The following is a 72,089-nucleotide window of genomic DNA, read 5'->3' as shown; positions in this document are numbered from 1 at the left end:
CAAGAACTTAATGGTACAGAATTGAAGGTACCCATAGCAGGCAAACGAATTAAGTTATTTAAACAAAGAGATGAAGGCATTTGTTTTGATGAAGAACAAACTCAAATAAAAGATATTGAGATTGGAATAGAAGAGCATATTGAAGGTCAAGAATTGTACCAAGGTGAAGAACATTCTACATCAACATATTGAAGAATCGTTGGCGCATGCCGGAGGATGCACAGATTCAGGGGAGGTGGATGTTGTGATGTAACACGATTAATAAGTGAAAGAATATGGAGATTATTATAATTTAGGAGATCTTAGTTCAAAATATTAGAACAAATTATCTTAGAAATATAATTAATAGTTAAAGGGGTAGAAAAATTAAAATGTACCAATGCTGCCTTTTAGAAAGGTGACTTCTATTTATTTTGTACTACCATAAGTAAGGCAAATCAAAGTAGATTGGGAAAATGAATGATATAGGAATCTTTAGAAAAAAGTTAAGAGTAAATTCTAGAAAAAAGTTATTTAGAAAATTTAGATTTTGATATCCAGAGAGGGCCGGTTATGAACCAGGGTCGAAATCAGACCCTGGGGCACAAAACCGAGTCTCGACGATGACTCCGAGGTTTCTTTTGGAGATCGGAGAGTGAGATTTGATAGCAGACTGAATAGGCTTTCTATGAACATTGATTTTGGGTGATTTGGATTTGATATGACTTTGTAAGAGCTTTGCAAAGTCGAGGTTTGTTTTGGATGACTTGGATTTTATGAAATAAAATAGAGTTTACGTTTTGGGTGATTTCAAGAGTTTTGTAATAAATCTATATGTTAAATTTTGTAGATTTATGTTTATAGTTGTGTTTAATATGTATCGTGAATTTGAGCTTGATCTAACGGTTGAATTAAAGGATATTGAGGATTAAGTAGGTCAAGGTCTCACAAAGTAGAATTTTAGGTCTAGTGGGGGTTTTTGAGACTTCTTGCAATCTATTGGTTGGATTAAAGTGAAACTTGCGTGAAAGGATATTAGACTTGTTTTTCTATGTGTATAAGAATTTTGAAATCAATCGAAAGGTGCAAAAGAAAGATATTGCCTCTGGAAGTTTGGCATCAAGATTGGAGAAGGAGGCCAGCCAATACTCAAGCACATTTTTGAGGATATCATCAATTTGGTAACTCCAATCCTTATCAAATTTTTTGTGCTTGTTTTTAACTTATTTTTTTAGAAGTGTGCAAAGTTTGAGTTAAGATCAATGGTTTATTCATTAGTTATTGAGGTTTAAATCTATTATAAGAATTTTTGGATTTGGTTTAGGATTTGGATAGGATTTGGTTTAGGGTTTAGGGTTTGGATTAGGGTTTGGTTTAGGATTTAGGATTTGCATTAGGATTTGGTTAGGGATTAAGGTTTGATTAGGGTTTTATTTAGGATTTAGGATTTGGATTAGGGTTTGGTTTAGGATTTAGGATTTGGATAGGATTTGGTTTAAGATTTAGGATTTGGATTAGGATTTGGTTTAGGGTTTAGGATTTGGTTTAGGGTTTAGGATTTGGATTAGAGTTTGGTTAGGGATTAAGTTTTGATTAGGATTTGGTTTAGGATTTAGGATTTGTCTAGGATTTGATTAAGGTTAGATTAGGATTAGGATTTGGTTAGAATTTAAGGTTCTATTAGATTTTGTTAAGGTTTGACTAAGTTTTCTTTAATATTCTTTTATATTTCTTTAGGATTTCCTTGTGTTTCTTTTATAACTTCAATAAAATTTAATTGAGCTTGCTTAATATTTAATTATGATTTTTAACATTTAATTATAAATTTTTTATAATCCTATTACATTGTTAGGACCTTTTGTTGCAATTTTCTTTTACCTTCCACAGCCACGTGCTCGGTGCATTCTCAAGCAAGACTTCACGTAATACGACAACGTCGATGGAATATATTACTGATACCTCTACTGCTCCTTCCTGTAATTCTGAGAGATTGATGCAGATCCTTGATTACAATTAGAACTTTGAAAGTTATTGAATGCTCGATTTTGTCGATTAGATCGATTTCCATTCTATCCAAACATATTTTCCATTAGAACTTGATTGACGTCCCACTGAGTCGGTGGGATCATGGTTTGATTATTGAATTATTGTTACCTTTGCCAATTCCAACAATTAATTGTTAAGTGCTTTCCTCTGCAAAATGTACATTGACCCATCATTTATGAGGGTGAAGGATATTTTCTTACCAAATGACCATGACCCTTACAATTATTGCACCGTACATTGGTCCTTATATTAGTAGGCTTGTGCCTCTTCTCCTTATCGTTGGCCATATTAACGACCATTTCTTCCATTTTCTTTGTTAGGTTCAATAACAAGGCTTCATTGGAATCTTTTGGTGGTAGTATTATTAGTAATTCTACCGCTTGTTGTTGATATAGAAAATATGGAGTATACGCTGTTGTCACGTTTGGTGGTATAGCTTACAATGGAATGACATTAATTGGCCCCTGAATATTAGCACTGGAATTGACCACTGTTTCTAACATCCGTGGATAACTACTTATTGATCCGTTCCAAGTCGGATTTTAATAGCTGCCTTGAATAAGAATCATCGTGGCACTTGTAGTTAAAAATTGATCATAATGGCATTCCTTCCAAACCTTAGCTCTATTAAGAGATGGAGTTACCATATTTGGTTGAGCCTCTTTTATAAACATTTTTAGTTCGGGTGGATGCAATCCGTTGATTAATATAGACAATACAAAAGTCTCTGGCATTTGGTGATTTAGCCACTTGCGGAGTATATCTGCCACACAACCATAGTATGATTCCACTACCTCTCTTAGACCTATTTTGCTAGTCATTAATCTTTCTCGAAGTCGATCCTCAAAACCAATTGGACAAAAATGGATTAAAAATGCATTCTTCAATGCTTCTCAATTGGAAAATTGACCCACTATTTGACCATTGTACCATTCAAATACCATGACCTTCAAGGTTGCTGGCAACCATCGTAACCAAATATCTTCAGTTCTTCTATTATTTACTACACATGCTGTCAGAAATTGAGACAAATGTTGATCGGAATCGGCACTCGGAAAACCCCTAAAAGTAGGTAATAGAGCCATGCTCATTGTGTGATCGCTCACGTCACCCATTTGTATTGCTATTAGAATTGCTGAACCACCCATCGCCATTGAAGAGAACAATGTTCCACTTAATCTTTTGTCAAAATAACTGGAACCTTCTCCAATTGATTGTTCTGAATTTTTAAGTTTCTTCACTTTGCTATTATTATCTCTTACTAAATTGGTTGGTTGAATTGGGGATGAAAATGATGGATTTTAAAATACAGTGAATTGGTTCTTATTGACTAGTAATTTATGCCACTCTACGGAACCATTTTTGATGGAATTGGAAGCTTTTATTATTGAAAATATATCTAATGGAGTACCTAATTCTTTTATAATTCTCCCACTTGCAGTTAATGGCCTCAAGTGAAACACTAGTCTATTGGCCAAATTTTCTGCAAATGTTCTTGGCAATTTTTCTAACGATATATACTACTAAAATATTTGATGTCAATCAGCTTCTGGATATACTCGGATATGCCGACAAGTATGCAACCATGGTTTAATCCAACTTTGTTGATAATTCCTTTTCAACTTCCGTTCTTGCTTGTTACATAATAAATTTCTTGCTTACGATCTCTCTATTCTTTCTTTCAACTGCCGTATTCTCTTTACTGTCAATTTCTCATTCTTAATAACTACTCTTTCATTATATTTTCGGCAGTGGCACCAAAATGTGATTATCATTTTACTTGTTCTACAATTTCTTTCTAAATAAACCTGTATAGGAGAATTCAAACACAAGGAAAGACTAAGTACATGAATTTTACTTGTTAGGGTCATACAATTAACTGTATTTCAAACCAATAAAATATTAAGAAACACTAAGATGTTTTCTCCCAATAAGAATATTCCTTCATCAACTGATAACAACAGTGTATAACCTTGCACTCTCAAAAGACCGCTCAAAATACATAATTTCCATCCAATACCAGAAATAACAGACTTCCTTTCAACCAATTTGAATTCATAGAATTTCTGTAACCACAAACTTCCTCTATCCAAACTCAATAAACAACAATCATAACCTTTTAATAACTCATCATATAATTCAATCACTCAGTACTCTAATTACATAATCAATAACTCATAAATCAATCTTTGATTTATTCCACAAACTCACTTCTCATTATTTAGAAACTATCCATTACTCTTCAACAACAAAGAAATAAAGAGACAAAGAGGTAAAGAGGTAGCACTAAGCTTATCCCGGCTCATGACTATCACAGTCTGGCCTTCATACTAACTTCTATAACTCCTATATAATTACTCCTGATTTCCAGATTCTAACCATTGTCATATTGTAACATGACGATATGGTGAAAATATAAATAAAAAATATTTTATTAATATTTAGTCATCTTGGATGTTAGGAACAATGGCCAATTCTAATGCCAATATTCAAGGGCCAGTTAATATCATCCCATTGCAAGCTATACCACCATACGTGACATCAGTAATATGTTCCATCGGTGTCGTCAAATCAAGTATCCTCCATACCAATGGAACAACCAGGATTATTTTCTAACTCTACATGGAACAAACCTAGTAGGTATATATTGGTAGAGACACCCAATATGGATGGGGGTGCAAAAAGACCACTTCGTTGTTTCCGTTGTAGACAGATTGGTCATTATGCTAGTAAATGTTTCAATCCTAGAGCCAGTGATGATTACACATCAGTGTGTAGAAATTGCAAACAGTTAGGGCATACTTATCAGTAATGTAATGCTCTGTTTAATTTCAATAATCGAAATCAACAAATCCAAAGCCAAGAAAAAATTGAGGAGATAAATCCAAGTCTTCAAGATACTTTGGTTAATTGGGTGGAATGTGTCCATGCCGTTCTTACTAGGAGTCAGCAAAAAGAGAAAGGTCCAATTCAACATTAGAGTGAGCCTGATGCGAAGGGCCAATTTGACCCAATTATGAGGACATCCAATCTAGGTCCTGTTACGAGCCTCTTACCCAGTATGAGACTTGACTCAGTTGGGCAACTCAATGAGGTCTCGATTATTGAGGCTGCGGTTTCATTTCAAGCTGTTCCAATTCTGAGTCCAAGGCGGAAGAATAGGGAACTTCATCGAGTTAAAAGAAAAGAGAGGAAAAGAAAGAGGGCATTCGGGAGATTGAGATTATGGGGTCGGAGAGCTAGCTTCAAGCTCTTTCGAAAGGTGTAGGACTTGGTTTCATAGGATTTGGGAGGACTTTGCAATCGTTGCTCAAAGTCAGTGTTGTATTGGTAAATTGGATTTTTTTGTAATAAAGTTATGGCTAGTACTCTTGATTGTTTTGTGAGATTGGAGAAACATCTATAGTTGAAATTTTAGAGATGTTTAGATGGTTGAGTATACCAAGTGTATGCAAAAATTTATATTAATCTAATGGTATGAATAGAGGATATTTGATCATTAGTATAAAGAGGTATTAGAAGTCGGCATATTGAGGTTGTTTAAGGTTTCTGTAATATTTGGAGATCTATCAGCTGGAATAAGGTGAATTTTGACTTGATAAATCAAAGATTTAAAGGCGGAGCTGCACACTAGGTTTGAATGAGAATTAAAAATTAGAGAAGGAAAAATTACAAGTCAAGATTCGTCATCAACTTTTTAGGCGGTGGTCAAAGAACATCATTGTGGATTTACGGCATTTTCTTGCAATCTGTAAGTTAGATTGGATTGAAACTTCTTGAACATTTAGAAGACTTGCAAAGACATTAGTCGTAGAAGTTTTACAACAATCAGATGGTCAGATTGAGAATTACAGCTTGCCAAAGCTCGCTATCTAGGATTAGGGTTTAAAAAATAAATAAAAAAATAAAAAAATAAAAAATAAAAAAATAAAATAAAATAAAACTAAAAAATAATAAAAGAATTTATAATTATAATATCTTGAAGTTATTAGAAATAATATTTTTAAGCACTTTATATTGAGATTAAGCTTTTACATTGAAATCGGAAATAGTTTGTATTTAGATGGTTGAAAACCACTAGACTACTTGGATATTTGCAAAACATCATTTTATCTTCCACAACTAGATACTTGGTATGTTCTCAAGCAAGATAGCACGTAATACAACATCGTAATCTTATAATTAAGTACTTTTAATAACTAAATCAATCATCCGTCATCCTGAACTAACTATTCTATTGACTATTAGTCTATTTTACCAATATCTTACAGAAACAAACTAATATCTATTCTACATTTTCATCTATGATAAAAATTTTACATAGTCATCTTTGTGAAACAATCTACTATCACAAATATAAAGTCATAAGAACTTAAGACTATAAGATTCATGATAAAATCCATAGAAACAAAAAACTATGATCATTCTAAAATGGATAATGGCTGAAAAAGTTTGTAAGATTGATGATGACAAGTTTTTTTTATCTTTAGCAAACATTAAAGGATTGTACAAAATCCTTGACCACCTTCTATATTTGAGGCCACCAAAAATCCCTATATATTAGCTCCAAATTCTTATTATATCCAAAACGTTATACTCACTAGAAAGTTATGACAAGGTTAAAGAATACATAATTGAGCTTCACCTTTTCAAATATATAAGCATCACTTAAAATATAGTAGATTGTTCTTGAATTCAAACTTGGAAGTATCATGAGAAATTAAAAGATTTTCTTTAATATCAAAAATAAGAAAATCAAAAGACATACTTGACTAAACTTTCTTAATACAAGTTGAATCAACAATTAGTGTTGATTTCATTGCTTAAAGATGAAGATGCTGTAACTTCAAGAGAATTGTCTATTTTTTATCAAAAGTAGCATCTTTTTTTGATGTAAGACAAGATCATTTAAAAAGTATGTCTAATAAACCTTATTATTTTTTTTGGTCAATAAGTGATTTAGAATTCAAATTTTGACAAGGACATGCTTCAATGGATTTGGCAATAATTCAAAATATGTGTTGATATAAAATACTTAAGATCGTTATAATCCATATATACAATGACTAGATTACGAATACCTTTTAGATAATGGCGTCATTTTTGAAATAAATCCATGATTGCAAGAAGTTCTTTGTTATAGATCTTGTACTTGATCTTTGCTAGTGAAAATTTTCTAGAATGAAAAGCTACTAAGTGAAGTTTATCATTTATTCTTATTTATAAAAATACAATACACAAAGTAAAGTTTGATATATCTTTATCTATAAAAAATGGCTTAGAAAAGTCGATGTAATATAAGATTGGTATAGAAACAAAAATTGACTTTAAAACTTCAAATGTTACTTTTCCTTCTTGATTCTATTGAAGTTTATTTTTGTAAGTCAAATATATAAGTAGATCTACAACTTGAGAAAAGTCCTCGATAAAGATCCAATAGTAGTTGGAAAATTTTAAAAAGCATTAGACATCTCTTACCATTTTTGAAATCTTTCAATGTATAATAGTTTGAATTTTCTTGAGATCTATCATAAGTTCATTATTTAAAATGATATATCTAAAAAATTCAACTTGAATAGTATGAAATATATACTTTTTTAACTTGGTATAGAATCTTTTATTTTTTATTTTTTGTAATACATTACATATACAAAGTTTATATATTTTTATATTCTTAGAATAGATTAAAATATTTTAAAAATAACAAAAATAAAATTATCCAAAAACTCTCAAAAGATATTATTTATTAGATGTTAAAAAGCTTCTGATGTATTTGTAAGTCCAAAAGGCATGACATTATATTTAAAATATCCATACTTGATTTAAAATGCAATCTTCTATACATTTCATTTTTTGATGTGTACGAGATTGTGAGCCCCTTGTAGATTTATTTTTATATAGATCTTAGCTTGATTCAATTTATTAAGAAGTCTAAATATCAAAGGTAGTGGATACCTATTCTTAATGGTTATCTCATTGAGTCTTTGATAATCAATACTCATCCGCCATGATCTATCATTTTCTTTTATAAATAAAATTGAAGCTCTTATTAGAGATTTGTAATAGAATATGAAGTTCTTGACCAGATTCTCTTTAATATATTCTTTAAATTTAGCCAATTTATTTTATAATAAATAATAAATTGATCCAAATAGCGGTTGAATTCTTTCTTGAAGGTCAATTGAATAGTCATAGGGACAATGTTTTGAAAGAGAATTCACATTTTGCTTCTCAAATATATCTTTAAAATCTCAATATTAGTTAAAAATATTATTTGAAGTCTTTTTACTATTAGAAACAAGTATGGCATAAATAATACAAGGTAATTCTTCTTTTGTAGTATGCAAGCAAGTTCTTGCATCTACAAATATAAGTTTGGTTATATTAGACTTATGAATTTTTATTTAATTAACTATATTCTTAATTATATTTTTAAAAAAATTAAGACTATAAAAAATTTAATCTATTTATAAATTTTTTTTAATACAATAAATCTAAAATAATTAGATTAGAAAAAAATCTAATAAAATTAAATATCTCAAAGCTACTATGACCATTGTAGAATATGTAAATAAATTTTGTGGTAAGTTACTAGTTGGTTATTGATAACCTTGAGAATTAGACTTGTGATTAGGCAGTTTAGTTGCTAACAGTAGGTTGTTAGTAGAACAAATGGTTAAGAATTCAAAGGCTCATAACCTTTGGATTGTGCTGGCCGATGTTCCATCTTTTGGTAGCATAAAGAGGTTGAAAAAGAGAGATCGGGGCCAGAGTGTGATAGTCATAAGCCAGGATAAGCTTAGTGCTACCTCTTTATTTTCTTTACTTTTATTATTTTCTTATGAAGAATTGTGATTGAGAGAAGTATTATTGAAACTATGATTAGAATATTGTGGAATATGACTTTGGACTGACCGTTTTGGAGAAAATCTGTGACCTTGAGAATTAAAATTATCGAATTATATTATGTAAAGTGAAGATATTGAATTCTGTGTGATGAATTGAGAAACTGAATATAATAAGTAAGCTGGAGATCAGTAATTGAATATATATAAACTGCAAAGAGAGTAAGTGGGAGATGAACTAATAAGAATATGGAAGTATTGTTGAATTGATATTTGTAGAATAGATTATGGGTTGAATTAAGATGGAAGTAGTAAGCCTTGGTATTTTGTAGTTTGATAATTGATTTCAGATAGCTAGAGTATAATCAATTGTGACACTAATAGACTCAATTCATATGACCAGTCTTTCTCCGTGTTTGAACTCACCTCTATTACTTCAATTGCTTTGGTATATTGAAACTTGAACACAACGAGAATAATATTTTGGCATCGCTGCTAGAGAAATGATAACAATATGAAGTGTTAGAAATTGATCATATGGGAGATGGAATTATATGTTGAATGAGAATGTGAGAAGAACTAGTTTTAGGATTATAAATATGTGAGTTATAATTCAAGGCAGTATTGATTTTGTAAAGAAGAATGAAAGATTATGAATGATAATCATAAAAAGAAGGATTATCAAAGAATTAATCGACAAGCAAAAGAAAGTCAGGAGAAATTATGCATAAGAAAACTCATACGAGAACGAAAAAAAAGAATTGTAGGTCTAAATAAAACCAAAGGAAGAAAAATTCAAATTCAAATAGCAAGAAGACCAGTGATAACACCAATGGCTGCAGAAGTGGTAGAAGTACTAATTGCAGTACAAATGGGAGCAGTAAGAGACCGCACTATAAGTGTGGCACCATTACCTACTTTTAGTGGTTGATCAGGCTCTGATTTCGATCACCATATGTCTCAATTCTTGACTTCCTGTGTGGCTAATAATGGCAAAACTAAAGATATTTGATTGAGATGGTTGCTAGTAATTTTAAAAGATACAGCTTTTGAATGGTATAATCGGCAACCACTGGGTAGATTTTCCAATTGGGAGGCCTTCAGGAATGCCTTCCTAATCCATTTTAGACCAATTGGATTTGAAGATCGGCTTACAGAAAGTTTGATGAATAGCAAGATGTTTGCAAGGGAATTATGCTCCAATATGTGGAAATTACAAGCAATTGGTTCATTTTTATTATCAATGTAATTTTCTATTTAACCCTAATAATCATGATCAAAAGAAACAATCGACTATGCAAATTATAAAGAAAAAAAATAACGAAATACAGGAATCACTAGTTCATAAGGTGGAAGTAATCGAAGCTATCTTTACAAAAAATCAGTAGAGGGATAAAAGATCAATTCAAATATTTGAGGAATCAATTCTTGTAAATCCCGATCGACTATTATCGGGCAAAAGTAATCCGGTACAAATTTTGAGTAGAAATCTAATATTAAACATATGTCAATCTTCTCCATTTAATCTTGTTTGTATATTTGGTCGACCACCAAATTTCAAGGAACTAATATCAGCCTAATTGGGAGAACAATCTTATCCATTCAAAGAACCGATTTTACAGGCTTTGTCAAATTTAGTTCCAATAGCTTTACCAATTTCCAATATGGAAAAAATCAATTTACCTACGTCGGTGTCTAGGACTGGAAAGAAGAAACGGACATTGAAAATTACTACTAATATAGAACTATATGATATTCTAAAAGATTTGGGCACCCTATAGCCCATGATCTCTATGAAGCAACTATTGGCAGTAGCACTTGAGTGTCGAACTATCTTGAATTCTTCATTAATTCATTGCAGATCTCAAAATAAAAAAATCCGAGAAGTAAGTTTGAATCCCGATCCAGATACACCAACAATTAATGTCTCAATTGATGGAGTATTAGTATCGGGAGTGCAAGTAGATGGAGGATCTAGTATAAATCTTATGAATGCCGCTACAATAGAGGAGTTGGGTTTGGATCACTTATTGCCTACTACAGTGGTTTTGAGAAAAGCTGACTCCAGTCAAGTTAAACCTATGGATATTTTATGAAGTATTGATACAGTAATTGTGGGGATTACCTACAAAATTAATCATATTATTTTCCAATTTTAAAGCTCTATATTTTTACTTCTAATTTTATTGGGGTGACCATGGTTATATCAAGCTAAAGCTCGAAATGACTGAGGCCATGGTACATTGATAATTGAGAAAGGTAATGATAAAATTGTGCTTCAAATGTACTCTATCCAATATTACGGAGAAACTCAATTTGTCAGTTCAAAATTCATGTCGGATTATGAAGATGAGTCTACAGAAGAAGAAATTGGTGCACTTGATCTAATTTATGCTGATATAAGGCAAGTTGTCAAGCACAGTAGAATGAAATACTAGTGCAAGGGACCAAGAGAGTACTTAATTCCTCCAGATATTATTGACGATTCTGATCATATGATTGCATATTGGATGAATAGACAAGATGTTAATCATGTTAGTGCTATGGAACTGGAGTTGAAAAGTTCTAATTTATTAGATTTTATAAAAGATTTTAGAATTGAACAGAACATTATTTTAGAGATTCTTAAAATTTCACGATGTCAACCAATTAATTTAGGTATAGAGGAGGCTCCCCAAATCATTTAGATTTACAACGGTATAAAAGTCAAGGAAAAAGAAATTTGGGTGGATTACTTTTTAATATATAAAACTACTTTTGCATGGTCGTATGCGGATTTGAAAGGAATTCCAATTGAAATTTGTGAGCGTCAAATTATATTGAAGGAGAACGCTATACCAGTATGCCAAAGACAACATCGACTTAATCCAAAATATTTACTTATGAAGAACTGGATAAACTCTTGGAAGTTGGATTTATCTATTTAGTTCTTTTTAGTAAATGGATTTTACTAATTGTTATGGTACCGAAAAAGAATGGAAAATTTTGCATCTGTCAAGATTTTTGTAAATTAAATACCAAGAAGGATTATTTTTCTTTACCATTCATGGATAGTATATTAGATATTGTCGCTGGACATAAATATTATTTATTTCTTGATGGATTCTTTGGTTATAATCAAGTTAAAATTACAAAAGAAGATCAATTAAAAATTATTTTTACTACGGATTTGGGGACCTTTGCCTATAAGGTTATGCCATTTGGGCTTTGTAATGCACCAGCTACATTTCAAAGGATAATGATGCAAGCATTCTAAGATTATCTACGAATTTTAATGGAAATATTTCTAGATGATTTCTATACATTTAGTACAAGAGCCAGGCATTTAGAATGCCTAGGTCAATATTTGAATCAATGTGCCAAATATGGAACTTCTTTAAATTCAGAAAAGTATCAATTTGATGTACCTTCTGGTAAACTATTGGAACATATAGTTTCAATGGCAGGCATTGCTATAGATCCAGATAAAATAAAGATTATAGTAGAATCAAAGCAACCAGATATTGTTACGAGTATTTGAGCATTTGTCGGCCATGTCAGTTATTATCAACGATTTATCTATCTATTTGCAGTTATATACCTTCTCTTGACAAATCTCTTAATGAAACCACCAACTGATGGGACCAGTCCAGTTTGGACAAAAGAATATACAATTGCATTTGAAACATTGAAACAAAAATTAGTTTCAGTACCAATATTGGTGGCACCTTGTTGGACAAAACCATTCCAAGTTTATGTGGATGCATCTAATGTCGCAATTGATTCTATGTTAAGCCAAAAAGATGATCGAGGTTTTGGTCACCCTATTTATTATACAAGTCGTCAATTGATAGTAGTTGAAAGAAATTATACAACAACCAAAAGAGAAGCATTGGAGATGATTTATTCCATACAAAAGTTTCCACATTATCTTCTTAGTTATAAATTTTTTTTTCATATTGACTATGATGCTTTAAAATATATGATTAATAAGTCTCAATTGAGTGGATGTATTACACGATGGATTTTATTTTTATAGGAATTTGACTTTACTATTCAGGTAAGACCAAGAAAATCACATTCCAATGCGGACCATTTATCTCAATTATCCAATATATTAGGTAATGAACCCATTAACGATGCAAAACTATTTGCAATAGATGTAATTACTCTAGAGTATAGTGAAACAATTCAATACTTGAAATTTCAAACCTTTCCACCTAATTTTAATGAAAAGCTTAAATGAAGCTTAATATTAAAATGTGCACCTTATATGATGATTGGTGAAGCTTTATATAAATAAAACAAAGATTGAGTTTTGCGATGCTATATTTATCAGGTTGAAGTGAGTACTATATTGAAAGGTTGCCACTTGGACAATTGTGTGGATATTTTGCGGGGGACAGTACGGCTCGTATAGCTTTACAAGCTCGTTATTGGTGGCCAACAATGTTTACAGATGTCCACCAATTCATCCGCCATTGTGACCCATGTCAAAGAATGGGTCAACCTACTGGAACTTCAGCAATGCCATTAGTACCAATTCTGACTCAAGTGCCTTTTGAAAAATGGGGAATTAATTTTGTAGGATAAATTACACCAGCCTCAAGAAATGGACAAAAATGATATATACTGGTAGCAACGGATTACGTAACAAAATGGACTGAAGCCATAGCTATGAAAATCGATAGTGTAAGTTCTGTAGCAATATTTTGTATGAAAATATTATTACACGATTCGGTTGTCCATGAGAATTGGTTAGTGATCAAGAAACTCATTTTATAAATAGTACAATCAAAGCACTTACTGCTAAATACAAGATAAAATACCATAAGACTACACCGTATTACTTAGAGCCAATAGACAAATGGAAAAGAATAATGGAATTTTATATAAAATCTTAACAAAAATAGTTTTAGGAGCAGAAACAAATTGGGACACTAAGTTGTTTGTAACTTTATGGGCATATCGTATTGCATATAAAGTTACTACGAATGCTACCTCTTTTCAATTGGTTTATAGCCAAAAAGTAATATTACCTATTGAATTGGAAGTCCAAAGTTTATGAATTGCTATAGATAATAGATTGGGAGATCATGATTCATTATAGCATCGTTTAGAAGAATTGGAAAAATTGGATGAAACTAGAGTCAATGCATTAATGATAATGGAAACTACACAAAAAATAAGGAAGACTTATTATGATAGTCAGCTTAGACCAAAGGCTTTTATGCTAAATGATTTGATACTTCTTTATGACAGTCGATTTAAAAAAAATTTAGGAAAATTTCAAGTTTGATGGCATGGGCCATATCGAGTTATTGACGGATTTCCAAATGATTAAGTGCAATTGAAAGATTTTATGGATACTAAATTTACGACATGGATCAATGGCAATTGGCTTAAACTTTATTATATTTAAACTCGGGACCGATTTTTTGTTAAAAAAGAGGGAGGGGGAAGTAAATAATGATGATGATAGGGTAGTAAATGTAAGGTGATAAGAAGTGTGAGGAATATGGATGGGATTAGTGACGGCCATAGTAAAGACTAGTTGTCAGACCTAGTTAGTAGGGTATTTCATCATGACAAATTGTGGAAAATAAAGGGGAGTCGATCCAATTGATTGGACCATAGTAAGAAGTAGGAGGGGGGCTCTTGATAAGCATCGTATTTTCTTTTGTGTAAGTAGCCATATAAGTGTGTTTTGAGAGATTAGTTGTGAGTGCTTGCTTGTGTTAGAATACAATGGCGATTGAGAAGAGTAAGAGGCACTTGAATATAAAGGAGAAACAACGCAATGTAAGGTGCAAGGATGAGTTGCCACCATTAGAGTGTATTATTGTGACTAACATAGAGCCGATCTGATTGGATGTTTGTTGGACTAAAGAGAAGTAGCAAGATTTTTGAGGAGTACATATGCATGGGCTTTTGTGCATTTCGTAAAACTTACCACTAATTGACGTTGCGCTAGTGGAGGTTAGGGTTAAGGAAAAGTGGATGATAGAAAAAGAGAAGGTGGCAAACATGATGTCTGAGAAAGCAAAGATGGAGATCAATTGGAAGAAACGGCAAGAACGGTTACAAGTAAAGGTTGCAATGTTGTAGACTAAACTAGTCGTATTAGAGAAGGAAGCCAATAATTTAGTGCAGACCAATACTAGTTTCAGTGACAACACCTTCGGAAATACCTTTGAAATTGACAAAGGAATGGCAAAAGATGTTGGAGGAGCACGATAATCAAATTGTCCATCTTGAGTCTCAGGTACGGGAATTAGGTTTGTTGAATGAAGATCTGATAATATGGTTGGATGGAGAACCCTTGAACACCAGGTCAGATGATGAAGATGTAGCACAGGAGGAGGTTGCCAATTTAAAGGATGATAAGCCAACCCCATTGACTGAAGAAGCCAACGCTGCTATGTCTTTATAAGTTGAGGCTAAATAATGTTTATGAAGATGCTGTACAATTAAAAGTGAGATTATGTAGAACATGTAAATAAATTTTGTGGTAAGTTATTAGTTGGTTATTGATAACCTTGAGAATTAGACTTATGGTTATCGAGTTTAGTTGATAACGGTAGGTTGTTAGTGGAACAAATGGTTAAGAATTCAAAGGCTCATAACCTTTGGATTGTGCTGGCCGATGTTCCATCTTTTGGTAGCATAAAGAGGTTGAAAAAGAGAGATCGGGGCCAGAGTGTGATAGTCATAAGCCAGGATAAGCTTAGTGCTACCTCTTTATTTTCTTTACTTTTATTATTTTCTTATGAAGAATTGTGATTGAGAGAAGTATTATTGAAACTATGATTAGAATATTGTGGAATATGACTTTGGACTGACCGTTTTGGAGAAAATCTGTGACCTTGAGAATTAAAATTATCGAATTATATTATGTAAAGTGAAGATATTGAATTCTGTGTGATGAATTGAGAAACTGAATATAATAAGTAAGCTGGAGATCAGTAATTGAATATATATAAACTGCAAAGAGAGTAAGTGGGAGATGAACTAATAAGAATATGGAAGTATTGTTGAATTGATATTTGTAGAATAGATTATGGGTTGAATTAAGATGGAAGTAGTAAGCCTTGGTATTTTGTAGTTTGATAATTGATTTCAGATAGCTAGAGTATAATCAATTGTGACACTAATAGACCTAATTCATATGACCAGTCTTTCTCCGTGTTTGAACTCACCTCTATTACTTCAATTGCTTTGGTATATTGAAACTTGAACACAACGAGAATAATAACCATTAATTACTATTTTTAGAAGAAATATTTCATGAATAATGTTTCTAAAGGACAATGGATGACTATCTATGATTTCTACATGAATAGATTTTATTTTCTTTATTAAAACTATGTTATACCTTTTAACAAACTCTTCATCTAAAAAATAAGATAAGGCTCCTAAATCTATTAAAACAAATACTTTGTGATAATTAGGTCTTAAATTAATATCATTATAAAATAAAGAGAGAATTTTTTAAAAAAAATAGGACCTTCATTAGGAGTTGTACAAAGTTCCAACCGCATAGTCCTTATTGTAATTGGACAAATTTATTTTTCAACCTACTATCTTTTTTGATAATTATACTTCTCATTTTATAATTGTATCACTTTTTTGAATAGTGTTGAGTGGTGTGTTTTGATTCTTTAGAATATAAATACAATTCTTTTTAGCAACAACAAGTCTTTTTATTTAGAAGTTTAAAACATATCACATCAATTTATATATCTTCTACTTTCAAAGATATGTATTGAAAAGATGTTGATATTGCTATTAAATTATAATAATGTTGAGGCCTACTTATGCAATTCTCAAATTAAAGTTCAAAGATTTGATTGTCATATTTTACAATAAAATCAATTGAGTGACTCAATGTTTGAAGATCAAGTAAATTGAGCATCAATTTTTTTACCTCATATTGTAATTAATAAAGAAATTTGCTAATGAATGCACCATCATCTCATTTGATATCAGTTACAAGTTGTCCAAATTGTAAAGCATATAATATTACAAAATAATTTCTTTGTCGTAAAATATAAATCTTATTTGTTGCAATACAAATTATATTATATTCTCCATACATAGATCAAAACTTTGCCAAAAAGCTTCCAAATTATCTAATATTGGATCACATCAATTCAAAAAAAGATAAAAATTATGATAATTTAAAATTGAAAAGTAGTCATTCAATAAACTTAACTTGTTATCTTGGAGTTAAATAGATTTGGAATTAAAGTTTAATTGCTAATTATACAAGATTGATGAATCCTCAAAATTTTGTACCATCAAACTTTTCAAGGTAATTCTTAATTTTCTAGTGCTTAAATAGTGTAGATATTGAAGTAGCTCCAATCATCTCTATATCTCTACTTTTTGCTATTTTTTTTCTTTATCATGGTAAATTGAGTTGATGCATCACAAGCATTAACTCTCTTAACTGTTCTTATATTTATGCCATTGCATTCTTTATTTTAACAAGATTTGACATAATAATACTTAAAAGAAAAAAGATGTCTAATATTACTTAAAAAAATATAAAGAAAGAATTTTTGAATAAAGAAAATATTAATAATAATATTTGTTTAGAAAAAGATAATTTGCAACTTCTACTATACTTATGTTTTATCAAGGGAAAGAAGTATTCCACTCTTAATCAGAAAAAGAAAAAATTCTAATATTATAAAAATATTCTTTTCAATCTTTTAAGAATACAAACTAAATAAAAATAAATAAATAAGTGAGACTTTTTCAAAGAGGTATGATAAAAAATAAATAAATGAATGAATATTAAAAAAAAAATAGAATGGCTACTGTTAAAAGATAAGAAGAGTATAGACTCTTAATACTATACTAGAAGCAAGAAAGGAATTGACAAGAGTGAAGAAGACTTCATTCTTACCTCTATATATACTATCTACTTTAGAACTATATGGTAGCATCCTATAAGACCTCCAAAATAGGTTGATTTTGCATCACACATATCTTAATTTATAAGGCAAATTTTTTAAATAAATGTCATATAGTTAGCTTATTCTACAAGTTATTAATAATAAATATATATTTGAAAAATTTATCAAATAAGTATAATTAGTAATTGAACTTCAATTCCAAAGCTATCCAACTTTAAGATCACATGTTAAGTATATTAAAATATTACTTTTAGGTTTTATTTTATCTTAATTTTTATCTTTTTTTAAATAATATAATTCAATATTAGATAATTTCGAGGCTTTTTTTCCAAACTTTTAATCCATATATAAAAAAACATAATATAATTTATATTATAATTAATAAGATTTATATTATAATTAATAAGATTTATATTATATAAAAAAATAATTGATAAATAATATTATATGCTTTACAATTTTAATTACTTGAAATGAATATTAAGTAAAATGATAGTCTATTCATTAGTCAATTATTCTACAAATTATAATATAAAATAAAGAAATTATTGCTAAACTTATTTGATCATCAAACATTGAATCAAGCAATTAATTTTGTTATAAAATGTGACAATTGAATTTTTGAATTTCAATATAAGAATCACACAAGTAGACCTCAAATTTTTTACAATTCAATAGTAATACCAAAGCCTTTTCAATATATATATTTGAAAGTAGGAGATGTATAAATTGATGCAATATATTTCAAGCTTCTTTTTAGGTAAGAAAAGACTTGTCACCAATAAGAAGGATTGTACTTATATTATGAAGAATCTAATCACATTTCTTAACATTATCAAAAGAATTGGTGCAACTACAAAATGAAGAGTATGGTTGTTAAAGAAAATAATATGTCAAAAAACAAGTTTGTCCAACTATAATATAGACCTTGGGATTGGAATCTTGTATAACACGTAGGGAAGGACATATTCTTTCTTCAAAATTTTCTCCTTATTCTATGATAGATATTTTTTTAGGATTTAAACATCACAAAGCCTATGCCTTGTTAGATTCAAGAGTCTCAACTTATTTTTTAGATGAAAATTTTATTAAAAGACATAATATACTTTTAATATTAAAAAAAAAAAAAAAAAAAAAAAAAAAAAAAAAAAAACGAATACATATAAAAGTCATAGATGGTCATCAATTATCTTTTGGAGATGTTATCTATGAAATCCTTCCTATAGAAGTAAAAATTAATAGTCATAATAGCTTTGTAATATTTAATATTATTAGATTTTTTTTCTAGTCTATTCATTTTAAGTTTATTATAGCTAAAAAAATATAATCCTTAAATAGATTGGATTTCTTACAATCTTGACTTTTTCCAAAGTATAAGTAGGAGTTTTGTTAACTAAATAAAAATTCATAAGTCTAGTACAATCAAATATTTATTTATAGGTGCAAGAGCTTTCTTATATATTACAAAAGAATGATCACATTATATTATTTATGCTACATATATTTGTAATAGTGGAAAGACTTCAAATAGCATTCTAAGCTAGTATCAAGATTATTAAGATATTTTTGAAAAAAAAAATGTAAATATTTTTTTAAGCATTGCTTTTATAATTGCTTAATTGACCTTTAAGAGGGAACTCAATTACTATTTTGACCAATCTATAGTATATTTTAAAATAAATTGACTAAACTCAAAGAGTACATTGATGAAAATTTGGCCAAAAATTTCATAAGCTATTCAAAATTTCCAACATGATCTTCCATCTTGTTTGTAATGAAAAAAAATAGATCATTATAAATGTGTGTAGATTATTTATGACTCAATAAAATCACCATCAAAAATAAGTATCCACTATCTTTAATATCTAAATTATTTGATCAATTGAATCAAGCTAAGTTCTATACAAAAATAGATCTACAAAGAACATATAATCTGGTATGTATAAAAAAAATATAAAAAATATAAAAATAAATAAATCAAAGATTGAGTTTTAACTAAATATGGATATTTTGAATATAATGGCATATCTTTATAGACTTACAAATACACCAGCCACTTTTAACATCTTATAAATGATATTTTTTAAGAATTTTTAGATAATTTTATTATGTATTATCTAAAAAATATTTTAATCTATTATAAAATTATAAAAGAATATTAATTCTATGTTTGTAGTATGTTAAAAAAACTAAGAGATACAAGATTCTATGCCAAGATGGAAAAGTATGTATTTAATACTATTTAAGTTGACATCTTAAGATACATCATTACAAATAATAGCCATATGATGGATCTTCTTATAAAAGTAGACAATAATCAAAAGTTTGAGGTAAAAAAAAATCTTAGACTTAAGGTGATTTCAATTTAGGTTGGAATATCTTATTTATTAATATGAATATGATATTACTGAATGCATATGGAAGCTAGCTAAAAATCTTGCAAATACAATGAAAAAAAAAGTCAAAGTTTTTTTTATCAATGACATCCATCAAAACCAAAATAAAGAGTCAAAAAATTTCTTGTTGTAAAAGAAATGAAATTCAATAAAAATTATATTCTATCTTCTATTCTTATTTGTGGTTTCTTTTTGTGTTTTAAAAGAGATAGACAACTAATATCCAACAGATTCAACTTAAAAGCTATTATTTGTATAGTAATTAAAGAAGATATTATGATTGTCACAACCTTCAAGATAATTTAATAATAATAAAGAACTTTAAAAACAACATGTTCTTCTTTGGATAGATGGTAAGATACAATAGATTTGATATCACAACCTTAGAAGAAACTCCCGATATTTGGTGATTTTATTCGAAAAAGGAACAATTTTCTATTAATATAAAAAAATATTTAATTAGAAAAAAGTTACAAAGGCCTCAATAATGATCAAATATCAGGATGGTCTTTTGACGTTGGAATAAAATATTATCTATCAACTACCTTCAAAGGAAATAAAGATCATAATATATGACAAATAAAATTTGTCACATTTTGGACTTCCTTGACATGTAATCACTACTCTTTGTAGAGCTTGTTTTAAAAAGGAGAATAATATCATAGACATACATGTTTACTTCAATAATAACTTAAATAATATAAATAGGTAGAAGTATATAAAAATAGATAAATTTGATGATATCTTATAAAAAAAAGATTCTTAAAAGCTTCATAGATGCAATTTCACTTTTATATATGTCTACAAGTGATAGATAGGTTGAAAATTTAGCCAAAAAATTAGTCATGTGTTACACGTGTTGATAGCTTGTGGTACAAGTTAATCATATGACCTACATATAAGAAACTTCTCTTAAAAGTTAGACATCTATCATGCAAGTTGGATACTTGTTTGAGGTTTTATAGAGTGTCACCATATAGCTCTTAGTTAGATAATATATATGGACACAAGAGTAAGGCCTTCCTCACTCTTATCAATTCTTTTCTTACTTCTAATCTACTTTCAAGAGTCTCTAGATTTCTAGTCTTTGACAATAGTCATTTCAGTTTCATCTTGAATATACTTACTTTTTTATTTTGATTTTATCATTTCTCTTTGATACATATTACACTTCTTTATGTATCTTCTTTGAATTCTTGTTCTTGACATATTATTAAAAATAAATACTATACCTAATAGAATATAATATGTATTATTTAAAAATAGCTATAAAGGCTTCAATAATAATCAAATAATTGAATGGCCTTCTTAACATGGTATGAAACATTATTAATGGATAAAAGAACCAATCAACCACCTTTGTGAAAAACAACAATCAAAGTTTATTATTAACATCATTTAAGGGATTTTAGACTTCATTAATTTATTAAATAATGACACAAATCATTGTAGAAGTTGTTTCTTAGAATGAAAAATAAAGTAACAAATAACCATATTCATTGGTGTATTTGCATAGATAAATAGAGTTATGAAGAAGTAAATAAAAATATGTTAAATTATTAATATCTTATTAAAAAGTTTTATAGGATTTACATGTGTTTATAAATAATTAGTAGATTGATAACTTGACCAAAAAATTTGTTACATGTCATACATTTAACTACTTATATTGCAAGTTGGCTATGTGGTATACATAACAAAAGTTTGTTTTATAACTTAAACTTGTATTTGACAAATTAGACATGTGTCATGTAATATATAAGATATTGTTATTTAGTTCTTCAATAGATAGTATATATAGAGACAACATTGATTATGTTTTATCCTATTTCAAGACTTCCTAATTATTTTACATTTAGTAATAGTCATTCTAGTTTAAATACTATATCTATTATTTAATTGTATATTTTTTCTCTTTTGGTGGTATGAAAAAATAATTTATATTTTTAGAATTTTATTATAATTTATATCTTTGATAATTATAATATTAATATAATATTTATTAATATTAATAACCAATAAATATTAATATTATATATAAGTAATAAAAGGCCTTATTATTGAATAAAAAATCATACAAAGAAGAAGTAATATGCATATTAAATAAATTAAAATAAATAGTAAAAATAATAAATTATATAAGATAAGTTTTATTTAATTAAAATATATATTTTATGAATATATTTTATAATTTTAAATTTTTTATAAATATATAATTTTATTTATTAAATAATATAATTATTTTATTTTATATGCATAAAGGTTATAAAAAGGACACCTTTTTATGTAAATATACTATGTATATAATTATTTATTTTATAAAATAAATCAAGTACATAATATGTTTATTGTAAAATATTATAGAAGCTTTTAAAAATAGAGTTTTTATTTATAAGTGTATTTACAATATGATCATAAATATTTATCTTAAAAGTTTTATAGATACAAATAATTAGTTCTATCAGTATTAAATAAAATTGATATGTTATATTATTTGTGATAAAATATTAGTGATGAATAAAATAAATAAATAAATAAATAAATAATAAAATCTATATAATAATAGAAAAGTAAATTATAAAAATATTATTAATTAAAAATATTTCTAATTTATATGTTTATAGAATATTTATCAAATTTATTTTAAAACATGTAATTTTTTCATATATCTTAAATATAACATAATATTTAATAAAAAGTGATACAAAAATTATAAAGAAAATTTTAAAATTATATTTTTCAAATGGAATGAAAAGAAATAATTTATATTTTGTGAGCTAAAATAAACCTCCACTAGTTAGAAGTTTATTCTAGTATAAGACAAGTGAATTAAGTGTGAAAATTATAGAAATTATAGTTCTTATTCAATCCAGATTAAATCACTCTTAACCTCCTTAAATCACCCAAATAGCCAAGAATAGTCTACACTATCAATTCATACTTACAATAATAAATCATTCAAAAAATTCCATGCATTTATAAATTATTATTATTATTCTTTTTTTATTTTTTTATTTTTTTAAATTAACATTCATCTATCAACAAACATTCATCTTTAAGTAACTATTCATCCTCAAATGACATTTCATCCACACACTTCACCCATGACTTAACTTCATCCAATAATTTTCATCCAAAATCCTAATTAAATTGAACCCTAAATTAACCTCGCCCCCTTTCTAACCTAACCTCATCCAATCTTCACCTTCTCAACCCCGTACAGCCTCATCCACTCTGAAAATTCTCACCAAGTTTGTTGATGACGAGACTGGATGGAGGTGGTGATCGCAGAGCAGCTACGGCTCCAGGTTGAATCTTCATCTCGGGAAGTAGAGAACCCAGGTTATCTTGCAAATGGTAGAATGGAGCATGAATGACTGGAGCGGCTCGGCAATTTCTCTAACTCTTCTTGTGAATATAACATATATGAACTGCAATTGCATTAATCGATCTGCCGAGGAGTGGCTACATTACTAGATTACTACGCTGTCTAGCCAATTTAGTTCTGCAAGTGGCTACTTGCTGTTGAAGACAAGCCAACCGTACTCCATGGAAGGCTTCGTGGAATCAAAGAGCAATCTGTAGCTCCTGGGTTCCAGATATAATGCACGAGGAACCAGAAGAAGGCAAGGCGTGAGGTCCTCAAATTCCCCCTAATTTGCCCTGTTCTCAGAGCTTCTTTTCCACATTGTCCGTCGTTCAACACTTGCACCAATACTCAGCAGAATTACCGATCTAGATCTAGGCCCTGAATGCTCTTAGAGGTTCCATCAACTGGAATCTCTCACAACTAAGCACCTTTTAATTCTTCTCTTCTTTTTTTTTTAACAATCACCTTGCAGCTATACACTGGACCACTACTCCTGGCGCTCGATCCTGGCCAGTGGGTCTTTTAGTATGTGAGCATCACTCCATCTTCCAGCCATGGGCGACCATATACGGCAGAAACCCGGTGACGAAACTACTTCGTCACACAGATATACACCTGCTGTTACTTCTCCCTCTTCCCTTACTTGCCTTTTAAGAAGGGTCCGCGACAAGATGAGCTTGAACTTCGTCTGTTCGAAGCCTTTGCAATTTATCGTCCCTCCCTGATGAGGTCCTGCAACTTCTAGATCGTTTTTGTTACTTAGTACCTTCTGGAATCGGATGACGAAGAATTGGAACTTGTTTACCACAAAGAAGTTTTTTCTCTACTGCCACCGCCGCACTACACCGACGAGCTCCACCGCCGTAGCCGCTCCAGAACCATAGGAACTGTCACAGAACTAAAAGTAGCTACACCGTCGATCTTACGAAAGAACAAATGACACCCCGGCTTTAATCCGCAGTAGTGAACTACATGGATCACGTCAAATGCGACCATGCATCCAACACAGAACCACCCCAACTCCAGAAAGCAACTTGACAATGACAGAGTTGACCACCAATCGGCATCGATGATGACAGGGAAATCACAAATACGGTTCACTTTCGCCACTAGAAAAAGATCATCAACCTTCCGCAAATACGACACCGTCGCCAAAGAATTGGAACAATCACTAACCGCTAAAGGGAAAAGGGAAAAAAGCATATCCCCGGGAGACAGAGAACCACAGTCGAGAATCCTTGCACGACAGCTGGAGCACAAAAAATTCTTCCAGCCGCCAACGATCAGAAGACCCTCGCAAGAAAACTCCAGACAAGAAAAAACCGCTCCACGTTTTCCAGAGCTATATGAGGCCAGAGTGCCCCGTTCGCCGGACCCTGGTGACTCCTTCCCAAAGAAACTGGATCAGCAGCCACCTTCCGCAAAATACGGGAAAGTAAAAGAAGGTTCTTTCTTTTCTCTTTTTCTTCCGTCTTTTCTTTTGGTTACTTTTTTTCCTTTATCTTTTAACACTTTATTGCTTCTTTTCTATTTGATTGTTTTTTATTTGTTTTTATATTTTTTTATTATTCTAATTGTTAGAGATTGGTAACTCAATCTTTTTGGATTGATTCAACCCAAGGATTCTTCCTTAGCTTCTAACTTAATTAGAATTTGATGAAAACCAACACTACACTTATTGGCCACTTCTTAATATTAGCTATATTGAGGAAATATATATATTTCTCTTGGAACTCTTTTCAAAAGTCTTACATAAAACTACATTTCCATGACTAATGTTCTAATTTCTATTTGTTTAAGAATTACTACACTATTCACAATATATTGTGATTTTAAGCACAATAGGTGTATTTTTTTTACTAAACATACTAATGAGTCAATTTTGTGACTCATATTTTTTTTTAAATTAATGATTAAATAATTTTTTAAAAAATATAAATTTCTTGTATATAATTTAATAAATTCTAAAATTAATATATTCTTTGTCCACAGGTGGTGGTGATATTAAGGATATAAATCTCGAAGAAAGAAATCTTCAATACATTCTTCTGTTACTAAAAAGAACTACAAAGTTATTCAAAGATGATATAGTATTGAACTAAAATGGCTATTATAAAAAATAAGAAGACTAGAAAGTCTTGAAACAAGACTAAAGACCAGAAAGGCATTGACAAGAGTGAAGAAGGCTTCATTCTTGCCTCCATATATACTCTTAACTAAGAACTATGTGGCAATGTCCTATAGGACCTCAAAAACGTATTGACTTTGTAAGATATGTATCTTAACTTACAAGGTAATTTTTTTATATATATGCTACATAGTTAATTTTTTTTACAAGCTACCAATATGTGGTTAATTTTTTGACCAAGTTTCTAACCTATCAATCAACTATAAATACATATAAAGTCTTAACAGTATCTATGAAGCATCTAAAGAGCTTCTTTAAAAAATATTATAAAATAATTTTACTTTTATAATGTTCTATAATATGGTGGGAAGACCACCCTATTATTTTGTTGTTGTTAAAGCCTTCATAACTTCTTTCAAATAAAACATTTAGAATATCGTCAAGAATTGTTTCTACCTCTAATAAAATTACCAAACATTGGGAGTCTCTTCCAAAGTTGTGATATCAAACATGTTGTATTTTGCCATCTATTTGAGGCAAGACATATTGTTCTTGAGGATCTTCATTTTGATTACATCGTCTTGAAGGTTGTGACAATTGCAATATCTTATCTGATAAATCAGCAAATGAAAGCTCTTGAGTTGAATCTGCAAGTTGGTTTTCCATCTTCTTAACATCACAAATATATAGAGCTACAAACAAAGATAATTTTGACAAACGATTTGTCAAATCTTTTGTCATAAGATTATCAATTTTTAAAAAATCAAAAATATTAAATTATTGATAATAATCATAATTGGCAAAGAAAGGTATTTATTGAATTAAGAGAATATTGAATTATTATATACAAATTCTTTCAATGATTAAATAATTTTCCAAATATCTTGATAAAAATTAATGATACACCTCAAATACTATTCCAAAACTTGATTCATCTATTTTATTTGTCTATCAGTATGAAGATAAAATATTGAAGAGAGCTTTATATCCACCTATCAAGGAGATGAACTAAAAGATGATGCATAAATCAATGAAATTTGTGCCAAAGAAAGAATGAAAAAATAAAAAAAAGGAAATACATATATTTAGAGGAAATTGGAATGGCTTATTGCCAAAAGATAAGAAAACTTGAGACTCTTAAAACTAGATTAAAAACAAGAAAGGAATTGACAAGAGTGAAGAAAGCTTCACTCTTGTATCTATATATACTATCTAACTAGGGGCTATGTGGCGATGTTCTATAGGACCTCCAATATGTGTTGACTTTGTAGGACACTTGCCTTGATTTACAAGGCAAGTTTTTCTATGTGTGGACCACATAGTTAGCTTGATCTTCAAGCTAACAACATGTATGGTACATGGCCAATTTATTGACTACGTTTTTAACCTAAATAGTTAATTAAAGACACTTATAATATCAAAGCAACATCTATAAAACTTTTAAAAAGCTTCTATAGAAGATATTATAGAATTATCTTATTTTTACATACTTTTAATTACTTCTATCTATTTATACAGGTAATTATTGGCTTACATGCATATGTCCATGACATTATCTCTCCTTTCTAGGAATAAGTTCCACGAGGAGCACTCATCATATATTGAAGAAATCTATGATGCGACGAATTCTATTTGCCACATACTCAGATCTTTATTCTCTTCAAAGATGATTGATAGGGCCTCTCAACCATCAATAGTGTCTCATACCATAGTGGAAAGACCACCCTGTTATCTGATTTTTATTGAGGCCTTCATAACTTCCTTGAAATAAAATATTTGAAACACCATCAAGAATTGTTTCTACCTCTAATAAAATTACCAAGCATCGATAGTCTCTTCTAAGGTCGTGATACCAAACGCATTGTATCTTATCATCTATTCAAAGAAAAATATGTCGTTCTTGAGGATCTTCATCTCGATTGCGTCATCTTGAAGGTTGTGACAATCACAATGTCTCATCCAAGAAGTTAACAAATGAAGGCTCTTCAATCGAATCCACTGATTATTGGTTCTCCATCTCTTTAGCATCACAAGTACAAAGAAGCTACAATAAGGATTGAAAGTAGAATGTTATCTTGCCAAGATCTTATTTCTTTCATAGAAAAGGTTTTCATCTTCATTTTGATGCATGTCATCAATGAAAAGCCTCCACCACCTTTGTTGCATTTGCAAGTTTCTTTACTGGCTCTCATGTGCATTCACTAATATCATATCCATGCCAATGGCCAAGATATTCTAATTTATTTTTGCGCCGCCTTGAATCTAGGACTTCTTCCACTTTGAACTCTTCATTATTATTCACTTCTATAGGAGGAAGTAGAGTTTGTCTTCTTCTTCATATGTCTATTGTCTTATATGGTTCAAAAAGATATATGTGGAATATTAGATGGATTTTCATTGATTTTGGTAGGTATAAATAATATGCAATTGGATTGATTTGTACAGAAATAGAAAATGGTCTAAGTCTATGATAGCCCAACTTATCACAAGGATGAGTAGTCTTGATATTACAACAAAGCAATTATACCTTATCATCCATGTAGAACAATGGTTGTTCCTTTCTACAGACATCCACATTGATCTTTTATTGTTCTTGAGCTTCTTTTAACTACACCTTCATTGTTGCATGTAACTTTGATAAATAATTTGTCAAATCTTTTGCCACAAGATTATGAGCTTTTGAAAAGTCAAAAGTATCAAGTTGTAGATGATAATCATAATTGGCAAAGAAGGATATTTATTTTGTAGAAGAATGTATTGTATTATTATAAGTAATTTTTGCCAATGACAAAAGAATTGTCCAATCATCTTGTTGGTAGTTGATAGTATATCTTAAATACTACTTCAAAACTTGATCAATACGCTCCATTTGTCTATCAATTTGAAGATGGAATGTCAAAGATATTTTTATATCTACTTTTAGAATCTTAAAAAGAATCCATTAAAATCTTGATACAAATTGAGTTCTCTTATCTGATATAATATCCTTGGATTACCTATGATAGCGATAGATGTTGTCAAGAAAGAACTTAGCTATTTCTTTACTTGTGATAGATTTTGCATATAGTACAAAATATGCCATCTTGGTAAAACAATCTACTATCACAAATATAAAGTCATAAGAACCTAAGATTGGAAGATCTGTGATGAAATCCATAGAAACAAAAGACCATGGTTTTTCTAGAATAAATAATGGTTGAAGAAGTTTGTAAGGTCAATGACGAGGAGTTTTTGATCTTGAACAAGTATTGCATAACTGAACAAAGTCTTTCACACTCTTTTACATTTGTGGCCACCAAAAATCTCTGGATACAAGCTCCAAAGTCTTATTGTATCCAGAATGTCCTGCTGTTGGAAAGTTGTGACGTGCTTGAAGAATACGTAATCGTGTTTCTCCTTTTAGAACATATAATTGACCTTTGAAATAGAGTGGGTTGTTTTTGAACTCAAACTTAGAAGTATCTTAGGACTTAGAAGAAGGATTCTTAATATTGTAAATAAAAAGATCAGAAGACATACTTGATTGGATTTATTTCACAAGGGTGGAATCAATAGTCAACGTTGATTTCATTACTTAAAGATGAAAATACTCTGGCTTCAAGAAAATTTTTCTTTTCTGATCAAAAGATACATCTCTTTCTTTTGGTGCAAGATAAGAATGTCTTAAAAGGGTGTTTGATAAACCTTCTTGTTTTGTGGATCAATACATGATCTTGAAATCAAATCTCGATAAGAACATGCTCCAATAAGCTTAGCGGCGATTTAAAATACGTACTGACATGAAATACTCAAGATTCTTATGATTCATATATATGATTACTAGATTAGAAGCGCCTTCTAGATAATGACGCTATTCTTGAAATAAATCCATGATTACAAAAAATTCTTTATCGTGGATTTCATAATTAATCTTGGCTATTGAAAAAAATTTGGAATAAAAAGCTACTAGATAAAATTTATCATCTGCTCTCATTTGTCATAATACAATACCCAAAGCAAAGTCTGGTGCATCTATTTCCATAAAAAATGGCTTAGAAAACTTGATGCGATATAAGATTGGTGCATAAATAAAGGTTGACTTTAAAGTTTCAAAAGATGCTTTAGCTTCTTAGCTCCACTTAAGTTTGTCTTTGCAAGTCAAACGTATAAGTCAAGTTGCAACTCGAGAGAAGTCTTTGATAAAGATCCGATAATAGTTGGCAAAGCTCAAAAATCATTCGACATCTCTTACTGTTTTTAAAATCTTCCAATCTATAATTGTTTGAACTTTCTTAGGATCCATTATAAGTCCATCATTTGAAATAATGTATTCTAAAAAATCGACTTGAATAGTGTGGAGTACATACTTTTTTATCTTGGTATAAACTCTCGCAACTCTTAGAAACAAGTGTGGCATAAATAATATATGGTAATCCTTCTTTTGCAACATGTAAGAAAGCTCTTGTACCTACAACCATAGGTTTAATTGCACTAAACTTATGACTTTCTATTGGATTAATTTCACTCTTAATTATGCTTTTAGAAAAGTCAAAGGTATGAAAAATCTAATCTATGTAAGGATTATATTTTTTTAACCATGATAAACTTGAAATAAGTAGATTAAAGGGAGATTTAATTATATTAAAGATTATGCAACTATTATGATCATTTATTACTACATCTATAGGAAGTGTTTCATGAGTAACATCTCCAAAAGACAATGGATGACCATCTATGACTTCTACATGAACAGGTTTGATTTTTTGTACTAATGATATTTTATGACTTTTAACAAATTCTACGTCTAAGAAACAAGTTGAGGCTCTTGAATCTATCAAGGCAAAGGCTTTATAATTATTAGGTCCTAAACACACATCTATTATAAAATAAAGAAAGGATTATAAGGAGAGGATAGGACCTTCATTAAAAATTATATAAGATTCTAGCCGTATGGTCTCTATTATAATTGGACAAATTCATTTTGTGATACATTGTCTTCTTTGACAGATGTACTCCTCATTTTGTGATTTTATCACTTCTTTGGACAATGTTGAGCAGTGTGTTTAGGTTCTCTACAATATAAGTACAATCCTTCTTGGCAGTGACGAGTCTTTTCTTGCTCAGTAAGATATTTAAAATGTACCACATCAATTTACATATCCTCTACTTCTGAATGTATGTGTTGAGGAGATGTTGGTGTTGCCATCAAATTGTAGTAACATTGAGGCCCATTTGTACGACTCTCAAATCAAAATTCAAAAAGTCGATTGTTGCATTTCACACCAAAGTGAATTGCTTGACTCAATGTTTAAAAATCAAGTAAGTTGAGCATCAATTTCTTTAATTCATAGAAAAATTGGCTAATAAGTATAGCATCATTCTACTTGATATCCGTTGTAAGTTCTTAAAACTGTGAAATATATGATATTACAGATTGATTATCTTGTCATAAAATATGAATCTTGTTGGTTGCAACACGAGTTGCATCATATTTTCCATACATGGACTGGAATTCCACCAAAATGCCTCCAGATTATCCAATATTGAATCTTATTGTTCAAGAAAAGATGAAAATGATGATAGTACTGAACTTGAAAAGAATGTACCAATGAATCTAACTTATGACCTTAGAATTGGATAGCTTTGAAGTTGAAGTTTGATCATAAGTTGTACTTGATTGATAAATTATCAAAATTTGGATCTTATACCATCAAACTTCTTGAGTATGACAACTTTTGATTCTCTACTACTTGAAAGATGTTCCACCATGGGTGGAAGGACATAGTTTGGTATAGATATTGAAGCAGCTCTAATCATCTCTATGGCTTCACTTCCTGCCATTCTTCTTGATTCTTGTGGTGGTAAGCTAAGTTAATGTATTGCAAGCATCAACTCCTTCAATTGCTCTTACATTTGTACCATTGCACTCTTCATTTCAATAAGCTTTGTCATAATAATACTCACAAAGATATCTAATACCACTCAAGCTTTGTCATAATAATACTCACAAGACTACACTTATGACTTTATAGGACACTTGCCTTGACTTACAAGACAAGCTTTTTTATGTGTGGGCGACATAGTTAGTTTGGTTTTCAAGCTAACAACATGTATGGCACATGGCCAACTTGTTGACTATGTTTTTAATGTAAAAATTTAATTAAAGAAACCTATAAAATTAAAGCAGAATCTATGAAGCTTTTAAGAAGCTTTCATAGAAAATATTATAAAATTAACTTAATTTTATCAACTTCTACTTATTTCTATCTATTTATAAAATTAATTATTGGCTTACATGTATATGTCTATGACACCACTTTTAGAATCTTGAAAAAGATTTTCAAAAATCTTGATATAAATTGAGTTCTCCTATCTGATATAATATACTTGGAAAATCCATGATAGCAATAGATGTTGTCAAGAAAAAAATTAGTCATTTCTTCACTTGTGATAGATTTTGTATATGGTATAAAATATGCCATCTTGATAAAATAATCTACTATCACAAATATAGAATCATACAAATCTAAGATTGAAAGATCTATAATAAAATCTATAGAAACAAAAGACCATGATTGTTATAGAATAAATAATGGCTGAAGAAGTCTAGAACATTGATGGCAAGGAATTTTGGATCTTGAACAAATATCACATGATTTTACAAAGTCTTTGATTGCCTTCTACATTTGATGCCACCAAAAAAAATTTAATCTTAGTTTCAAAGTCTTGTTGTATCCAAAATATCCAGTTGTTGGAAAGTCATGACAAGCTTGAAGAATATGTAATCATGCCTTGTCTTCTAGAATGTATAATCTTTCTTCAAAATAAAATAAGTTATTTTTAAACTTAAACTTAGAAGTATCATGAGATTTAAAAGAATTATTCTTGATATCATGGACAAGAAGATTAGAAGACATACTTGATTGAATTTGCTTAACAAAGGTTATTATTCAAAAATAAAAATACTCTTGTTTCAAAAGAATCATTCTTTGTTTATCAAAAGATACATTTTTTTTTTATACAAGATAAGAACATCTAGAAAGGGTGTTTGAAAAATCTTATTCTTTTTCGGATTGATAAATAATCTTGATAAAGACATGATCCAACAAGCTTAACAACAATTCAAAATATGTGTCGACATGAAGTACTTAAAGTTATTGTGGTCTATATTCACAATGATTAGACTTGAGGCACCTTTTAGATAATAATGTCATTTTTGGAATGCATCCAAAATTGCAAAGAGTTTTTTGTCATAGATCTCATAATTAATGTTTCTTTTTGAAAATTTTTTGGAATAAAAAACTACTAGATAGATTTTATATCTATTCCAATTTGTGATAATATTGCATGCAATGTAAAGTTTGATGCATCCATTGTCATATAGCGTGATTTGCTATTTGAGAATACACTGGATATCTAGCTGTAGAGAATGTAGCTTAAATCTTTATATGAATCTTGTCTTAGCTTTCAAAACTCCTTTATTTTGCATAAAACTCAAAATATAACAAAATCCCTTCAAAATATATTTTTTCCTCAAAGGGTTTCTCTTTCCAAACTTTAAAAATTCATAACTCTTGATCTAGCTATTTTTTTTGTCTAAAATTTATAATGTAGATAGAATTCACCCTTAAGTTTTATCACAAAAAAAACCATTTGCAAATTCACTCCGAATCTTCTCGCATCTAAGAAATCCTAGAAGATGCTCTAAACCCTAATTTACAAGCACCCGAGCACTATTTTCTTAATATCTCAATAATCCAATATTCAAATGTCATCAAACTTATGTATAAAGTTTAATAATATGAATATACACATTCTCTGAAATTTTGAGCCAAAACCTTGTCAAATTGCTCAAGATATAGCTCAAGACACAACCACTAGTAAATCGGATCACTTACTACCCTTAGATTGCATGCATTGACTTCAAAATCCAATAACTCCTTCACTTTAACTTGGAATCTAGCAAGCAGTATGCAAAAAGTGTAGCCGCAAAAGTACTCTCTTTAATTGCAATCGCTAATCCTCAATTGCCTTCTGTACACGTGCGTTATGCCAAAAAGAGTGGCAGTAGCTCCCAAATCAACACCTTAATTTTGAGCGCCTATATCTCCTTTATATAAATTCCAAACCATACAAAACTTATACCAAAACCATAGCCAAAAATCTAAACTTGCTAACAAATTCTATAGTAATCTTTTTAAATAACCTCTTCTCAAGGTAATAATCAAATTATATTCTATAATCAATTAAAATCTACTAATATGGCTCTCACCATGTTACTTAGTAAATTATATATCAAGTATATAATTACATTATTTTCATATAGTAGCCAAACCACAACGACACCATTTCCATAAAAAATTCTTTGAAAAAGTCAACACAATATTAGATTGGTGCAAAAATAAACTCTTTTTTTAAAGTATCAAACGATGCTTTAACTTCTTTATTCTACTCAAGTTTATCTTTATAAGTCAAACGTGTAAGTAGAGGTGTAACTTTAAAAAAAAAAAATCTTGATGAAGATCCAATAGTAAGTAGCAAAGTCCAAAAAATATTGTACATTTCTTAAGAGTAGGATATTTCTAGCCTACTTTCTTTATAGATACAAAGGCCTATACTTGATGTTGTAATGTATGCCAAAGATATACATACAATGATCTACATATGCAATTGACTTTGCATCTATTGTTGCTATGAGCACTTCTAAAACAATAAAAAATTGACTATATTGGACCTATAGTGTCCTTTTCTTCAAAGGGGAACCAATACATTATAGTGGCTATAAAATATTTAACTAAATGGATTGAAGTCAAAGAAGTGAAGTATGCAAATAGTAAATAAACTATAATTTTTTTGTATGAAAATATTATTGCAAGATTTGGAAGTCCAAAAATCTTAATTAGTGATAGAAGAATTCATTTCTTCAATAAAATCGTCAAAAAATTCACATCTATCTTTACCATCCAACATCAAAAAACCACACCTTATCACCCTCAAACCAATAGAGCAATAGAACAAGTGAATCAAATGTTAGTAAAGATTTTATGCAAAATTGTGGCAGACAACAAGAAGAATTGGAATGTAAAGCTCACAATAGCTTTTTGGGCATATAAGGCCACATATAAGGTAGTCATTTTTGGGCATATAAGGCCACATACAAGGACTATACCTTTTGCATTAATGTATGGAGTAGAAGACATTTTATCCATTGAGCTTGAAATATCTTCACTGTGGATTGCAGTCCAAGAGAGGTTGGATTGGTCAAGATCAATGAAGGATAAGTTGGAGCAAATAGAAGCTTTAGATAAATTTAGAAGAATTGTAATCCAAAATATTGACACCATTCAATGGCAAAGGAAGATAATTTTTGACAAGAAGTTTAAAAAAAAAATATTGGAGTCTGGTATGTGGATCATGCTTCAAGATGTAAGGAAAATGGAATTCTTGAAAAAAATTGATGCTTTAAGGATTGGCCCTTATATTATGGTAGATTTCTCCACCAACAATTCTATAAAATTGAAGTCCTTAGATGGGTCATTATTTCCTGTACAAATAACAAGACAACATTGTAAAGAATACAAAGTCTGATTGTAAGAACAAATTTCTTCTATGGATCATATTTTATTAATGTCAAATAATATGTTGGAAAGCAAAATGAAAGCAATAAAAGTCAATATTAATTAACCTTCAAGAATGATTAATTGAGGATTTAATAGCAATCACAAAGTTAAAATATTAGCTAAGTGCCTATCTTTACAATATTTTTGTTATCTTTCATACTTTTTTTTTTCTTCTTTTTCATATTTTTCAATAAAAATATTAATGTTAAGAAGTTAAGTGTAATAATATGATTTTTATATTATATATTCATACATAAGTATTCATACATTTATTAAAAATATATAAAAATAAAATATAATATGAATATTTTTCCATGTTTTAGGTCCAAGACATAGTGTGGAAGGCATTGAGTTAATAATTTTCATCCTTCTCTTATTATTCAATCTTATATAACTTCCTTAACTTGTATTAGATAGTTTTAGATAGGTTAGGCCCAAATCACTAAGAGAAGTGTATTACTTTCTATGTAATGTTCAACATCTTCTTCTTCTGTTATTTTTTTTTTTTTTTTCTTTCTTTTTTATTCCAAATCTACTCTATTAAAAGAAAAAGGATTATTTTTATATTTTATTTTACTATAGATCTTCTTTTTATTTAAGAAAAGATATGTATTTTCTTTATCTTTAAACTTCTATCTCTCTTTTAATCCAAATCCACTTTCATAGAAGAGAAAGGCTACTTGAAGTAATTTATTGTCTATAGATCAAAACTTGCTCTAATAGTGGAGGATAGGGTTTTTTTTATTTTCTACTTCCTAATTTCTAATTATTTTTATAATACTCTAAATTAACACCAATTCAGAAGGATGGATGGATTTCAATACTTCTAAATTATAATATCAATAAATTTATATTAAAATAGATAGGATTTAATATCAAAGTTTTATATTTTGACTTTATTTTTTTATAAGAGCCTTATTCTTAAGCATTTTTATTGATTGTGTGTCCTTGTACAAGACACTAGTGTCATTAGTAAGAGAATTAAGGGTCCATTTTATTCACATGGAAAATAGCCTATAGACAATGTATTCCATATGAACTCTTAATTATGCTCTAAAATTAAAATATTTTTTATTTTTTATTTTTTAATAATTAAATATGTTAAATTAGGATTTATATAATTAAAATTTAGTTTTATAGAATTTTTAGGATTATAACCTTTGATGGTATAAATCATAGCCTAATTCCTTGAGTTAGATTAATTAGGACCAAAGTGATAAGAATTAGAAAATTAGAATAGAAACTTAGTTATTTTTAATAATTTAGAGGTTGTTACTCACTACTATGAGGGTTGACTAAGAGCCTATGATTTTACCTACAATCATCTCATATGATTTAGAATGAGTCAAAAGTATAATTTTCTAAAAGAACTAGTGAAATTTAGTAATGATAGTTTTGATATTTCTTCCAAATTGAATAAATCCAAGGAGCATAGTAGTTCTTTTAATTAATGGAAGCTTTTCAAATGTAATGGTGGCACTGGTATCAGGGTAGAAAGAATTTGCCTCAAGAAAGTATTGGGTTCCTGGCTGCCACTAATTGTTCAATCAAGTCTTGAAATAGGAAAGACCAAGTTTATATATATATATATATATATATAGATATAATGCTTTTAAGACAACCTACACCAAATATATAAGTCTTAAATTTCCAAAAACATCCAAAATATGATAAAAAAAACTCTAAATCCTAATATATTCTTATAGGATATTATTCCCGAATTTCAACATTTTATAACTTCTAATCAGACCATTCAAACACACTCAAATTTTACATGAAGTATTGATGTACTTCTGACAACTATTATAATAAATTTCAACTCCAAATTCATTGTGGATCTTAAGATATCACCAAAATCCTAACAATGGCTTCAAACATTAGTTTTTATATATTTGTGTGTAATTTTCTTCATATTTCACAAATTAAGCACTCAAATGCTACAAAATTTATATATCTAGCTTTTTAATACAATAACCTATCTTTTTCAAAAGGTTTGAGCTAAAAATTTGTCTAGAAACTTAAGATATGGCTCCAACCATTGCTATGAACAAAATCACTTACTTACTGCCTTTGATTTGGATGCACTATCTTCAACTTTCTATAATTTCTTCATCCAAACTCCAAATTCATTAAACAAAATATAAAAGATGTAGCCAAAATAGTGCTCTCTCCAATCCTAGTCACCGATCCTTTGTTGTTCTTTGTAAATGTATGTTATGCTCCAAAGAGTGACAATAGGTACAAAATCAATACTTTAACTTTGAGCGCCAATAATTCCTTCATAAAAACTCCAAATCATACAAATTTTGTATCCAATCCATATTCAAAAATCTAAAATTACTGATTCTAGATTCCAAAGTTCAAATGACCTCAAAAAAGAAACCCTAATCCCTAATAAGACCTCAGGCAGCTTCCTTGAAGCCCATTGGATATGGCTTTCAACCAATAGGAATAAAGATCTCCATTCTTTGCCTTCATCCGACCATGTCTTACTTTCATCCCTCCCAATAAGCCTCTTATTAGTCAAGATTTTCATCTTTAGGCTCTAATCTCTTCTCAAGGCTTCATATTAAATATTTAGATCCTATAATTTTTTTAAATATTATAATTAAAATAGATAAAATTCAAAATAAATTTTCTTATATCTAATCTATTTAAATTAATCTATAAAACATTCTAACATACACCAAGACTTATGAACATATTATATGTTCTAACTAATTTTTACATATTATAAGCAATTACAGTACAACACCAGTGTCGTATGGCGTGATTTGCTATCTGGGAATACATTGGGTATCTAACTGTAGAGAGTGTAGCTTAAACCTTTATATGATTCTTGTCTTAGCTTCCAAAACTCCTTTATTTTTGTATAAAACTCCAAATATAACAAAATCCCTTCAAAACATATTTTTCCCGCAAAGGGTTTTTTTGCCCCGAACTTTAGAAAATCATAACTATTGATCTAACCGTTCAGTTTGTTTCAAATTTACAGGATAGGTAGAATTCACCCTTAAATTTTACCACACAAAACACTGACCGCAAATTCACACCCGATCTTTTGGCATCTAAGAAACCCTAGCAGCACTCTAAACCCTAATTTACTAGCACCCGAAAAACTATTTTCCTTATATTTAAAAATCCCAAACTCCAAATGTCATAAAACTTATGAAAAATGTTTACTAACATGAAATTACACATTCCCTGAAATTTTGAGCCAAAACCTTGTCAAATTGCTCAAGATATAGCTCAAGAGACAACCACTAGTAAATCGGTTTACTTACTACCCTTAGATTGCATGTGCTGACTTCAAAATCCAATAACTCCTTTATGCCAACTTGAAATCCAGTAAAAAATATGTGAAAATTATAGTTGCAAAAGTGCTCTCTCTAGTTGCGGTCGCCGATTCTCAATTGCTATCCGTATGCGTGCGTTATGCCCAAAAGAATGACAGTAGGTCCAAAACTAACACCTTAACTTTGAGCGCCTATAACTTCTTCATAAAAACCCCAAATGATACAAAACTTACACCAAAACCATAGCCAAAAACTTAAACTTGCTAACCTTAGCCTTTAAAGCTTGAATGGTTCCAAAAAACTAACCCTAATCTCTAATATGGCCTCGGGCAGCCTCCTCAAAGCCCATTGGTCATGATTTTTGACCAATAGGAATGGAGATTTTCATTATTTATCTCCATTCATCTATATTGGTGCCCTAATTACTCCCTTTGCTACCAAAATCTTTTTTCAATCCTTTTTCTTATAAGATTTACATAATTTATGCTCTAAACATCAAATAAAAGAACCAAAAGAAGTTTTCAAATGTCACCAATGTTTAATAAAGGTGAGTCTAAATATTTAGAAGTTATTATCAACCAAAACCAATCTTAAAAGCCACTATCAAAAGAAAATTAAAGTTATACAAATTCTTCAGTAATCTTTTTAAACAACCTCTTCTCAAGGTAATAATCAAATTATATTCTACAACCAACTAAAATCTACTAACATGGCTCTCACCATATTACTTAATAAATTATATATTAAGTACATAATTACATTAATTTCTTATAGTAGCCAAACCACAACACGACACCAAATTCATCCCATGGAGTGAAGAAAACAAGATCAGCACCCTCTCCTTCAAAATACAAGTAGAGCAATGAAACTCTCATTTTGAAGAATTTTACAAGAATTTCTAAAATCCTTGTAGATAAAAACTTTCATAAAAATTGCAAGTAAGCATGGATTGAGGTATGTGAGAAGTCAATCTCAACATAAAAAGATCTTTTGAACACAATAATAAAGTTAGATTTACCAAAAAGTGCTTTTTTTTACCACTTACAAGAGTCATTAGCGTTAGTAGCGAAATTAGTTTTTGGATGAATAAAGGCCATAGATCTACATTAAAGATCTTAGAAATTAAACGTGGAGATGTGGCCGCCCTCTCCTAAGCCCTCTTTCTCTCTCTCTCTCTCTCTTGATGAAGGATGAAGCCATGCCAAATTTTGGCCTTAAATTCTAATCTTAATTTTATTTTTGATTTTAAATATCATTGTGAACTTTGTAGATGTGTGTGCATGGATCTTGAGTAGTGAATGATGGTCATTGGATTTTAAAACATTTTACATTGTAGTAGATAGCTCCCTCGGCCTTCCAAATACTCCAAGGGTTCTAAAAGCCTTGGATTTTCCTCAGTCATTCATTCAATTTTTTTTAGTTTCAATATGAATTTTTTTGTAATTTTAGCATTTGGTATTAGATTTCAAATAAGATAATTTTTGCTTGATTTGGAGTAAGGAAGAATTTTTGGAGAAATTTTGAGTGCAAAGGGGTCGGCTGCCTTGGCAATTTAGATAAACTAGCTTTGAAAAGATATTTCTGAATGCCTCTCAATTGGATGATTGTGAATTTTTAAGAGCAAGTGCATCTATAAGCTGAGCTTCTAATGGCATAAATTACATTGAATTTGAAGATGAATTGAATTTTGATGAATCTCCAAGTGGACGGAGGTTGCTTGCCATAGTAGTCTTGGTCACTTAACTTTGAAGGAGCATTTCTCATGATTTAGGTATTGGATTGAATTAAAAATCATTAAAACAGGAGCGACTTTAAGTGAAACTTGCAAAAAACTAAAAATCATTCACTTTAGAGCTAATCACGATTTTTGGCAAACTTTGGACTGGAAGAGCATTTGCTGCCCTCAATTCTTATGCATTATTAAGGTACTTTTGCTTTTATTTCTTTTTAGTTCTATTTTTATTTTTATTCTTCTATTTTTATTTTAATCTTAATCTTTAATTTTTAATCTTTAATCTCCTTTCTATTACTTTTAACTTTTACTTTTAAATTAACCTTTAAGATTTTTACTTTTATTATGGATTAATGATAATAATCTGATCAATTACTTTTACCATCAATTATTTTAAGAATAATGATTTATAAATTTCAAATAATTAATTATTTATTTACTATAATTAATTATAATTTTTTAATCACATAAAATTTAATAATTAAGTAAAGACCATATAAATGATCTTGAACAAACAATAGAGATTTAAATAGAAATCATGCAAATAGACTTGAAAGACCATAATAAATTTCATTAAATCTTTTTATTAATATTGATAACTATTTATTCGGAGGCTTAAATTTAATTGAATTATAAAAACTAAGATTTAAATTAAATTAGCAATTACAAAATTAGAAGTTCTTCCATTCCACCTCCTAAACTTATTGTATAGCATCAATTTCATTGAATGTTGAAATTTAGGCTCACACCTAGTAAATATCCTATCTTCTCCTCAAATATTTTATTATATTTTATAATAAAAATTTATTCAAAACCAAAAAATCACAAAATCTTAGCCTTGTTAGATTCAAGAGCCTCAACCTATTTTATAAACAAAAACTTTATTATATATATATATATATATATATATATATATATTCTTAATTAAAAATAAATAAAAAAACCAAACTTATATATGCTAAAGAAATGGATGGTTATTTTTTGTCTTTTAGAAATATCATCCATAAAATTATTCTTTTAGATATAGCAATTAGTAATCATAATAATTTAGTAATATTTAATATGATTAAATTTCTTTTAATTCAATTATTTTTGAATTATTTTGGCTAAAGAAATATAATCCTTAAATAGACTAGATTTATCATAATTTTGATTTTTTTTATAATTTAACTTAAGATTTTGCTAATAAAAAAGAAATTTATAAGTCCAACATATCTAAATTCTTATTAATAGGTGCAAGAGCTTTCATGCATGCTACAAAAGAAGGATAAAATTTTATTATATATACCACACTTATTTTTTATAGAAAAAAAAATTCAAATAGTGTTCCAAGCTAATATCCAAATTATTAAGATGCTTTTGAAAAACAAAATGCAGATATTCTTTTAGAGCATCATTTCCATGATTAATCCATTGATCTTCAAGAAAGAGCTCAATCACTATTTACTCCAATCTATAGCCTATCCTTGAATAAGTTAGTTATATTTAAAATTTACATTGACAAGAAGTTGGCTAAAAACTTGATATTCCTTTCTAAATCTCCAGCAACGACTCTTATCTTATTTGAAAAGAAAAAAGACTAATCTTTGCACATGTGTATGGACTATCAAGGATTCAAGAAGATCGCCATCAAAAATAAGTACACTCTACTTTTGATTTCATTACTTCTTCATCAACTCAATCAAGTAAAGATCTATATCAAAATAGATCTATAATGAGCATATAATTTAGTGTGCATTAAAGAAAGAGATGAATAAAAAAGTATATTTTGAATAAAGTATGGATATTTTGAATATAATGTCATGCCTTTTGGACTCATGAATGCACCAATTGCTTTTAAACATCTATTGAATGATATCTTTCATGAATTTCTTGATGACTTTGTCATTTGTTATTTGGATGGCATTTTAATCTATTTTAAGAATATAAAAGCATAAATTTTATATTTATCATATGTTACAATAATTTAGAAATACAAGATTATATGGCAAGATAAATATATATATATATATATATATATATTACACTATTCAAGTTAAATTCTTAACATACATCATTTCAAATGATGGCCTTAAGATAGATTCTAAAAAAAATTAGACTATCATAGATTGAAAGATTCCAAAAATAATCAAAGATGTATAATATTTTTTAAGATTTATAAATTATTATCAAATCTTTATTATGAAATTTTTTCAAATTATAGCTTTTCTTATAAGTTTCACATGTAAAGATAAACTTGAATAGAACAAAGAAGCTGAAACATCTTTTGAAGCCTTAATGATAGCATTTATTTCTATATCAATTTTATATTGCATCAAATTTTTTAAGGCATTTTTTATAGAAATAGGTACAGCAAACTTTGTTATGAATGCAATTTTGTCACAAATAGATGCACATGACAAGCTCCACCCAAGAGTTTTCCATTCCAAAAACTTTTAAGCAATCAAAATTAATTACAAGATTCATATCAAAGAGATTCTTGCAATCATTGATTTATTTTAAGAATAGTATCATTATCTAGAAGATGCTTTTAATCCAATCATCATATATATGGATCACAAGAACCTTGAGTATTGCATGTTGGCACATGTTTTGAATCATCACCAAGTCCATTGGATCATGTCTTTATTAAGTTTTGATTTCAAGATTACTTATTGGTTTAAAAAATTAAAAAAATTCTTATATACTTTTTTTAAATGTTCTTATCTTGCATTGAAAGAAAAAAATGTATCTTTTGATCAACAAAGAATGATTCTCTTAAAGCTAGAGCATTTTCATCTTTGAGCAATAAAATTAACATTAACTATTAATTCAACTTTTTTCAAATAAGTTCAATTGAGTATGTCTTATAATCCTTTTTTTTATGATATTAAAAATAATTCTTTTAAGTCTCAAGATAATTAAAAAATATATATCAATAATAAAGGTACAATTAAAAGAAACTAAAAAACAACAAAAGATCAATACAAATGCTTATTGTAAGAAACAACTTCAATTCCATATTGGAGAGAAGATATGATTATTTCATTGTAATATCAAGACTATTTGCTCTTATGATAAGTTGGATTATTATAGACTTGGATCATTTCTTATATGTAAACAAATTAATCCAGTTGCTTATTAATTATACCTAATAGAATCTATGAAGATCTATCTTATGTTCTATATATCACTTTTTAAACTATACAAGAAAATAGATATATCAAAAAGATAATAAATGCTACTTTTTTGTATAAAAGTGAATAATAACTAAAAATATGAAGTCAAAGTAGTCTTTGACTCAAAGCAATATCAAAATAGGTTAAAATATCTTGTTCATTAGCGTAAATATGATATTAATGAATATACATGGGAGTTAGCTAAGAATCTTATAAATTTAGTAAAAAAAGTTGATACTTTTTATCAACAACATCTATCAAAAGTAAGATAAAGGATAGCAAATCTTTACTATAAAAGAACTATATTTCTAAAAATATTGTATTCAACTTTTTATTTTTATTCAAGTTTTTATCTATTTGTGGTATTAAAGAAATAGAGAATCAGTTCAAAAACCTTCATTTACTGACTTATTAGATGAGACATTGTAATTATTACAACCTTCAAGATGATATAATGAAGATGAAGACCTTTAAGAATGATATATTATTCTTTGAATAGATTGTTAGATACAACAAATGTGATAATACAACCTTCAAAGAGACTCCTAATGTTTGGTGATTTTATTGGAAGTAGAAATAATTCTTAATAGTATTACAAATGTTTTGTTTGAAAAAAGTTACAAAAGCTTTAATAATGATCAAATAATATAATGGTCTTCTTGCCATAGAATGAAATATTAGAAGTGGTTGAGAAGACCTATTAATTACTATTAATGGAAATAAAGCTCAAAGTATGTGATAAATATTATTCATTGTATTTTAAACTTCTTCAATATATAATCATTTCTCTTTATAGAACTTATTTTTAGAAACAAAAAATAATGTCATAGATATACATATTTGTTTTAATAGTTACTTAGATATTTTGAATAATTAAAAATAAATTAGAAACTTAACCAATAAATTAGCTACATGTCACATGTATTGGTAGCTTAAAATACAAGTTAAAGATGTGGCGCACATATAAAAAAAATATTTTATAAGTTAAAACATGTGTCTAACAAATTAGACATGTGTCAAAGATCCTATAGAATGTTGCTACATAGATTCTAGTTAGATAGTATATATGGAGGCAAGAGTAAAACCTTCTTCATTCTAGACAACATCTTTCTAGTCTTTAATTTTATTTCAAGACTTTCTAATCTTTTTATCTTTGGCATTAACCATTCTAGTTTAATTTCGTACCACCTTTGAAAAATTTCTTAGTCTTTTGAGTGACACAAGAGTGTATTGACCTTTTAGTTCTTTGAGATTCATGTCTTTAACACTTCCTACCATTGATAATTTAATAGAATTTTAATATGTAAGTTTTTTTTTTTTATCTTAGTGAGTAGAAATTCATCTATGTTGGTTGTAGAGATGTTTAATCCAAATGGACTTCTTAATAATATTATTATACAACCTTCTTCAATCTATATCCACCCAAATTTACTTATTTAACTCAATACAAAGAAGAGAGGGAGAGAGAGGGGAAGGAGCTCTATTATTAATCATTGCTTTTGCACCTAAGAACGTAATTTTGACTATTTTCAAGAAAGCCTACAATAAGCCTTTGAGATGTCAAATTTTAAAAAATTGTGTCTTATATTGTCTTCTTTGTCCGAGCTAGTGTCTCATATGTAAGCATAATGTTGTTCAAAAATGAATTTTTAATTGAAGAAGGTGCTCTTTCAAGGTGTTCTTGGGGCCAGAGCTGAATGCCTTGGCATAGATTTTATATATGATGGAGAGCCATTTACCTAATGTCTTCCTATGGCCACCCTTGTGGGTTAATGTTATTAGTCCCTTGGTTACAATTTTGAGGAATGAACCGTGTGCTATGGCCTTAGCCACCATTTGTCAATAATCCTCGCCAACAATTTCCCAATACATGAAAAAGAAATCCAATGTCACTCTGTCAAGCCTTTGGCCATGCCAATGGCTGCTGCGTGAAGCTCTATATTCAGCATAGGTTGTTGTAACGTTTGAGCCATCAGGAGGTTGGCACGAGTCGGCAGTGCAGTCAGAATGTCATCTTCAGCCGCGATTTCTTCTACATCTCTGTTGGTTTCGCTATACAGGGCGGCAAAATAGGCCCTGCACTCCGTTGCAATCGCTTGATGGCCGACGAGGATTCTCCACTCTGACCTCGAAGCTCAGTTAGCATTGATCGGGCTGATTTTCCCACACTGCGATGAAGAACTCAGTCAATATTGTATCTGCAGTAGTCTTCTAGCAAACTCTGGATCGAATTCAACGGCCTTCGAGTTTCTTGGATTCTAACTCTGAGGGTTTTACGGCAATCCTCTTCTTCTAGGTACAGGGTGGCGTTATCGGGGTCCTCCTAGATACTTTCCTGGATTCTTGCCAACTCCAGTTGGTAGTCTTTTTCTTGTTTTCGGTTAGCTTCCGCTATCTGGACACCGTGAGTCTTAAACCACCTTGTGAAACGCCGCAGCCTTGCGAGGAAGTCTTGAGTGTCCCTACGTTCTACCCCCCACACCCTCGTCACTGCCCCCTTGATTTTCGGAGCTGCAAGGTGGAGCGTACTCATCTTGTAGCTGTCCTACCATCGGCCCTCGTCCGTGAGTGCCAATTCTAAACGGACAGGGTGGTGATCAGAGATCGTGTTAGCGCCAAGGATGGCACATTCTTTCACTGCGGCACTAAAGTCTGGATTTTGGCTCTCGGAGAGATAGTATCTGTCAAGGCGTCCTGGGATTCGACAGCCGTCTTTGTGCTGATTATCCCAGGTAAAGCGTAGCTTGCCCTGGAACTTGAATGGGTCCGTGACTTGGAAATTACTTCTGAAGGATTCCCATGCAAATTTTTCCCCGCCTGATAGCAGTCGACCACATTGGGAGGATTTATCCATCATGTTAAAATCACCTGCTATATGCCATTGGCAGTTTATTGGCAGATTTGACACGAGTTTGTGCCACAGTTGTACTCGTTCAGTGGAACAATTGGGTGCATAGAGATTCACCAATCCAATGTCACCGCCGAGAGTGTCGCTGAATTTGATCCAGACTGCCCGATTTTCCATAATAATGCCGATGTCCTCTACAAGCGGATGCAACCTGTTATCCACTAGGGTGCACACCTCTCCCTTGCCCTGGCCCTCCGAACCCTCAACGTTACAGCCAAGGATAGCTTCTGTGGCCCATTGTCCATAGCGAGGCTAGACAATTTTGCCGAGGTCCTAAATGCGGTCCCCTCGCAACTTGTGTTCCTGCAACATCACTACGTTGAGTCCACCTTCTACATTTTGCAAGAAATTCCTAAGTCTACCTAGTTTACGGGGGTCATTTAGACCCCGTACATTCAATGTTAGTGATCTTATAATCATAAAAGGAAGCCCTGAAGCACGGGGCTACCTTGGGATCTCATAAACTTACTAGTTTTCGACGATGAAAGGCGTTGCGATGTACTAGGGGTCCAACCGTTTGACAACGTGGGGCTCCTACTCTGACTTCTATTGCAAGGGAAATGTGAGGAGTTAGTCCAACTCGGAACGTCTACGGCGCACCAACCAGTCATTGTTCATAGGGGTTGGAGATGGTTGGTGACGTTCGAGGGTTGCTGCAACTTCGTCACTAAATTCGATGTTGATGTTAAGATTGATTCGTTTCATGATAGTTTCTGTGCCTGAGCTCGGATTGGAGTGGCTTCCAAGATCAATTCCCATCTCAGGAATGGGTGGGCTTGATGGGTCTTGGGTACTGTGCGCAGGTCCATGAAGCAATGGGTTGGGAGATGCCTGGGTACTCTGGTATGCAGCTGGTGAGCAAGTTTGGGCTGGCTACGGAGCCTCACAAGGGAGGGATTGCCCTCCTATGAGGTGGCAATTCTGGACACTTCCCTTCGGCGAGAAACTGTGTTGTAGGCTGGCTCTGGCTCCTCAATTGGCTGATGGGAACTCTGCAACAAGGGAGGATGTCTGACGGACGACGTGATCCTAGATGTGGTGGCTGTGGCGACGCACTGAAGGGCCGATGAAGAGGTAGAAACTATATGGAGGGTGTTAGAGTTATCATTACTAGGTTGTTTGTTGTATGTAGTTGGTTGTTCCATTGAGGAGGGTGTTCAAGATAAGGGATCTGAGGTTCCTTCGAGCCACGGAGTAGAGGGAAGAGCAGATAGGTGTCTTGATGTCGCTTGGTTCTCCCACGTTGGGTAGGGTGGAGCCTCCGGTGGGTGAGGAGGTACTAGGAGAGCTGGATTTTGTGGTGAAACACGAGCCATTCCACGGGATCCTCTACCCACCAAAATAAAACCTTCATTGTCAATTAGAGGCCTCCTTTGGAAAGCCTTGTCTTGATCTTGAGTTGTCTGAATGTTGTTTCGGCCAGGTTTGTGATTGTCTCCTCTGTTGGGCGGTTGTTCCCCGCTTGGTTTCGGTGGCTTCGCTCCAAGTCTGTGCGGGTAGAGACTAACCTTGTGTTGTACGTCAAAGCAGAATTTGCACCGGATGGGCAGGTGCGCATAATCAGCCAATATGGTAATTAGGTTACGGGTTTTATGATCCTCTATTTCAAGCTCTATTTCCCAGCCATGATTAGTGTCAAGGGCGGCACAAAAACGAGGTTCTACAAAGAAATTGTTACTCACATCTGTCGCAAGTACTTTCCATAGTTTTCCTGCAATCTCTAGGGCGACGCACGAGTTACTGCCAAGGTAGTCTTTTCAGAGTGATCCAAGTGAGAATCAACATACCTCGCTGGGTTTTGGGATCGAAAATGGGTGTCCACTGCTGGAAGATACATACAAATTCGTAGGAGCGATACAGGGCGACAACCAAGATCTTCTTGACTACCTCCTTGCCAGAGGCCTTTAAGCAAAAAATATCCGCGACCAGTATTATCACTGGAGATGACGTTGCCTCCGCCAATTTTCGTGTTCAGCTATGCCAACTAAGAGAAGAACGCCTGGGGAAGAAAGCTTGCCACCTAGGAAGTTGGCTGTAATCAGATGGTCCTCGAGGAACCTTTCTTCTGCTGCAACGACCTCATCCGCGATTTGTATATGCCTTTTTTCTTTCTTGATAAGGAACCTAGCGTAGTTACGGGTTAGTCCTTCTGGTAGGGTTTCACCAATATTCAGTCTAGTGGGATTTAGGATTAAATCGTCACACTGGAGCCGAATGGAATCAGCAAATTCACCGCCTGGTACTTCAGCCGTATTAACGTCTCCTTTGCTAGTTGGAGTTGCCACCTCGGGGTGGGTACGTATTGCATTAGCATAGGAGAGGGCCATGTATCGGGGCCCGGTTAAGAGAAAAGAAGGAAATCAATAATAAAAAAAAATGCAAGCCCTAATGTAAAATGCAAACTCTAATGTACCTTGTCTAAGAGTGAAGCGAGCTTGGTTGCCAGTCAGCTCCGAAAGAGTACAATCCTCACCCAAAACCTAACTCAAGGGAGGACGATAATAGTTGAATATTAATGTGTGCATGGGGAGCTCTAGAATTGCTGGGTGTCGCCGTCGTAGTTGCGGCAAGCATCCGCCATTGTTTCTCCTGTGCACAAACTCAACTACCGTAGCTCCATCCATCAGGAGCCGTCCTGAGCGGCACCTAGGTCTCTTAAGGACCATCAAATTCACTAACCAGCTCCATCGTCCCCTCTAGGAACCCTCAACCCAAAGCCAGCCGACACAAAAAAAAAAAAATAATAAAAAAAAAAATCAGAATGGAATATTCTATTAAGGTTGAGTGGTCCAGTCAGTAGCCGGTCCCACGTGGACCAGGTGTCCAGAGTGGCAAAGACCGGGGCAACTGAAATTGAGGAGAAGGGGAAGGGAAGAGGAACCCAAGGCCTCGAAATATCTGGAAGCATGAGTGCGCGGGGGACGGTTTATTGATCGGGATATTGCTGACGCGGCGCGGGTTCGTGCCCCGCTGGCCCACCACGTAGACCGGGTCCTAATGGGGAGTAGTACAGCACGGTACAGTGCCCACCGCCACGTCAGCTTCATAAGTCCAGGTCCCCCGGTTGTAGGCTTCCCGCCCTCTACTACTACCCACCGTCTCTTGACCAGTGCATGAGAGGGGCCTTGTTATCAAGTAATTCAACAGCTTTTGGAAGGGGGGATAAAACTATATATATATATATATATTATTTATGTAATAAGTACTAGGTGTATCTGTGTGGTAAATGTATTTGATCCCCTCATGAACCTGATTTCTGAACGGTGGTGCCATTCAACACACAACTCTTTTGCTTTGGAAATTGAGCACATTTTGACACACACACACACACACCCCCCCCCCCTCCCCGAGAGTTTATTATTCAGTGTCATTGATGTCCGTAGAAGTAAATAAACAGTCGGGAAAGCTCTTTTGGTCGTTGGCAATCATTCCTTGTGTCGTTGTTGTTTTAATTTTTTAAAAAGTGCACGATTGGGTTTGTTTTAGCTATTTTGGGAACCAAAGCAAGAGGACATTCTAAATTTTGGGGTTCATGAGATTTGATGTGTATTGGAGGTAATGACCCTTTTTTTGGAAAAAAAAATTGCTTGGAGTAAGTGTAAAGGGAAAGTGGCTAGATGATATTTTTAGCAAAACATGAGAATGGAATGGACCAGTCCATCTTGTGAGCTAGTGAAGGCCTGGACTAACTCTGTTTTCATTTCTGTCTGTGCTTCTGGGGATCCTCAAGTCTATTTAAAGCCATGCTGAAGGTGTTTATGATTCTAGCTAGTGCCCAAGGAATTGGCCTATTGAGAATTTGTCAATCCTGTAGCTCCTGGCAAAGATTCTTTAACTCTAAGCAAAGTGACTTGAAACGGTCCAAAAAAACACACATTATTATGGTCTACAATTTGTGGTGCAAAACCACTACCAGACTAGGGGTGGAGGCAATGGTGGACAGAATCCAGGGTGGACATTGATCCTTTGAGACAAAAATAGCCTCTTTTTTTGGACCCTGAATCACTCTACATATAGCGCTGGTACTCAAAATTGTGGGGTTGGTTTTCAAAGAGAATGCATTACAAAAAAGTTTTTGTGGTTGTATTTTTATTTCATTTCGTTTGTTTTATTTCTATTTTTATGATTAAAACTTTCCAAGAGCAACTGTGAGGAGATCTGCATCCAAAAAGCCAATGATGTCAAGAGCCAGAGGGATGAATACTTGAGAGAAATCAAGTGACAATTGGATGATAATTTATTTGGAAGAGACCCCAACAATGTATGCCAAGTCCCCAAAAGAGAGTGTAAGAGAGAGAGCGAGAGAAACAGGTCAAACTCTGTACAAAAGTGCAATTAAGGTTGTGAGGTTTCCCAGGTCAATATGAATCCCCAAAATCCTCTGTAACAGTCTCTCACCTTGTCCAGTCAGGCCAAGACAACTCCCAGATGCAACATTCGTAACTCAAAATGGCAGACACTTTCAAACCATTCAGCATCTAGCTCTCTACTTTCTAGGGTTAGAGAGGGACCTGGTGAAGTTACCCAGCTCTCTCTCTCACACTTACGAATGATGTTGGATGAACGTGGATGGATTTACATCATCCACGTCCCCCCTGCTCGCCCTACATCGTCCAGGCTTTCTTCGGTATTTCTTTCCAGGTCCACGAATGATAATGAGCAGAAAACATCTATTCGTTGAAGTACGTTCATCTGTGCAAGGTCAATCCGTCCCACTGCAGCTTTTTGGGGTTGTTTAAAGGAAAAGGCTTTTTGAGAGAGTGAAGAACAAGCGATGGAGGCAACGAATCAGCGACGGACTGTAAAGGTGGCATGAGTAGCCTGGACACTGGAGCCGTCAGGGTCGTGAGCGGATCCTCGGCATCCGAGCTTTGAGGGGAGAAAAAAACCAACAACAATCCAAACGCACGGAGGCAAAGAAAGGCTAAAATTATCTCAGGGAGTCTGGAAATGGGCAGACAGAGAGCTGTAACTTTGTAAGAATGTAGTTAGAATTTGGTGGCGTTCTTTGTCATAGTGCCACTTCCATTTTACTCAACACATGCTGCAGATTAGAATGGCAGGTTTGGACGTGATATCCATAACTGCAGAGGACGATGTGCTTTGTGCAAGTTTGGGTTTCGAAGGGGGAAGACGACGTAGAGGTTGGGTGTGATGATGGTTGCGATGAGTGAGGATAACGCTGCTCGATGCATTGGCAGTGTGTGTGTGTGTGTGAGAGAGAGAGAGAGAGAGAGAGAGAGGAAGGTGGGGTTAAATTGGTTTTTTTGAGTGTATGAGGTGTTGTGTGGCGAAAGTTTCCCATGGTATTGGTTTTGTATTGATTGCTTTGCTTGGTGAAGCAGCTGGCGGTAAGAGGGAGGAATGTGTGTGGGAGGTTCGCCTCTGGAATGATTGATTGGGGAGGGTGATGTAATGGGGTTTGGTGAGAAATTAGGCCTGGCGCGATAGTGAGCCAGAAGGTGAGAGAGGTATGGCAGATGAGATTGCGAGGATGTGCCTCCCGAAGCGAATCGTATTGGCAGCTGCTGCAAGTTCATAACCAAATGTGCGTAAGCTGTCGAGTGATGCTCTTCGTCCATTTCGCCTTTTCGGTTTTTGAGCAGTGAAGGTTAACAACAGCATGGAACTACGGCAGGCCCAATGTGCACGTTGGGGTTGGGAGATGCATGGTGATCTTTCTGTAATAGTTTCGAGGAGCAGGAGGTAGTGCAGATTCTCTGATCCATGATTCTTCTCTCGTTAGGACGCTTTGGGAACTGTGTAGTTGGTTGGTGCAGTTGTACTCCTGAGATCCATTGCTGTCTGAATACCAGAAATGGTTTCCCGGTGAGTTGACCGACCGGCTGTGGTCATGGGACACGAGACGAAGTCAAATTGCAACGTCATGAGCTGCTTCTGGGGTTAGGTAATTCTAGTGGGACTCTCGGAGAGGCGATAAGCCTAACGTGTTTGTACTGGATCATCGGTGGCAGAATGGTTAATGGTGCCTTCTTGAAGTTCACAGGAATTTTTTCGGTGCTCAATACTGCAAGAATGAAGAATGGTAAAGAACGACGCGCTATGTCTGGTCGCAAAAGTTGGAAGGTTTTGGGCTGATAGCTCAGCTTTGCTGCAGCTGAGCCATGGCGCTTTCAAGAACCACTGGAATTTGTAGCGGAATTCTGAGAGGCTTATAGAACTGCGAGGAGGAGAGGCGGAAGGCAGTCAGGTGAGGAGCTATGGCTCCCCCAACAATTACGAGTCCGAAGCCATTAGTGGAGAGCAACAAGGATGTGGATCCACAGAGCTACTCCCTTGAGAAATTCAAGCTTTATGAGACACGCGCGGTATGTATTCTTCTCTGCCATCACTGTCTCGCAGGTTCGCTCGTAAGCTTGATTCCACTACCGACCATTCCACAAGCTTCTGTCCCTCACGAAGTTTTCTTTAAAATTGATTCTTATATCTGGATATTGAATTTTTTTTACCTACGAAATTGTACACATCCATACTGAAAGGTTTTACTTCTCGCGATCACACCCGTAAAAAAATTAGAGATTATACAGCTGGAATCCTTCGTTGTTGGTTTTATTTTGCAAGAGAAAGTAGAGGTGTGTGACAGCAAACGGTGGGACGTGTATGAAAAAAGTGATTTTGCTACTCAGTCTTCATGATCCCAATACGGAAGTGCGTCAAACGCAGAAACGAGTTGAACAAGTTGTCACTCGGATGTATTGGTTGCCGTCTATTTGCCAGAAATTCTATTTAGTGGGGAGGGACAAGAAAAAGCAGCACTGGCAAGTGCTGAAGATCGACCGCTCGGAACCCTCCGATCTCAGCATGCTTGAAGACCCCACGATTTACACCGAGGCGGAGATCAAGTTGCTGCTGGCACGCGTTGCTGAAGGAAATAAGTCCAGTGGTGGTCTCAACCTTGTCACCCAAGCTTATGGCATTGTCGGTATGTCACTTGATCTTGACACTGTTGATCCTCAAAAAAGTCGAAGAATATCGTGTCGTGAATTCTAAATCTTACCTCTTGTGTCATGCTTAGGGTTCATCAAGTTCATGGAGTCCCACTACATGATTCTTGTGACAAGGCGTCGACGGATTGGGACACTATGTGGGCATGCAATCTATTGCATTGACGAAAGCCAGCTTATCACCGTCCCGCACTCTACTGTGCAAACTGAAGCCTCCCATTCGAAGGTGGAACTAAGGTTTTCTTCTTCTCTCTTTCGAACTTACGAAAGTGGTCTGCCTTCACACTGAGAGTGATACAAGCCAGCTATGGACATCACAAGAAGATCCCACATTTTCTTTGGTTTTGAATGTATGAACTGTAAGAATACACTTAGTTAAAGAAAGGATTGTCACTAAGCTTTTGCCTGTAACTAGTTCAGCGATACCGGATATGCGAGCTCAATCCTCTGGCTTTTGCCCTCACAGATACAAGAAACTGCTGGGAGGTGTGGATCTTACGAAAGACTTCTACTTCAGCTATACCTACCCCATCATGCGGACCATGCAGGCCAATGTGAAAGCACTGGGCGAGAATCAAATGCCTTATGAGAACATGTTCGTTTGGAATGCTTTCCTCACAAGTGGAATTCGGAAGTCCCTGAAGAATACTCGGTGGATTGTTGCTCTAGTCCATGGATTCTTCGAGCAGGTATATACCTGAGTTTGTAACGTTTGTTTCTATGATTTTAGCCATATCCAACCATATTAATCTAGATACGCAAAACTGCAAGGGTGATTTTTCAAATTAGTAAGAGTTCCATGATTGGGTTTCCGTTCCTGTGAAAGGAACGCAGAAGCAACACTGCGGGAAGTTTAATCGTTGCCTGGAGAAACAATTTCGCAGACACGACTCTCAATATTTGGGCGCATTTTTGTCATCACACTTATTGCAAGGCGATCCAGGCACTTCGCTGGCACACGGTAATTGTTCTGCAAAAGAAGCAACCCAGGCACCCTTATCTGCTCAAATTTTTTAACAGTCGTTGATTTTTGTATGATGTGAAGTTCTGTCCGAGTGCATGCGTCGAATTGCCCTCTATTACCATCATTAAAGCGAACTGGGCAGTGCAGGTACTTGAAGAGAGGCGTCAATGACAAAGGTCGAGTGGCAAACGATGTCGAAACAGAGCAAGTGGTCTCGAATGAGGAGGTGGGAATTGACCCATGCACTGGACAAATTAGCTCTGTAGTGCAACATCGAGGCTCCATTCCATTATTCTGGTCCCAGGAAATGTCTCGACTCAGTCCAAAGCCTGACATTATCTGTAAGTAACATCTGCCTCTATGCTCGGTGCATCTGCGTAAATCGCATGATTACGATCACTGCAACTAATCAAGTCATTTTTCCTGTCTGCATCCTGTTATCAGATTGAGCTTGTGCTAATTCTTGGATAACAGCCTGAATACTGCATTCTGTTCCCTACACCAACAGATTGTTGAAGAGGCTGTTACTAACGAACCAATTGATCTCGAATTGGGGTTGTGGATCGGGTCTAGACTCGATTTAAACTGCAGTGTTGTGAATGATAAATGCACCCGAAATCGTCACAATCTGCGTTTATAATGTAGCGCGTTTGCGTAAAGCAAAAAGTGAACGTATCCGAAAGATTTTCCTTACGTTGGTTAATGAAATGGGCAGTGCAGAGATTTGATCCCGTTTACCATGCTACCAAGCTTCACTTTGACGACCTTGCAAGTAGATATGGGAATCCTGTTATTGTTCTAAGTCTCATCAAGGTAGACAACCTTACACACAGCTATGATTCCCTTAATGCTCATGTAAGGTCAAATGTGTACCATAACTACGACATCCTGCAAATGTCACTTACTGTTTTTTCTGGTCATCCGCTGACGTGATTTTTCCGTGTTTGTGTAGACAGTAGAGAAACGGCCCCGTGAAATGATGTTGCGAAGAGAATTTGCCAACGCGGTGGGGTACCTGAATCAAATGTATCCCGAGGAAAGGCGCCTACAGTTCATACACTGGGATTTCCACAAATTTGCTAAAAGGTTCATTCATTTTCTATGTGCTTCGCTTCGTTTTACAATGACATTGTCTAATTTGTAGTGCGTATAACACGTATCTCCTAAAGTTCATGCAACGCCAAATCACTCTCATATGAAAAAAGAAAGTTATTTCACAAAAAGTCGGGCGCATGCTTGTGCCGCCAAAGGATTAATTCGATTCCTAGACGATGTCATTAACTGCCTTCAGATCTTCCATCTGGTCAAGGACGGCATCGGACTTTCTTGCAATTAATGCTCTAAGTATCTTTTTCTCCAAGTATACCCCACTTAGTGTAGGAGACGTATGGCTAGTTTTAGAACTTATATTTCGAACTATTTCATGCCAATTTTTATTTTTTTGAATTTTTTTCAATAAGGATGAAGGCTTACTCAACTCTGTTGTTTCAGTGGCAGCAAATCCGCCAATGTACTGGCCGTTCTGGGGGGGGTGGCAGCTGATGCACTTGATCTAACAGGATTCTACTACAGTGGCAAAACTTTCATCTCGAAACGGAAACCACAATTACCCATTCTTCAAACTGCCCCATCGTAAGTTGTCATCTTTAATTGTTGCATATGATCTATTTGAATCAGTTTTATTATCTGAATCCTTTAGTCTAGATGTCCAAGGAGGTTTCTTTTAACAGTCGATCTACAATATGTTATCCTTTGTGTCATTTTTTCCAGGGGTTCTAGATTTTAGTCTAATTTATTGTTCTAAGCAGGATTGGGACTGGTAGGAACTTGTCTCCCTTGAGAGACAGAACCTTGTCCCTGGATCTGTCGTCAGATCGTCGTCTAGCATTGGACATGGGGAGTCGGCAACTATCCTTGGACCTAGGCAAATTGTTCTCCGCTGTAGGCAACAGCAGCATGAATGGGAGACTTATTTTTCAAGAGGTTGAGCCTAAACCTCCCGTCATCGATAAGGCAAGCGAGCCATTCTATCAGAACGGTGTTCTCAGAACGAACTGCATAGATTGCCTTGACCGCACTAACGTTGCCCAATATGCTTACGGCTTGGAAGCTCTTGGCCGCCAGCTCCAAGCTGTTGGCTTGATGGATGTCCCAAAATTGGATCCAGACTGTGGGGTAGCAGCTTGCCTTATGGACATGTATCAAAACATGGGTGATTCTCTGGCACTTCAGTATGGTGGTTCCGAGGCTCATAATTACGTAAGCTGGCTCTGTTCCTTATCCGTCATACCTCGTGTTTGTCAGAATATGACAGAAGCCGTGGTGGTAGTTTACACTACAATATTACGGAGATAAAATGTGTCCTGAGCAGAAGTTGCAATTATTTATAAATTGAAGTGAATGGTTGCAGGTATTCCCAGAGAGGCAGGGAAAGTGGAAGGCCACCACCCAATCACAAGAGTTCTTGAAGTCTATCAGACGTTACTACAGCAACACCATCACCGACGGTGAAAAACAGGATGCTATGAACTTGTACGTTTTCGCTCTTCACGGCAGGCTATGATAACTGTGATTCGAGTGAAATTTCGACGGATGTCTAGTCTTCTGTTCCATGCTCCAAAACTTCCAGATGCTTATTTCTTTTCTGCTCATGTGAGGTGAATTCCCATGCGACATGATCAATAAATCCCTTCTCAAAATTAAGTCAAGATCAACTTACGAAAGGGACGGTTGTCCCTAATGGATGAGTGCTTGAATTTTTTTCGTCAGATTTCTGGGCCACTTTCAACCTCAAGAAGGAAAGCCGGCTTTGTGGGATCTGGAATCGGACTACTATTTGCATGTTGGAGGTCGAGGGGAAGAATTTGGCAGTGAGGATAATAAGTAAGTATCAGGAATCAGAACTTCGCATGATCTCATACTAATATTCACTGCATTGTGTAATGCTTTCATCAATTATCGTTAACATCAACGGATGCTGTTGCAGAAAGTTGGCTAAAAGAATCAGTGATAAGGCCTTGACACTTAGCTCTCAAAATTCTAGAAAGAACAAATTGTATGCAACATCACCTTGTCGGCTAGATTTTCACCGACTCAAGATGACATCATTCGATAAGCTTCAGCAAATCTGTGGGCCAGTTACAAACGTGCGCTTATATACAGAGACTGGCCCAAAAGGTGCCGAAGTCGCATTAAGAGGGGTTGCAAGAGATGCTGCGTAAGTTCACCGTTTTGTGTCACCTTTTGTTCATCATTGTTTAATTTTTATAACTTTGTTTTTTTATCGTTTTACAACAATCCATTGAGTTTTTTCTACTTAAACATTGTGGTATGGTCTTCATTCAGGGAGGTGCAGCTGAAAAGCCCAAATTGGCTCTACGGCCAGCGAAGGCCCGAAAAGGGGACATCACCTAGCAAGTCACACACTGAGCAAGTTGCAGAAGCGCACGCAGCCAAAGTGAAGGAAACAAAGAAGGAATTAGAGGACTTAGATTGGCTTACGAATCTATGCCCTTCTGGTGAGGAAGAGCTCTTTGCAAGGTAAAACGAATTCCTCAAAAGAACCGTCTGCGCCGGATGTTCGTCGAGATGAGGTCATTAATTTTCATCATGTTTCAAAAAAAGAAAAAAGAAAACAAAAACATAACGTTTCATCTTGTGTGGGATGCAGATATGTTCTCGTAGAATCGACAGATGATGATTCCTGGTACGGAACTAAAATCCTCCCAGGTACTGTTGAAGAGAGCGCGGCCAATCAACACTATCTGCAGTGCTGCAAGGTTGTCTATAAGCCCACTTTTTGAAGCTCTCATGCTAATTGCTATTCTTTTTCATAAATCAGCGTTACGGTCTACTCACGGGAACTGAAAATGTGTGTGCAGGGACCATCGATTGATCCGTGGGATTGGACAAGTACTGGTGGAATGGATTCGTTTCAAACTGTAGCCGATGTAATACAGGAACAGGACGAGGATATGATGAGGATGGCCATGGAATCAGCGATAAGTCAGTTCCAAACTGTTGGCTCTTCTGTTCCTTACAACCAGATCATGCCCCTGGCTCCTGCAGGCTCCGATTGCATGGTCACCTTCCGAGACTGGCTACCTCGCGACAACTCCCTTTGTAAAGTTCTGTCGTAGCTAGTCTTCGAGCTGGCTGCAAAGCTCCTTAGAAAGTTGTACAAATTATCGACATCTGAGGATCACGAATTTACGAAATAATGCCTCAGTAATCACTGTAAAAATGTGTGCCATCTTTGGCTCCACTCCAGGGATGCAATTTGCGTGCAACTGTCTAGATTAGGGTTTAGAAGATGATCGAAAAGTTCCCTAGAAGTGCTCAGATCTTATCTTGAAAATCGACGGCCTGGACGCTACAGTGGGTGGTTTTCGTGGCCTTGTACATAAAAGCCAAATGTATGTCGTTAGTGAAGAAACTGAAGTTGAACAATTCTCTCATTTACTTCAATGACGCCATGTCTCGATGAATCTTGTGCTCAATGTCATTGTTACTTGCTCTCTCTTACCAATCCTATTCTAACCTACGAATGGATCCTTCAGAGAGAATTAAATGATTCAACGTATGCCTGCTGAGATGAAGATAGGAAGCATTTGGGCTTTGGTTCGATGCCCCCGCTTATTCGAATTTTGCGTTGCAATGTTGATACGAATGTTGTTCGCGCGATTCTTAAATTTTCAGTGACTGGTCTTCTTAGACTGTAATCTTTTGTAAAACCTTCATTTCGGGGTCATTCGTGGTTTAGCAGGACAATTCTGTGGCAAAACCTTCACACAGAGCTTGTAGGGGCCGCCGTACCCATTTCCAGTGAGCGTCGGGGTCCACTCGCTGTTTCTCAAGGTGAACTCGTTTCCACCAAAGCTTGCTGAGCTTCCCTGCTTCAACGCTCGCCTAAGAGAGAATAAATTCTTCCGCGAAGCAGGCGTGTACAAGACGTTCTCAAGGACGCCATCTTCCCATTTCAGCCCCAGTCTCCGCTGTATCCTGATGTTGCCTCGGCCACGGACCCCGTCGTGGCTACCATTCAGCTCCTCGACAGACCATTCGTCCTCTGGAACCTCCTCGAAAGTGAAAAACCATTCTCTTCTGGGCGTCTTATGACCCGAGGCTTCACACACATACCACCCATCGGCATCGTCAACAAAACCCTGCGTGTCTGGCAACACTTCTGCAATGCAAAATGGGTGAAGCTCTTTTTCTTCATCAGATCGCTCATGCTTGCAAATACTTCAATTCAGTCCTAATCAAAGGAATTCTCAGGTTGGGAGGCGCAGCAAGCTGGGTGTCAATGAGTGCTTGGAATACACTGGGAACCAAGTGGTGCTGGAGCGGTACCAGAATGATAATGTTTCAGTTGCAGCGTCGTTAGCTCCAGGGGCATAACTGTAGATTAGTTAATCCAATAAACAAACCGTTACAACCGCTGGGTCGACGGTCCCCGAAGATACAAGGATTCTTTCCTCCTATTGATTCTCTGTCAAGGGCGAAAGACCAGAAGTCCGCCTTTGATTTAACACACTACGAATCGCATGACAGGAGCTTGCATTAAGATGTGTGATATACGCTTGCTCAATGAATACTCGGATTGAGAGTAGTTTTTTTTTTGTGTGTACGACAGAAACGACGCAATCCCTCCTCAAGCTTACGAAGCATGAAGAAAATGGAGAATCAGCAAAGATAACACGACCAATTGTCAAGCCTGCGAGATGTGCGTGGCTTCTTAGAGCAAGTAACGGTCACTTGTTTAAGGTTTAGAGTAGTGCAAAGAGTGCTGAAAACAAAATTAGTGCCCAGTCGTTGGCTTATCAGGGAAGATGCTACAAATTTGATACAGCCATGCTCGAACGTGACCCATCACTTGCTTCGACTACGCAATTATATCACACAATAGATTTCGGATTCATATAATCACAACAGGTAGTTATATCTTAGAAAATCGTATCCCCCCCCCCTCCCCTACCAGCCAAACGATCAACCCAGTGGAACTACCTCTTTACAACTCGTAAATAAATCTTGCGAGATGGCCATAAGTCTCACACGCTCGACCAGCAATGCGACATTGCTAACGGTAAGCAGTGCATGAGAGGATCCTGCAATGCCACGAAAAAGAGTTCTGTACAAAGAAAGGACATACAAGTCTTGTGATCATCGGCCTCTTTCAGCAATACTTTGGAGGCTGGGCCGCCATGCTCCTCCTCGGTATACTGGGTGTAGGGACTGCAGCGGGGATTGCATGGATGGATAATTTAGTGGAGCAGGTGCCGCTGGTGAAGTCAAAGTTTCAGCGATGTTTTCCTAAGAGGATCAAACAACCGCTTCGTCAGTGTCAGTTGACCTTTCCTTGAAACATGTCAGGAGCAGAAAACGTGAAAACACTTAATCTTCATACAAACCTACGCAGTGGGTCATCTTCGACTTGTGACAAACCTTTTGTGAAGCGAAGGACTTCGACAACATCGTTCGCAGTTGGTTGATTTGTTTCACAGCAGACCTTCTGACGTCCGACTGCTCCATTAACACTTGCGTAGACTAGAGCGCAAAATGGGTTTGGTTAAGGTTAGAATTTACATGGATGTCGTGCAACGAAAAGACCGTTTGATTGCGATGGGGTAGCAAAAGTGCAATGCATTAGGCTTCAGTTAGGAGCTCACTTGGATAGGTGAAGGTTGATGTTTGGAGACAGTGGTGCCTGAATGGGAGCTTCTCTTCCTGTGCACTTGATGAGTGATGGCGCCTTTGTCAGACATTTCTGACAAAACATCTGCACCACAGATTGATACAGAAAATATCAAAATGGAATCATAAAAGGTTTATAAGAATAATTCACAAGATATGGAAGTGTGAAGGAATTATTGCAATGGTGTCGAAACTCAATGAACTTCTCACAATATTCGTAATCTAAACTTTCGGTCACGAAAAGATCAATATTCGTCATCACAGGCAAGGAACGCTGAGAACTGAGAAATGCTAAGAAACATTCCCTTCTCTCGCAACAAATGACTGCACTGAAAACTAGTAAAGCCAAGAGTTCGAGAACAAACCTTCAAACGATACCAGTCGGTAGCAAGAGCCAATGTTCAACATGGTACCCGGCGGTAGCAGCTTCAGTTTTCGTTTCACATGTGCCGGACAATCAGCAATAGGCGTCGGTGGGGGCGATACAAGCGCCACATAGTGTCCGGGATACTGCAGCATCAATTGCTGAGCTGAGGACGAGAAGTAGAGTTTCTCCACTTTGCCATTAGGGTGCTCCACAGTCGCACACACGGGGTCGACCGCATGGCAATTGCCCATTCTCTTCCACAGATGACCCAACCCTTTGGAACGCCTTACAAATAATACACCCGACGGTTTTGGACCCAACAAGTGTCTAGGAAATGTTCACTAAAAATCATCAAACTTGGTAAAATGCATTTCGACGGTTTCACCAGAAGTTCAGCCCTGCTATCCAATGCTTGACGACGTAATCATATGCAGCAACAGAAGAGGTAGATATCTTAAAGCCTAGTCACATTCAAGATCCCCGAGCATCTTATCAGGAACCCGACTACGAGTTCTGCCTTCTATTGGCTTCTTTGAACACTCGAACAAGTGCTACCAAGCTACGCGTCCACAGCTATTGACAATTTGCATTCGCTCCGGTCGAAACACACTCCCCTCTACTTGCAGACAAGGATCAGTGACTGCGCTTCACACAAGCTGTCGCTCATCATCGCTGCTCGAGACTGTGTCCAAATCACGAAACTCTTTAAGTGTAATGCAAACTTGTTTGCCTGCTAGAATTACTTCCGTCAAGCAAGCTCCCACAACTACATCCAGATGCCATTCGTGGAATTCATTACAAAAATCGACCGTTATCGTGGGGGCTATGAAGTCAGTCAACGACGGAAGGCGAAGCTCATAACACTCGCACAAAACACCCCTGGCTTCGCTTTTCTGTCTCCTCGCTCTTAAGTGCTGTTCATCTCTTCCAGGAAAACCACTGCCGACACACTCTCGCAAAATGCCTGCATTCGTGTCACAAGTGATGTTCCCCTTATCAACACTCAGACGCACTCCACACAATTAATGCCCTCTTCACTGACCCGGCATTACATCAACGATCAAACACAGCAACCTCACAAAGCTCTGCACAGCGTCTGACACACCTCTCCCGACCTGATCCTCGTCAACGGCTATGTACTGAGTGCTACACGGATACCCCTCCCAAATATCATCAGTGAACATTGCTAACGCATCTTAACATGCTGAAGACCCGAACACGCACAGAACTTTACGGGACTCAAGGTTGACATGAGCGTTCACAGATCCGGCTTGCTTCTTGCGCCGAGCCGCGTTCGATAGACATCGACAAACTACCACGCTACCACGTCAGTGGTAACCACAAGCCAACACCCAGGTGCCAAATTGACTGAACCCCCCACCAAATGCTCTGGTGCAGCCGGACACACCATCCGAGCCGATCTCATACCTTCTGACACCATCTCTGCCCACTGTACAGAGGGCCATGTGGCCCCCACCCGATTATCGATCAGTCTCCGAAACACACGCACCACAGTCTCAAACTTAGAAACCATGCCTACACCGTCATATTCAAATCCAGCAGCTATAGCACCGCCATGTAACTACTAGGGGGCGGAAATGTCCTTGCTACTTCTCGATCGGAACCCACATCGCCGGATCGACGATCACTAGCCTGCCGCGTCGCCATGCCGAAAATCGGTAAGCTGCAACTCCACGGCTGATTCTTGAAAGTTCCCGGGGAGCCCCCTACGAGACAGAGTAGATTGTTGGACTCTGTCTTAATTTAAGGGTGATCTCCAACGAGAGAGGAGCACGAGGAATCTGCATGGGAAAGACGAGCTGAGGCGATGCCCTCCACCTCCACCTCCCCAGACTTGAGTACAGACCCGGTCGATTGAAGGGCAGTCTACGCGCGGCTAAATTGGGTTTACAGTCCCCTACTGTGGCAAATTAGGGTGGGGGATTTTTCTCCCGAGCTCCGTGGATTGTGCTCTCCGTTCGTGTTTGTGCAGGATGGTAAATGCAAAAGTTTTGGTTTGAGATGACGTGTGGAAACTCTGGCAACCGAATGCCATCTTCAGTGCGACATAGACGATAGCAAACTGCAAGCTTTATCATATTGTTCAGGTAATTGAGATGTTTGTATGCGTGGGATGTTGATCCTTAGGTTTTATGAATAGCGTGAATGAATTTCGTTAGTCTTGCTCTGCTTTCCTTGTTAGAATGGTTTTGTGGGTATCGATCATTTTTCAGATTGATACACATTGTAATCAGATTGTTTAAAAGAAGATGTCTAATACTTGTTATTTGAATAGAATCTTTAGATCGGTCATGAGAATATATATATATATATATATATACATACATAGGTTTTTTTCTGGTGGGGTTAGATTAACAATTCTCTTAATTGGCATTAGTCAATTTGAACTTTGTTGAAGAGAATATCCCTAATTGTCAAAAGTAAACAAAATTGACAGTTTGAGAAGATATAACAGTGATTATACAATTGTTTAGGTAATTTCAACCTTGGCTTGTCGACCAAACTCCAATTTTTAGTTTGTATATGACATGAAAGTTATCAAATATATATAAACGCGTTTTAATAGTGTGTGATATGTCCAAGTAGATGCCAAAAACTCACAAAAACAGACAGTAAAACTAGTATCTGCATTTAAGTGGACACCAAATGTAAAAATGGTTGAAGTGAGTATTTGTAGAGATTATTTAAATATATAAAAAAGAGAACCCCTTATTGTCCTGTCATGAATACAAACTAAGTATGACTAGTGAGCCCACAGAGATCATGGGGTCAAAGGTGCATGAACATTTTGGCCATGCCAAGAAAGCCAGCATGGGCTTTGAATGGCTTGACTTATTCAGTTTCCTCAAGGCCTCATAGCATGCCTTTGCACAGCAAGCTCTATGCTGTAGCATCCCACCTCCATCCTTGGCTTCATTCTTACTCACCCATATTTTCATCCCACATTGCTACAGACACCCAACTGTAAAAAATGATTCCTGAAGCATTTTAAAGGAGTGCTACAGCTTTTGTTGTATTTTGTTTAGTTGCTATTATTCCATGTTACATTCATGTTTTATTATTAATTTATTTTCGTGGTACGCTTTTTTTCAAATACAAAAATCACATGATTGAGTTTACGTGATTGTAAAATTTTAACGAAAGAGAATTGTACCGTGCGTTGACTAAAGCGTCGATTGTGTTTAATCAAAACGATCTAAACATTATGCATTGTGATCTTAAGGAACCTTCCTTTCAAGTATCTATTTTTATAATTTTGATTTTAGACTAGGGCCTGATTCTGAATGCCCTAAATGTGTTGAGCCCATGTTTTTGCTTCCGGGAAAAGTTGATGCTGTGTGTTCCATTTTCACTGTTTCTAGCATCTCTTATCAGGAAGATCGGCTTATCTATTTTCATATATGTAGAGAAAATAAGGGTGCAAAACTCAAAATCTTGTGTGACAAGGGTAGAATTTCCTTCAAATGTGGAATTTCAAAAACTCCATGTATCCTTCATGAGCAGTGTATGGATTTTCAAAGTGGAGGGGTCATGTTTTGAAATCTTTGCTTGGGAGTTGTCGCTGTACATGCTATTGTCACGTGGTTCGATAATGAAGTTGTCACTGTAAATGTATGCGTGGGGTAAGCACTCATAAATAGAGCTGATTCGCAACACCTGCTTTCTGCAAACTCAATACAAGTCGCAATGTGAGAATGATCCCACATAGATAATCCATCCTAACAATCGCCTCTACTGAAGATTCGAAAGCTGCACTGTAATTCAGTCCATCGAACCTCGATTCGTACTGGTCCGTAGCTTCCTCCGTGCAGTCCTTCCGCACAGCAAAGCATAAGATTTCTGATACGGATCAAGTTCCCGAGACTTCACAATTTTCACCACCAGGTCCGGCAAATCCTGTATGCGGAAACTGGGGTTGGGGGCAGTTGATGTGGACCAGGAAGCAAGATTAGTATCTGAGTTAATCGTCAACGCCTCCTCCGGTGGGGCTGCAGGTGAGACACACCCGCATCTTTTCACTTCGATCTGTTTTATCAAACCACGAACCAAAGTAGGACTTTGAGCCTGGATTGGAGCAATACCAGGATACGAACGCAATGTAGCAACTACCTGACGCTGGGTCGCAATGCCAGGCAAAGCGTAAAGAAGCAGAAGAAGAAGCAAACATGGATCGTTGAAGGCCTCGAGCGAGAGATCCTACACAGATTCGGAGTCGGCAACGAGACACGCGACGCTGGCTTCACAATACGGAAGCTATTGAGGCAAATAGTCCCTAAAGACGAATGTAATCCGATGTGGGTGTAGATTTAGAGCAGAGAGTGTAAGATAGAGTCTATAGTGCATGTAATAGTGAGTGAAAATCAACGATTCAGCCACAACACATCCTCCTTGAATATGAGTTTGAGTAGATGACTGCAATTGACACAATGCATTTAAGATTCCTAAATATACACTACTGCTTCTGAACATGGAGTTACTCTACAAGCTAAAAAGAAAGTTTGGTTTTGAATAAGATGAATTGACAAACTCAATATTATTAAGTTGATAATAACTCTAGTTTTTAACTACCTTCTACTGTAAAGATTTTTCACAGTCTAAAAGAGAATGTAACTCGAAATTTTAGACCATAAACTTGGAACAAAAACTGCATGAAAGCAGCAACCTCTACTCTAGTTCACTTTGGTTACAATTTGGTTCTGTAGCATCAGAAGTAAGACAATGATGTGAGTTGTTCACACTTCTATTCATATACTACTGATGAAATCCTTCCATTGTTTGGGACAATTCTTTTTATTTATGACGATTACAAATGTCTTTTTGGATATAACAAGTGGCGGAATTTCATGCAGTTTCATGCAAAGCATTCAATTTGGAGGAACCTCTCCCCGAAAGATTCATGACGGAATCTGATGTAGATTGCTCCAACGACATTAACTGTTAATAACAATACTAAAAAGAAGAAAAATAATAAACAAAAAATTAAAAAAGATTGATGTGGTAATGAGCCCCCAATAATTTCTATTCTGAGATTGTCCGTTTTAGGTTCATCTTTTGTACTTCCTTCGTTCCAAAAGGGGTTACTCATTTATTAATTTGTATTCATTTGTTAATATGTATTCATTTGATTTCAGGATCTTATTATATTGTTAAAATATTTAATATACGTAGACTTGTTTTAAATAAATGTCCTTCACTTAATGGGGGGTTTTTCAATGACCTGGCCTCGTTCACACCGCACTATCGACTGACAAAAAGGCAACCTGAAGCCACGTCATACCTCCACCTACCCCTTAGTATGTCCAGCTGGCCAACCCCTTCGACCTCGTTCACCCTGGAAAATGAAACATCCTTTTAGGTAAACCCATTTTCAATAACTTAAACATTTCAGCAAGTTTGCTGTAAGTGTAAAAATAAAAGAAAAAAATATCCCCATGTAGGGAAATAGAAATGAGGAGGATTCCAAGTGTTTTCACACAATTTGGACCAGTAACAAATTTTATATAAATGTTTTAGCTGAAGATTCTCTTTCACTCATTTTTGACATATATGAAAACCTAATTCTGACCAGAGGTGGGTTACAAAACCAAGAGTCCAATTTTTACAAAACTGTGAAGTATGGCACCTACGTATTCTATCAATTGAAGTGTGACACCTAATCATGCTGTATTATTCCACCTAACCAATCAACAACTGCCATCTATATTAATAGTTTACACATACCCATTTTTGAGTACAATGAATTTTATTTATTACTCACAACTTAACATCATTTTAACCAACCTCCAAACTATTTCAGACCAATGGATGTTAGACTTGGTCAACAATAAGTAACATGGCAAATAGAAATGCCCCACTCTATGAATTGGAAATGAGGGGAGTGGGTTGGCTACCTTAATGGGTTTCTCATTTTGTTGTCAAGTCCAGTGGAATTCCATGACAGAAAAAAAAAAAAAAAAAAAAAAAAAAAAGAGGTTAAAGCACTGAGAGTTTACTTCTCATTATTCTTCTTTTTTCTTTTTTCAATTTTTCTTGTTCCCTTCCCTGGGCTGCTCTTGGATTCTGTGGTTAACTTTTTCTGATAATTGTACCCAAAGGGAAATGATGCCATGGGAAGGGTGCCCCAGAGTGTAAGAATTGGCTTTGAAGTGGCAGCTGGGTGGACATTCTCAAAAGTTGAATAGTGTGGGTGGGCTTGTCAATATAATAACATACACAAAGGCAAAGTGTGAGCTTGATTGGATGAACATATCTATGAATACACATTGTTGAGCAGAGTCAATTTTTCACCCATTGGCCATTGTGATTATGGGATTGCTTGATTCAATTGAGTAGAGATTGAGTTTTTTCAAGCGGTTGGAACCCATTTGCAGTTGGTCCACAGTTTTTCCAGAAGTCCCATCATTAACACGGGTAGCATAGCAGGTATAATAAAAATCTTACCAATATGGTTGTTGGCTTAATAAAGTGTTATATATATATATATATATATATATGTGTGTATGTGTGTGTGTGAAGAAGAAGAATAAGACCTGTGAATAGTACTTTGAAATCTTGTAACAAGTTCATTCTAAAAGCATGAGATAAATGGAAATGAGTGTGAACAAGCCACAGCGGGTGAGAGAGCTATACTTTAAAAATAAAAAATAAAAAAGCTCTTTTTATGTGTGTGGTTACTTAAACTGTGTACTTTGATTCTTGCTCTCGTTCTTACTTTTTTGGTGATATAAATAATATTAATAAAGAGGATAAGGCAAGCAATTTTAAATCATCTTGTGGAGAGTTGTTAATCTTGCAGCTTCTTATTGAGAGGAAGGAAATTAAGTCAAGAATTTTGCAATAAGATTCTTCATATGTGTGCAAACTATCCTTCATGCTAATCATACAACTAGTCCACATATTTTTAAATAACTCAGCAGGTCTTCAAATGGGGCCACTTCAAATATGGGATGTGGTCCAATCTATTTTGTGGGATATATGTTGAACATTTTCTTTCTTACAGCCAAAACAAGTTCCAGAAAAGGAATGCTAATTATGAGTGATTTGTTTGAGATTTTGTTATATTTACTAGCATCATTCTCATAAATTGACTCATTTTTCTAGTCTTTTGACATGGTGGTCAATGGAGCAAGCATTTAAAAAATTAAAAAATTAAAGATATTGGGATTTTTCACCCACCTAAGCAAATAAAATAGCAACTTACCATCATGTGGTTACAGTATCCTTGATTATTTTACAGTTGTTGAAAGAAGACATGGTGAGTTGAGTTTATTTCTACTGTTTGGGCTGCCATATTGTCACCTTGAGTGTCAATAGACTCAATTGGTTTTCCATTTTATTTTAAAAAAAAAAATTTATATAATTTTTTTGTCAAAGATCATGACACATCATGTATTATGTTTGCACAACAACATAGTTCCCAAACAGTACATGGTCTCATTTATTTATTTATTCATATGCTAACTAAACTAGTGACAACTGTGCCTCTTGATACAGCCCCACTGCATGGCTTTGAAGTGATTCCATTTGTTTTTGTGTAGAATCCAATGGTTACATTCAAGCATGCAGGAATTAGCCTTACAATGAGCTTTGTACTGTTCCACTTCTCTCTTCTTCATCTTCCATCTGCTAGTTATTTGTTTTTGCAGCTTTCTCTTCTAGGGTTTGACCTCCATTCCAACATACCCACTTTAGTGACTTCTTCACAGTGCACTTGTCATGTCATGTTTAAGGGGTATGAGAAAAAGGAGCCCCCAACATGCCACACTCCTGCTGAAAAGCCAGCCTTGTAATATAGAAACATAGCAAGTTGCACATGGAAGTGCACATTGCTGAGGACTTGCATCCTTCAACTTGTTTTTCTCTCCTTCAAGTTGCTGCAAGGTGAGAGAGGAATGAGCATGGTTTGCCAAGCCCAGAGCAGCCATAAAAGCTGTGTGCTCTACAAGCCATGATGCCTCTCCCACAGCACCAATTCTGTGGCTGGCTGATTGGAAGGTTATTGAAGAGTCTCTCTCTCTCTCTCTCTCTCTCTCTCACTAAGCTTAACTGATATGGAATCAATGTTGTTAGAGCAGGGAGTGAACACCAAGTCTATTACCGAATCTGTGTGGGTTTGTTACTGAAGTTGAGAAAATTTCTGCCTTTCTTCATTCGAAGGTTCTTTTTCTCGTTTTTCTTGTAACACTACAGCATCAAGTTACAGCAACATCAGTGGTAAGCTTTGGTTTAGAGGTGGTTATTGTGAACACAAGGATGGTTAATCTTGGAATTGTTTGCCTCATCCTCCTAAACTTACATGCCACCATGAAACCTATGCACTCTGATTTTGTTATTTGATTGTATTTCTATACTAAAGTGAGGATATTTGGATATGGATTTTGAGATATAATAAAAGGTGATTGAATGGACCATTTTCAGTTGTTTGAGTGTTGCTGAACAGGGACCAAATGTTGATCCCCTCCAGTACAAATTGAATATTCATGGAACCTTTATACCAATTCCATTCTGACTCGTTTGATTACTAGGATACATCCAAGTGCTTGACAACATTCTGCACATGGTCACTCTATAATTACAGTCCCCATGCAGGAGGAATGATTTCTAGGTGGGCTAACTTAATCTCTTCCTTATCAGTCAGCTTCAGCTTTCTTGCCCAAAGGTGAAATAGATTCTGTCATCAAGCTCAGGTCCCATAAAATCACACACACACAGACTTCCAAATGTTGACCAAAGGGTTTTGAGTCAACAGTTACATAGCCTAAGCAATGACTTAGGTGCACAGGGCATGTGACCTAGCTGCTGAGAGTTGGACTTCAAACAAAAGTCATCCTAAATGTTCTTAATGTTAAAAGTTGGAACCAATCTCCATGCAGATGGGTTGCCATTACTGGGCCACTGTGTGTGTGGGTCTCTACTCCCAAGCCCCACAAGAAACTGTCAGGAGAGCCATCTCCAGACTCATTGTACAGTAAGGCATTGCTCAACAACCATTGCTTCTAGGAAGTCTCTGACTCAGTATGCAGAGTTCAGATGGTAAAACCCTCCAAGTAAACTTTCTGAGTGCAGAGCCTTCAGTCCCCTCAGGAGTGCGAGCAGAAGCTCTAGGCTCTGGGACCTAAATGATACTTGTATTACATACAGTACTTCAGTGCAGAACTGTGGGTCCATCGCTAGGTCTAAACACAACCTCCATAAAACGTCAGCTTTACGCGCTTTCTGACAAGTTCGAAAATGATGAGAATGTATCCCACTTTGTTGGACGGAATCACAACACTAAAGGAACAGAAATAACACCCGCAAGTATGTACCACTTGCAAATAGTACAGGTTGAAGTAAAGAATAAAACATAATCACACCAGCTTGAGGAAGTGATCATTATTTCATTGAAGGTTAAAGGGGTACAGAGGACCCCTGCTTTCATTTGTGTACACGTCAAGACTGATTTGCGAAGCTAATATGGCACAAGGAAGCTATGTCAAGAGCTCGCCAGAAACCACACTTGACTAGGTGACTTGCATGCAGCAACAGCGAGCTTAACAATGGATGCGAGCTAACACAATCATGAAGGGCGGGGCGGGAAGAAGACCGGAGGAAATGTTAGGGTGGTGGTGGAGTGGCGATGATGGTGTAGAAAAATTCCTACACCTTTGCCCTTGGATGCGTGCCCTGTTATAAAAATGTTGTACACCTACTATCAGTCACAAATACACTCTACAGGTTGTGGTTCCAGGACTAATGCATCCCAATTTCGCTAATGCAGGCAACACATTGAGACGTCTCTAATTGTCTAAGAGAAAGCGTTTGATACAAAGTCGCACGGGCGGAACGTGTTTGATATCATGGAGGCAGTCACTGTGGGTCTGTCTTCAAGGTCCAACCGGCTAAATCGCCTGCACCAATCAAACAATTAAAAAAATTAAAACAAAAAATGATCAGCAAAGTAGAATTCTCTGCTCATTAATCTACGATCATTTGTCCCATTTCAACATCTTCCCTATCTTTACCTTCATTTTGGAAGAAGAGTACTCACGACTTTGATTCATGCAAAGCCATGAACGGAATAACTCTATCATTCACTTAACAGGTAAGTAAATTGGTTCAAAGGGTGTCAGATCCTGAAGGTGATCTCCTCAATTGTACTTGAGATATTCGCAGAAAAGGGATAGAGGTAATTACCGTGAGCGATAAACCTCTTGTTAAGTCGGTTATTAATAGCAGTTAAATCCTTCGAAGGACTTTGGTAATCTCTGGTGCTTTCTCCCACACATGCGTAAAGAGTTCTAGTACGAGGAGACATCAACTTATCAACCTGCAAGCATGAAAACGTTGACGAAAATCACATCCTTTATTCAAAATCTACGAAGGTCGGTGGATATATGCACTACACTTCATCCACTGGATCGACAGAAGCTTGTGAAGCTCCAATACAAACGACAATATAAAATTTGCATACCTTGCTGGATCTAAGAGGGGATACGAACACATTGTGCAAAGCAGAGACCTTCTTCGGAGAAATGTCTGGGAATGTTGAAAAAATCGAAGCTACAGGAGATCCTGGAGCCTCACCTGCATACATGATATGCAAGGTTAGAAAAATAGTAAATGAATTCGGTCAGTTTCCTCACTAAAACCAGTGGAAATCAGCAGGATATACCGATTGAGTGGGAGAAACGCAAATGTACACCTTTTATGATTATGACTTCCATTTCATCTTTAAGC

The 72,089-nt window shown here is 34.4% G+C and overlaps 4 protein-coding genes across 9 annotated transcripts in view; 1 reads left to right on the top strand and 3 right to left on the bottom strand.

Annotated features, from left to right (window-relative positions):
• Positions 1–45,083: 45,083 nt before the first annotated feature.
• On the bottom strand, positions 45,084–48,687 carry LOC112292692 (uncharacterized). Its single transcript, XM_090256636.1, has 4 exons — positions 48,439–48,687; positions 48,148–48,335; positions 46,830–47,848; positions 45,084–46,663 (listed from the first exon to the last, which is right to left on the bottom strand). The coding sequence occupies exons 1-3, from the start codon at positions 48,685–48,687 to the stop codon at positions 47,518–47,520; spliced, it is 768 nt and encodes a 255-aa protein (XP_090112762.1). The 3' UTR covers positions 45,084–46,663; positions 46,830–47,517.
• A 2,644-nt stretch (positions 48,688–51,331) lies between these two features.
• Positions 51,332–58,756, top strand: LOC112292399 (phosphatidylinositol-3-phosphatase SAC1). Of its 3 annotated transcripts, none has more exons than XM_090256182.1 (17): positions 51,392–52,066; positions 52,368–52,689; positions 53,099–53,303; positions 53,397–53,562; positions 53,792–54,014; positions 54,210–54,286; positions 54,437–54,630; positions 55,005–55,102; positions 55,242–55,375; positions 55,781–55,921; positions 56,098–56,548; positions 56,700–56,821; positions 57,059–57,172; positions 57,276–57,506; positions 57,635–57,829; positions 57,960–58,068; positions 58,171–58,756. In XM_090256182.1, exons 2-17 carry the CDS (start codon positions 52,582–52,584, stop codon positions 58,426–58,428), a joined length of 2,826 nt encoding a protein of 941 aa, XP_090112308.1. In that variant the 5' UTR covers positions 51,392–52,066; positions 52,368–52,581; the 3' UTR covers positions 58,429–58,756. The 3 variants fall into 3 exon arrangements, with proteins under 3 accessions (XP_024396600.1, XP_090112308.1, XP_090112309.1); XM_090256183.1 differs by having other exon boundaries at positions 51,414–51,908; XM_024540832.3 differs by having other exon boundaries at positions 51,332–52,689.
• Positions 58,757–60,078: 1,322 nt separating this feature from the next.
• LOC112292400 (uncharacterized) lies at positions 60,079–62,729 on the bottom strand. Its single transcript, XM_024540833.3, has 4 exons — positions 61,348–62,729; positions 60,958–61,067; positions 60,734–60,835; positions 60,079–60,601 (listed from the first exon to the last, which is right to left on the bottom strand). Exons 1-4 carry the CDS (start codon positions 61,598–61,600, stop codon positions 60,452–60,454), a joined length of 615 nt encoding a protein of 204 aa, XP_024396601.1. The 5' UTR covers positions 61,601–62,729; the 3' UTR covers positions 60,079–60,451.
• A 7,974-nt stretch (positions 62,730–70,703) lies between these two features.
• Positions 70,704–72,089, bottom strand: part of LOC112292735 (retinoblastoma-related protein-like) — a 9,032-nt gene continuing 7,646 nt past the window's right edge. For 3 of the 4 annotated variants that reach the window (XM_024541526.3, XM_090256181.1, XM_090256180.1), the window contains exons 18-20: positions 71,824–71,936; positions 71,547–71,679; positions 70,704–71,260 (exon numbers count right to left, since the gene is read on the bottom strand). In XM_024541526.3, the coding sequence (XP_024397294.1) occupies positions 71,220–71,260; positions 71,547–71,679; positions 71,824–71,936 (287 nt within the window). In that variant the 3' untranslated portion in view covers positions 70,704–71,219. The remainder of the gene's footprint in view (positions 71,261–71,546; positions 71,680–71,823; positions 71,937–72,089) is intronic. The other variant, XM_024541528.3, reaches the window with a different exon arrangement.

The sequence above is a fragment of the Physcomitrium patens genome, chromosome 15 (genome assembly GCF_059467195.1).
Source record: "Physcomitrium patens ecotype Gransden chromosome 15, ASM5946719v1, whole genome shotgun sequence".
Lineage (NCBI taxonomy): Eukaryota > Viridiplantae > Streptophyta > Bryopsida > Funariales > Funariaceae > Physcomitrium > Physcomitrium patens.
This window is presented reverse-complemented; position numbering and strand designations above follow the sequence as displayed.

What these genes read in the sequence shown, in the direction of transcription:
- LOC112292692 (XM_090256636.1), bottom strand. Translation starts at nt 48,687, where the DNA reads ATGGCCCTCTCCTATGCTAATGCAATACGTACCCACCCCGAGGTGGCA. An exon ending in ATATACAAATCGCGGATGAG is followed by an intron (nt 48,336 to 48,438) that starts GTCGTTGCAGCA and finishes TAGTTGGCATAG; the next exon opens with CTGAACACGAAAATTGGCGG. An exon ending in CGATCCCAAAACCCAGCGAG is followed by an intron (nt 47,849 to 48,147) that starts GTATGTTGATTC and finishes CTACCCGCACAG; the next exon opens with ACTTGGAGCGAAGCCACCGA.
- LOC112292399 (XM_024540832.3), top strand. Translation starts at nt 52,582, where the DNA reads ATGGCTCCCCCAACAATTACGAGTCCGAAGCCATTAGTGGAGAGCAAC. An exon ending in AGCTTTATGAGACACGCGCG is followed by an intron (nt 52,690 to 53,098) that starts GTATGTATTCTT and finishes TCTATTTGCCAG; the next exon opens with AAATTCTATTTAGTGGGGAG. An exon ending in AGGCACTTCGCTGGCACACG is followed by an intron (nt 54,287 to 54,436) that starts GTAATTGTTCTG and finishes TGGGCAGTGCAG; the next exon opens with GTACTTGAAGAGAGGCGTCA.
- LOC112292400 (XM_024540833.3), bottom strand. Translation starts at nt 61,600, where the DNA reads ATGGGCAATTGCCATGCGGTCGACCCCGTGTGTGCGACTGTGGAGCAC. An exon ending in CCGACTGGTATCGTTTGAAG is followed by an intron (nt 61,068 to 61,347) that starts GTTTGTTCTCGA and finishes TCTGTGGTGCAG; the next exon opens with ATGTTTTGTCAGAAATGTCT. An exon ending in AGTCCTTCGCTTCACAAAAG is followed by an intron (nt 60,602 to 60,733) that starts GTTTGTCACAAG and finishes TGATCCTCTTAG; the next exon opens with GAAAACATCGCTGAAACTTT.